The 72,089-nt window shown below is 38.6% G+C and overlaps 1 protein-coding gene across 1 annotated transcript; it reads left to right on the forward strand.

The window, feature by feature from the left end:
- Positions 1–36,561: 36,561 nt before the first annotated feature.
- LOC133819620 (receptor-like protein EIX2) lies at positions 36,562–47,651 on the forward strand. Its single transcript, XM_062252911.1, has 2 exons — positions 36,562–39,919; positions 47,514–47,651. Exon 1 carries the CDS (start codon positions 36,682–36,684, stop codon positions 39,913–39,915), a length of 3,234 nt encoding a protein of 1,077 aa, XP_062108895.1. The 5' UTR covers positions 36,562–36,681; the 3' UTR covers positions 39,916–39,919; positions 47,514–47,651.
- Positions 47,652–72,089: the final 24,438 nt, after the last annotated feature.

Genomic DNA, 72,089 nt, shown 5'->3' on the forward strand with positions numbered 1-72,089 from the left:
CACCCCGGATGAATGAGTCCGAGGGTATAAAGTTAAGAGGACCGAGCCCAAGGTCGGTCCCACCCCGGACGAATGAGTCCGGTGGTATAAAGTTAAGAGGACCAAGCCCAAGGCCGGTCCCACCCCGGACGAACGACGTCCGGGGGTATAACTAAAGAGGACCGAGCCAAGGCCGGTCCCATCCTGGATGAATGAGATCAGGGGTATAAAGTTGTGAGGACCGAGCCCAAGGTCGATCCCACCCCGGACGAACGACGTCCGGGGGTATAACTAAAGAGGACCGAGCCAAGGCCGGTCCCACCTCGGACGAATGAGTCCGGGGGTATAAAGTTGTGAGGACCGAGCCCAAGGCTAGTCCCACCCCGGACGAACGACGTTCGGGGGTATAAATAAAGAGGACTGAGCCAAGGCCGGTCCTGCCCCGAACGAACGAGTTCGGGGGTGTAAAGTTGTGAGGACCGAGCCCAAGGCCGGTCCCACCCCGGACGAACGACGTCCGGGGGTATAACTAAAGAGGACCGAGCCAAGGCCGGTCCCACCCCAGACGAATGAGTCCAGGGGTATAAAGTTGTGAGGACCGAGCCCAAGGCAGGTCCCACCCCGGACGAACGACGTTCGGGGGTATAACTAAAGAGGAATGAGCCAAGGCCGGTCTCGCCCCGGACGAACGAGTCCGGGGGTGTAAAGTTGTGAGGACCGAGCCCAAGGGCGGTCCCACCCCAGACGAACGACGTCCGGGGGTATAACTAAAGAGGACCGAGCCAAGGCTGGTCCCACCCCGAACGAACGAGTCCAGGGGTGTAAAGTTAAGAAGACCGGGCCCAAGGCCGGTCCACCCTGGACGACCGGCATCTGGGGATAGATAATTATAACGAACCGAGCCCAAGGCTCACGCCGCTCCGGATGAGTGGTGTCCGGGAAAAAAGAGGATCCGGCATGCTCCAGGGCAAAGCCATGGCGTATAACTGATAAAGGGAGAAACAAGGTTCCAGGTTAAACTAAGCCCCGATGGCCCTGGCCTTGGTGCCAAGATTAAAAACTCGGTGAGTTGTTGTTGGGTCTAGTCCAGGCCGTTGGAATCGGAACTAAACCCTCACAATCAATTAATCGCGGCAACAAAACAAAATTTCTACTCGAGATAACGAAAGGAAGCCTATATAAAATCCAGAGAAGGTTGGAGTGTTTTGAACTTAATTACAAGTCAAAAGTACTAATAAAAAAAAAGGGACAAGGCCGGGATTCGGGCCTACAACTCGTCCGCCCGGAGACCCGCGTCCTCCTTCTCCTTGGCCTCAAACTCGGCCCGCTTCTACTCTTGATCAGGGAAGACAAGGAGGTTCATACTCTTGTCCTTGCACCAGGCCATGTAAATGGCCTCATCAAAGATGACCTCCAGCATGCCCTTGGCCTCCTCCTTTTCGCGGTGGGATATTTCGTGCGCTGCCTTCTCCTCGAGGAAAGAGTCGCCCAGTTCGCAGACCCGGACCTTCAAGGCCTAGATTTCCTCCTTATCCAAGACGGACTGAGCTGCAGCCGCCTCCAAAAGTGTTTCCTGCTCATCGACCTCCTTTGATTTTCGGGACAACGCCTCTTCCAATCCGGCCTTGGCGCGGTCGAACTCCTCGCGCTCCATCTGGGCGCGAGCCATCTCCCGGCCAAGGGCCTCCTTGGCGGCCTCCCTTTGATTCACGGCCGCCTCCAGCTCCAACTTGGCCGTCTCCGTCTTCATGGCCAGCTCGGCCACCAGAACGGCACTCCGATGGGACAACAGGTCAACCTGGAGCAAAGAAAAGTTAGAAAAAAAATCCTCATCAACAAGTAAGGGAAGGAATATAAGAAGACAAGTAAAAGTTACCGCGGTGGCCTGGTGGCGGAGAGCCTGGGAGATGAATAGTACATCCAGGTTGGCTATCGTGGCGTACCTCTTGAGCTGGAGGTTGGACATGGTGTTCCCCACTTGGTCTAGCATGTCAGCCGCCAAGGGGGCCGTGTCCTGTCCGAGCTTTGGGCGGAAGCCCGTTTCGACGACTGGTCGATCCATGATCGGCTGAGGGGTATTGAACGCGGCCGGACGTTCCGCGAACTCTACTTGAGGGCGGATCGTCAGGGCCCTGTACGTCTCGTCCCTCCAGCCCCGACCGTTTTCCCAGGTCCGGTTGATCAGCCGGGACTGCTCATCCCGCAATGCGGACTCCCCATCCTCAAGAAGAGTCGGACGTATAGGGAGAACGGGCTGGGCAGGGACCTCCTTCGCGGCCATCCGGCTATCGCCGTGTGACTCATCAGTCGAGCCATCCCGCCTTGTCCGGGCCTTCTTTCCGGTGTTGACCTCTTCGGCGCCAGCGTCCGGGCCCCTTTTTCCAGGGCTTCAGCTAACAGCCGCCCCCGCCTCCAAGTCGATTACCGGGTGTTGGGCGGAGGCGGAGACTGCATCCTACTCCACGGCTTGAATGGGGACCGCTGCCAGGGCTCCCCTACCGGGACGATGCTCTGTCCCGGACGCTTCTTTGTTGAGGCTGGGCTCCGGGCCTGTCGCCTCGCTGTTCTTCCTGGCCACCTTCTTGGCCGCCCTGTCCTTGAGGAGCCGCCTCATCTCGTTGGCAGGAGTTGACATATCTGAGTCTCCTGTAAAAGCACAGAAAAGGGAGTTAGGATGGTAAACCAAACAGAAACAAAAACACGTCAGAGTTAATAATGACCCGAGACGAACCCTCTTCTATGCCCCGGGCGCGACTTAACTCCTCTAAAGCAAATGAATGGACTCGATCCCCCATGTCGTCCGGGTTCAGGAAACCCCCGTACTGAAGGAACTCGGATAAGAACATGAGGACCTCCGAGCCTACGGGGACGGGAATTGAAGGTCTCATCTCCCCACCGGCCCCGAACGCGGGGCCCGGGGGTACTAGCCTATCCCTAGCTAAGTCCCCGACTTGGGGAGCATAAGTTAAGATTAAATGGGAGTTACCTCGCCCCGATACGCTAGCCCCGGGAGTCCCAATGTTTGGTAGGGCGTCTTCAAAGAGCTCCTCCAGCTCCCCTGAAGTGGCCGCCTCTGTCGGGGCCTGGTCCTTCTTGGGCAGGGCCGCGTCGGCTTGTGCCGCTTTCTCCACTCCGGCGATGTGGTCCAACGCCAACTGCTCCCGGACGGCGACGCTCTTCTCGCAGGCGATGCCCCAAAGATTCGGGATGACGATGGTTTGGGTGGCCGCTAGCATCCCGACCAATCGGAGGTTGGCCGTGTTGACGTAGTCACCCACGGACAAGTTGTCCGCACTCAGTCCCGAGTAATACCTCCTCCTTTCCATGATGAACTCGGAGAGGGGAGTTTGAGCAAAAGGCCCTGCCACCCGGAAGATATGATGAGAAACGACGAAAAAGAATAAAGAATAAAAAAGGAGGGGACTGGGAAAATACTTACCCACTCGCTGGAAGTCCAGCAACAGTGTGGGGTTCTTCTCCACAAGTAACCCGGACGTCATGAACCAGTAATGCCTGACGTCCGGGGGGTGCCTCCATGAGCTGGTAGGAGCGAGATAGCCACTCCGCGGCTTCAGTCTATAAAAGTCATCCAGGGTCTTGTCCTTGACGTTGACCTGCGGTTCCAGCTTGTAGAAGTACAGGATCTCCGCGGGGGTGGGCTCCGCAATCTCCTTCACGATACAAAACACCCGCCATCCAGCGAGTAGCCGGTACGCTTGAGGCAGAAGCTGGAATGGTGCGATTCCCATATACGTCAAGAACCGCACGAAATAGTCGTGAAGCAGGAGCGTGGCTCCCGCGCTGATGTGGCCGGCGATTCAGGCCCCGAAGCCTTCCACGGACGTGTGCGCCCGCTCTTCAATCTTGGCCATGCGGTTGTGAAAGAGTCCAGGAGTTGATTCGATGCCCAGATGCTGCTCCAGGAGCAGCATCATCCGGTAATTCCGGAACAGGTTAGGCACCACATCCATTTCCCACCTGTTGCCCCTGGGTGTCCGGGACCCAGGAATGACGACAGGGGCCCTATTAACCTCTTCTTCGGAATGGAGTGTGACGCCCATTGCCATAGTTGATCTGGGAACAAAGAAAGAAAGCCAAGCAGTCAGTACCTAAACCCAAGAAAGTCGATTAAGGAACGGGGGGTCTTCTAAGGACTGCTTGGAGCCCCTTCGAATCAGGTCTGGGATCACCGAAGAGCCACGGGACCCTGATCGGGAAAGAAAGAAACTACTAAGGTTCGCCCTCTGTCTGGGAAGCATCTGGATACAGAGCAACCCGAACCAGGCGGCCTTCCTAACAACTCCTAAATGTGATAAAGGCCTAGCAGCCTAAACGTGCGAATTAATAGAACATCATAAGTTCGTATATTCGTCAAGAGGGTCAAGGGGACTTACTGTGAGTTGTTGGCCGTAGAAGGTGGTGGTTGTCCAACTGTAAGGACGGCAGAACTTCGTTCTTGAAATGGTGTAGCCGGTTCAGCAGTTCGTCGACAGGACAGGTCCGAGACGAATCTTCAGGCAGAAGGGCAGACGTTGGGGTTCTGGGGAACAGGCAACGGCGCAGAGTCAGTAGAAGGTGGTGTATGCCATCGGCGATATCGGACATGCAAGGCTTGGGCAGAGCTTATCGATTCTTAAACTGGTTCGAAAGTGTAAAAATGTCAAATTGGCTTTCGTGGGGTATTTATAATGGCCCCAAATCCTGGCCTCCGATCCAATGGACAGGTGTCTCCCCATTGGACAGTCCAGAGTCATTCAGGGATATTTATGAGCCCCCTCAGGTTGGATCCTCGCCATCTAGGATCTAACGGCCCAGGAGGGGCGGATGCCAAAGGTCGCCCCATCCTACGGTCCACCTCATCCCAAGGGTATTAATGATGGACCCCCGTGCGGATGGGACGCTTCGTGACCTGTGCTGACACACTAGCCTAGGCCTAGCGACCCTTGAGAGGGCTAGGCGACCTTTCAAGACCTGTGTAGCAATCACCTGGTGACACGTGTACCCTTGCCACGAATTGGGACAAAGGTAAACGTCCCCGGACATTGGTAAATGGTATGGGCCCAGCACACGGCCAGTACCACTGTCTGCTATCACGGACCCACGATCCCAAGTAAGAACTGGGGAGGCAACCGTGCAAGCATCTTGGGGGCAATGCAAGCCTCCTCTTGGCGGGCCTAGGCGAAGGCTTGAGGGGTAAATGTTATCCCCATTTCCTGCGTGGCCCCGAAACATTCATCCAGGCCCATGGTCAGGGGCTGTTCAAAATGTGGGCCTGGCCCAAGGCCTCTTGGTACAGGATTGTCCAAGGGGGCATGGGCCTGGTGCAATTCTGGGCCCACAAGGAGGTCCGGTATGGTCATCCGAGATAGTCATCCAGGAGATGTGCAGACAGTTCGAATCCCCCATGACATACGCGCCCTGGTCCCGGAGCTTGGTAACGGTCCGGGCCTGTGGTAAATGAACCCGGATCACATCGTCCCCAGTTGGTGGGACCAAGCGTCCAGGACCCTGAAGCCGCCCCACTCCGCGTGGGCGTTGTCCCTACTTTTCACCTGCGGAAAAGGTCACCTCGGGATTGCACGCTGTTGTTTCAGATCTGCGCTGCCAAGTTGTAATGCCCCGAATTTCCTAATATGGTTTAATGGCCGGGTTAGTAGGCCGGGAGGGCCATAACTGTTTAATTATGCCATTAAATGTGTTTATGCATGTATATGTGAATTATATTATGATATGATGTTATATGCGTGCATGTGGGTCCACATTTAAATAATTATGCTATTCTGATAATTTGGCCCATTGAGGGTGAATTTGTGTATTTGGGTGCATAACTTGATTTGTGAATGAGATCTCATTATTATGGAGATATATTCGAGCTATTCGGCATGAGACGGTCATATTTGATGGATTAGCGATTTTTTCATAACGGGGTCAATTTTGGGGTAGTAGAAATGCTTATTTGATGAAAAATTGGGAATATTTGAGATCAGGGTGAAATTTCGGAGGTTTTGACTATAATGTCCCCAGGGGTGTTTTTGGGACCCCGAGCACTAGGTTTTATTTGAGGTTACTTAAGCTTGAAGTAGCTGTCAGATAGATCGTACAATAAGAAAACCTCTCGTTCTTCCTTTTGATGGCCCGTTTTACCGTTTGAGCATTTTCGAAGATATCTCGAGTTCTAAGAGTCAGAATCAAGCAAGGATTGAGGCATAGCGATCCTAGGAAATATTAGAAGCTTCTTAACCGAAGGATTTGACAGAAAACAACCCAATCAAAGGTAATCGAGGTTTAAGTTTTGAGTTTTTCCGGGTTTCTAAGCTTTGAATTGATTTTGTGAATTGTTGAGTTTCTGATTCGTTTGTACCTTGGGTTTTGAGGGTTTTGATGCATGGGGAAGCTTGGGAACTTTGTTTTGATGATTGGGGAATGTTTAGGTATGATTTTCGAGGCTTTGGAGTGATAAAATCATGTTTGGGAATGGCCCAGGGTGGAGAGCCGCGACCCTGTTCTTGAGGCGCCGCGACCCTTCTTTAAAGAAGCAGGTGGAGGCTTTGTGCTTGCTGGGCGCCGCGGCCCTTGATGGAGGGCGCCGCGGCCCTTGCCTCTGGGAACCCTGGGGGCCGCGGCCCAAGGTGCTAGGGCCGCAGCCCTTGCCCTGTTTCGCCCTGTTTGCTCGTTTTGACCCCGGGAACTTAGTTATAGGCCTCAGGAGTGTTCCTACTACTTGGATTAGTTGGGATTGATCTTCCGGAGGCTAGATATTGGTGTGGGAACCTATGTTGATCATTATTATTAATGATGTCTCATGTTTGGTTTTAATTAGGTGACCGCTAAAGGGCTAAAGGTTGATCGTTCTCACGGGTCATTCTTTTAATCTTTCTAGCTTGAATCTAAGGTAAGAAAATAGTGTATGGATACAATTGCACCCTGTATAGATATATGACATGCATGGTTTGCTATTGAAGCATGTTGGTTGATATATGTGGACATGGATTGCATATCAAATGCTAGTGAACGTTGATTACATGTTTATGACACTGACTAGTCAGGGACCGACTCTAGAGTCGATGAATACGCATTGAATGGCTCCATGACATTAATGCGGGACCGACCCTAAGGTCAAAGAACTTAAAAGCGCTTGCCTGGTCTAAGACCAGATGTTTATAGCCAAGGTATATGACCCCGGTGACTGTTTGTCACATGGCTAAGGGACGTTGTCCATAGTTACGACTCTAGAGTCGAGAGGAAGGTTATGTTGGTGACCAATCACCATGCACCTGTCCTGATCAAACTTATGAAAGAATCACTTATCAGTTAAGCCCTGGTGACCCTATCGTCACATGGCTAGAGGGAGCTATGCTCACTATTGTGGCTTTTGGCTATTGTCATCTATTTGTTTGGACTGGTAGTCCTGAATGGTTATTATGATCGTTGTTGATAATATATCATGCTTTATTGTGTTTTCTTGCTGGGCCTTGGCTCATGGGTGCTTTGTGGTGTAGGTAAAGGGAAAGAGAAGCTCACCCAACCCTGAGTGGAGAGCTTGGGCAATGTTGTGTACATAGTGGGCCGCTTGACCACCACGGTCAGGGAGTTCTCAGAGGGACTAGGGGTTTACCCTATTTTTGCCGCTTAGGCCGGCGGGGATTGTAAATTTAAATCAGTAGCGACCTCTTTTGTGTTACAAACTACTTGTAAACATTTTGAAAGGCTCATGAGCAGTTTATTTACTTAATGAAATGTACCCTTTCCTTTTTACTAGTTTTCCACCTTAACCTAATAATAACACTTAGATCACATTTTTAACCAAAGGACTCGGGTAGTGAGTCAAATTTCCGTTCACTGTTCACCGTAACTGTTCTGGGGTAACCAGGGCGTTACACAAGTACTCTGACTGGTCTTGTCCCCTGAATCTGCCTCGTAACTCGAAGTGTCCAAACCAAAAGCACTGTTTTGTCGGGCGAAATATAGCCCTTGGGCCAACTTATTGGGCCTTAACTGGTCTGGAATTCATGTATGTTTTATCTTTTATATTGGGCTTCCACTAGAGAGGCCAAGAGTATCCATATCTCTGATGGGCCCGGGTCGTACCCGGCCCAAACCCAGTGTTCCCATGAGCCTATAAATACAGACAATAGAACACTGGAAAAAGGATCTCTCCTGAACTAATATACAGTTACTCTGTCGAAATATAGAGAGAAGCTTCATTGTAAAAGACTTTCCAAGCTCTAATACTACTGACTTGTGGACTAAGGCTTATTAACGCCCCAACCACGTAAAAACCCCGTGTTAACATTCTATTTTTCTTATCATTACCCTATAATAATATTCATTAATATAGTTTCCGAAAATCTCGGTAAACAGTTAGTTAGATATTTTTATGGATATTTGAATTTGTTTAACTATTTTGAGATATTTTAGGATTGTTATAACTATTTATATTTTATTTTTTTAATGGTTAAAATATTAGATAATAGTTGTAACAACACAAGATATTTTGGAAAATAGTTAAGATATTAATTTTAAAATTTAAAATTGGTTAAATTTTGAAAAATATCATTTTTTTCAGCCAATTAATAAAATAATTTTTTTAATAAATGGGATTTAAATTAACATTGGTTAATTTTTATAAATCCTATTTGAATTAAATGAATTTTTTTTGTATTCAAATTAACCTAAAACCAAGTTGATTGTTGATAAATGAAATTTAAATTAACTATTGTTAATTGTTGATAAATTTCATTTAAATTGACTTATTTTTTGTAAAAAATTTAATTAATTTGAATTTTTTGATAAATTCTAGATAATTAATTGTGGTATTTTTGCAAATGAAATAAATTGTGGTATTTTTGCATAAATTCATAGAATTGCTCATATACACTACAAGAAATTCGGCATTTACCTACCAATTTTATTTGTGGGTAAAAATGGTGTATTGGTAGGTAAATCCTTTTACCTACCAATTTTGACCAATAACCTATTGGTAGGTAATAGTTAGTCGAGAAATGTATTATTACTTACGATTAGTATATTGGTAGGTAAAAATCGTGTGGGCCCCACAAAAATGAGTCAGCGTCATTGACCTAGTGTTTGACGTGGCATTATACGTGGCAAGTGATGTGGCACTCCACGTGGCAATTATGTTTCAGGAAAGCTGACATGGAAAATGACGTGTCTTCCACCGTGGCAGGTGACGTGGCAGATGATGTGGCATGTAACAGTAGCTTATTGGGCCACGTGGCAGTGTATCAGGGTCGGACATTTACCTACACTTAAATATGTGTAGGCAATAATTTAATTTATTGGTAGGTATTAAGTTCTCACATTTACCTACACTTAAATATGTGTAGGCAATAGTATAATTTATTGGTAGGTAGTATTGAATTATTATTTTGGAAAATATTTAAAATTAATTATTTATAGATGATAAATTAATTTAATTAATTAAAAAACAAACAACATTTATAAAATTAAATAAACATATATTATAAAATGTTCAAACAAACAAACATAAAAGATAAAATTTCCATAATAATTTATCTTTAAAGTTTTGAATTAAAAACATAAAAAAAAAAAACTAAGAATCATCTTGTTCCTTTAGCATTGAAGGGACGGGAGAATTTCTGACATTTGCATCAGAACATTGATCTGCGGAGGTGGTGGCATCATATTGTTTTTCCTTAGTATTTCTACAACAATACTTAGTTGGTCATTTGTAGAATCAAGTCGGTTGTTTGCTTCATCAAGGCGTTGGGCTAGCTCATCATATGTTGGCTTATTTGACTTAGTTGGATTGCGTTGGGAAGTAGAAGTTGTACTTGAAAAAGATCGACCCCAACCTTTCAAGTGTGCAGAAGAACGTCCAAGAATACGCTCCATAATGTCTTTATCAGACATTTCTTCTGGAGTGTGTTGAGCCCTTAACGCCATCATTTTATCCTATATACTCATTTAATTTTCTAATTAGTAATGATAATTATAAAAAAGATACAAAATTAAAATTTATACTTACATATATTTTTGCTAAATCTGGTCCAATCCATATTCCTTTTTTCTCATCATAATATTTTAGACGCCAAGTCTCGATTTGGCCAGTGGAAGAAGCTAACACCATTCCCCTTCTAATGTGATGTCGTGGTGTTGAAACCGATCCATTTCTAGACTCCCACTTTCTCTTTGAACGATTAGCAGTATTCTTCAATGACCTTTCCTAAAAAAGAGAATAAGAAAAGTTATTAACACAAATAAAATTGTAATTTTAAGAAAATAAGTAATTACCTTAAATTCGTTGGAAAACCAACGATCACACAACATCTCCCAATCTTGTTGTCGATCATCCTTCAAATCAGGATGTCGTTTCCTCTTTGCCATTTCAACATCTTCTTCTCCTCCAATTTCTTTGAAATATCCATGTAACTTGTACTTGAAATTCTTCCAAGCTTTTCTCATTTGATCATCAATGCATTTTATAGTGGTCTCATCATGCAAGTTAATATCAAATGAATCCTACAATTATATAAAATAAAATTAATAATTTTTTTATATTAGTTTAATTTATAACTGAAATTTTTTTAATATAAAACCTACCACAAGAAAATGGCGTAATGGAGCTCTCACATCCTCGGGGACAAATCTCCAATCCTTGTAATGAAATGTGCCATGGTTGCGAACAACAAATCCATTCTCATTATTAAATTTTTCAGCATTTCCACAAATAGGTTGACGACACTCAGCTTCAAATACAACAGGTAACTTCTCACTTTGAGTTGCCTTGGCATCACTAGCAGTTTTGCATCCACGAGTAGGCCCACGTGTTTTGCTACTACTAGGAGCGGTTGATTCTATATAAAAAAAACTGTAAGTTTAAATTCATCCTAATTTTAAAACAATCAGATGTAAAATGTATGAGACATAACAGATGGTGTTTGAGATACATTATGTTCAGTGGCAGAGTCAGCAGCGGAGACAGCTTGTTGACTCTGAACAATAGAGGGAATGCTAACTTCAGGTGGATCACCCTGAGTAGTAGAGCGGGTGGTGGGGGCATTTGGTCGAGGTGGTAGAACATGAATAGTAGAGCGAGTGATACGAACATCTGGTTGTTGACTAGGCTGCTGAGTATGAATGGTGGAACGAGTAATGCGACCAGGTTGTTGCCTAGCAGTATTAGACTCATCAACGGGTCCATCTTATTGAGCATGGGCAATGGAACGAGTTGTACGACGTCCAGGTGCCATGATAACTAACAATTTTATAAAATAAAAATAACTAAAAAAAAGTTAACAAGTTTGAATTTTATGAAACATATTATGTAGTTAACACAAATTTATAATTTGCATTTTATGAAATAAATTATAAAATTTTATTACCAAATGCGATTTTCTTAATCTTATTAATTTAATTTTTATCATTAAATAAATCATTTTATTTAAATTTTACCATAAAGTTTCTTTAAATTACTTTATGATTTATATTTCATAAAACAAATTATAAAATTTTACTACTAAATGGGGAAACAATTTCTAAATTTTATTAATAAAATCTTTTTATTTAAAATTGACCCTTATACACACTATTTGATTAATTAAATTTACTAATAAAATCGTTTTATTTTATTTATTTATTTTATTTGGAATTTTTAAAGATGAATGCTCTTAAAAATTTTAAAAAAATTATTTTTGGGTCATAAATTATTAATTTTCAATAACATTTTAACGAATTACCATTTTGAAGTAACATTTTAAAATGAAATAAGTTGATCATTGAGAAAAAATTAAAAATTATAAAACATCAATGCTTTATTTGATTACTATGAAGACTTTTTTTAATAGAAAAAAATATGAGTACATTAAGTTTATCAATTGTTGGAAAAAAAAATTCATTGATAAGATAAACTTGATAAACATGAGACAATTAAAAATATTCAATAATAAGCTTAAGATAATATACAAACTTTTGTACAATCTGAATATTTATACTTCTCATTCTTCAAAACTTAATACAATATTACATCATTATAGTAAGTTAATACAAATAAAATATCCTCACTTTGATCATCACAAAGATTTCAGTTATTTATATAATATGAATTATTAAGGCATTTACATGACTTGGTATACCAACATATATATATATATATATATATGGGCACAAGAAGCCACATAATCACCAAACATAACAATCATAATCATTTTTAAACATCATTGGCCAAAAAACAAATTAAAACAAGACAGATAAAAAAAATATATATAAATCAAGACACATCCAAAAAAAGATGCAGATTTTGAACATAGCAAACAAGGCAGATAGATTTCCAATTTAATCTCCAATTTTTTTATAAGAATAAAAAAAACTAGCAAAATGAATAACTAAGTACCTAAAAAATTACTAACTAAATAGACAAAGATACAAAATTTATACAAGTATAAATAAATGTTCAAAATTTTATTCAGAAACAAAAAACCAGATTTATATACACAAAGTAAGGTAAAAAACATTTGTGAAAAACAAATAAGTGTTGCAAGTGACAGTTCATAACTCTCTGAGCATAAACAAAACCCCAACACAAATAACAGTTCAAAGACTAAGGACAATTAAAAAAAATAAACCAGAATAAAATAATGAAAACATAAACCAAATTACAACAATAACACATAACTGAAAAACTCTAACTAAAATCACATCTAAATAACAGTGAAACAACTCAGACCCGAAACACAGTATTCATCAAAACATAATTTTCTCAAAGCATAACAATGAAAACATAAACCAGATTAAAACAATGACACATAACTAAAAGGCTCTAAACAAAATCACAACTAAATAACAATGAAACATCTCAGACCCGAAACACACCTGAAACACAGTAATCATCAAAACATAATTTTCTCAAAGCATAACATTCACAAAGCCTCAGACAATAACAAAGCCTCACAACAAAAATAACAAAGCCTCAGAAAAATGAATCATCATTAATCTTTCAGATCAGTGGGGATTTATACCTCAAAGCCATCAAGCCAATTTGTCCGAAACTCAAAGCCACCAACAACCAAACTTCCAAAAAATTTACAGCCACCAATCCAACGTAAAAGCCACCAGAAAAATCTCAAAGCCAGGCCAATCCACCCAATTCGAAATAATCAAAGTCTCTAAAGGAACCAAAATCAAACCTTAAACAAAAAATCAGAGACATTACCAACAGTAATTTCAAAGGAATTAGACAAATTTGAAAATAAAAAACTACCCAAACAGAACTGACCAACAAAGATAGAGGCGGCTCAGTGAACTCAACAACGATGGAGGAAACTCAGATAACTCAACAACAATGGCAGCGGCTCAGAGAAATGAACAACGATGGTGGCGGCTCAGGGGTTCGAAGGATGAGTGTGGCGGCTCGGAGATTCGAAGAAAAATGGCAGCGGCTTAGAGCAAGCATCGATGACCATGGACAGAGGTCCGAAAATGTCAGTCGACCTCAGAGAGTGGTCCGAAAATGGGAGAGAGATGTTGAGAGGGAGTATGAAAATGGAGAAGAGGTCGTGAGTGAGGGAGGCGACAGATGAGAGATCTGGTGAGAGGGAGTCGAAAATTGAGAATAACGTATAGAACAGAGGGAGGCGGAAGATGAGAGAGTGAGAGTTAGATAAATGTTAGGGTTAGAGAGATTTTAGGTTTTTATAAAAAATATATTAAATTAAAAATAATATTAATTAAATTTTAATTTATATAATTTTATAATTTATTTTTTAAAATATATATATTAGTGACATGTGTCACGTAGTGATACGCCCACGTGTATTCGTCAGGTGACAAGTCACCATATGCATCGCATGTCAGCAGCCACATCACCTTTTTTTTTAATTAGGTAAAAATGGGAGGGAAAAATAGGCGGGAATCGTTAAAACATTTCCTTCCAAAAATAATTGTAGGTAAGTCTAATACCTACCAATACTAATGGTAGGTAATAATAAATTTTATAGCCCCACACGTTTTCTTAAGGAATCCCCTACCAATAGTCGCTACGAAAATATAATTGTAGGTAAAAGAATTCTTTAGCTACCAATAAATATATGTAGGTAAAAAATTAGTAGGTAAATGCCGAATTTCTTGTAGTGATAGTAACATGATTAGGCCCATCCAATTATAGCATGTCTGTTTGCACTATATGTGGTATTTTTACAATTGAGCTTAGATGCATATAGTGGCCCATATGTTTGTTAGATATATGATATTTTGCCAAATAAAATATTAATAAAATGATAGGTTTTATTTGGGCCCATTAGAAAATGTAAAGTTTAAATTCCTCTCTTGTGGGTGATTCCACTTGTGAAGGCCCATTTGCTTTGCATGACTATAATGAGCCTACTAAATTAATAACAATTAATAAAACGAAGGTTTAAATTCCTGTCTTTTGGACCTTGTATGGAAGATAAGGGGCATTTGTAGTGGGAACGACATACTAGACTCAGCCATTCTCCATACAAACCCAATTGTTAAGGCCTATTTACCTTAGTTGGACTTAATTGTATATGTTCATTATATTAGTTAAACCTAAATATTGATTAGCAATAAATTAATTCTAAATTAATTCTAAATTAATTGAATTTGTTTCAATATGATACTTTAGAATTAATAAGAAATTATAGGACTTTGGTTTAAAAAAATTAATCTGTTTATTTTTTTTTTGGAAAACCACAGTCATTAATTTTCTAAAAATAAATAATAAAAATTCTATTTTTATTTTAATAATGAGCTTATTTTAAGATTTTTATTCGATCTCCACTGTTGGTTTAACATAGTCAATAGCTTAATGGGGCATCGAGGCGCTTTGATTCGTCCCCTACGGAAGGTGTTCATTAGCTATTTTGACAAGGTTAGATTTCGAAAGATAGATAATTATAGGTCAAATTCTACTAGACTCACTCCTACAGTGACTACTAGGACTAAATCTATGATTATTGAAACCGTGGGTCTAGCTCATAAAATAAGAGATTTTGTTTTCTTATTTTGATCGAATAGTAGGTTGTTAATAATGGTGTCCATTATCAAATGAGTTTACAACTCTATTTAACTAGTGGTATTTTTGACTCTCGCCAACCGGGACAAGGATATCATAGATTAGTTAAAAACCTAAAGAAATAGAGGTATGATTGTTTTTGGTATTTTTTTCTCATATCTTACATATTTTGGTATATGTTGTGCTATTTCTTGAAATTTGTGTGAATAGAAGTTTTATTGAGCAAATGTGATTGATTTCTATTTTATTGATAATTTGTAGTTTTAAGTTAAGTAGTGTATGTGTATACTCCCATCCTTTCTCAACTTTCGATGGAGAAACTCACTAGAAAAAACTTCCTTAATTGGAAGCAGAATATCAACATAAAGTTGAATGGTGACAACTCCGAGTTCGTCATGATTGAGGAATCCCCAGAACGAGCACCGTGTCCGCATGTTAGTGATGGCATTGTCAATGCTTGTGATGGTACCGTAAATGCTTGGATAGCACCGTCTCTGCACGTTCGTGAAGGCACCGTAAATTCTCGGATGGCACCGTGTCTGCACGTTCGTGCTTAACTCAACTATGGTCTGACACAGCTCATGAACGAGCTTCAGATTATTGAACCTGTCATGGGTGGACCTAGTAAAAGAAGTGAAAATAAGACTACTGATGTTGTTGCTGATCTAGCTAAGGTTGAAGCTCATCCAGCTTCGTCTTCGAAAGCTGGAAACAAGAGGAAAGGTGGACAAATAAACAACCCTAAGCATGCAAAGGCTGCAAAGACGAGTGCACAACAAAGTGCACAGATGCCTAAGGGGAAGAACAAGAAAAACAAGAAAGGTAAAGATAAATGTTTTCACTACAAAGAGAAGGGGCATTGGAAACGAGATTGCCCCAAGTTTCTAGTAGTGACAAACAAAGGTAATGATTATAGTTCATTTATCTTAGAAACATGTGTTTTAAAGAATGACAAATCCGTTTAGATTATTCATTCTAGATCTACCAACCATGTTTGTAACTCTTTTCAACTTCTTGAATCGTGGAAGGAAATGGACGAAGGAGGCTTAACGCTTAGAGTTGGGAATGGAGCGTTCGTTAAGGTCCAATCTAGTGGAATAGATCGTCTGAAGTTCGAAAATAAATACTTAATTTTAAAAGATGTATTTTTTATTCTGGATTTTATTCAAAATTTAATTTCAGTTTCCATGTTGCAATTAGAACAATTTTTTATGACTTTCACAAGTTCTAATATATCTATTTCCCTCAATGGATCACAATTGTGTATTGCATGTTTGGAAAACGGGCTTTATATTCTGCGACCTAACGAACCCCTCACTCTTAACAATGATTTATTCAAATAGCTAAACCTAGGACCAATAAACGTCAAAAGACCGATAATAATAATATGACGTATTTATGGCACTTGAGACTAGGTCACATTGGCTATGATAGGATTCAAAGACTTACAAAGGACGGACCTTTGAGGGAACTCACCTTAGGTGAATTACCAGTCTGTGAATCTTGTCTAGAAGGTAAACTAACCAAGCGTCCATTCTCTGCAAAGGGTGATAGGGCCAAAGAACCACTTGGTCTTGTGCATTCAGATGTTTGTGGACCTTTGAATGTACAAGGCAGGGATGGTTTTGAGTATTTCATCACTTTCATTGACGATTACTCTAGATACTCATGTCTTCACCTAATGCATAGGAAATCATAAACATTTTCAAAGTTTCAGGAATTCCTAGCAATGGCTCATAACCAATTAGGTAAAACTTTAAAGATCTTGCGATCTGATAAGGGGTGGAGAATATTTGGATATGTAGTTCCAAGATCATTTAACTGAACTTGGGATTTTATCACAACTTACTGCCCCAGGTACTCCGCAACAAAATGCCAAAATAGAACTTTATTGGAAATGGTTAAATGCATGCTTAGTTACTCAACTCTACCAACTTCATTCTGGGGACATGCAATTGAAACCGTGAATGACATTTTCAATGTCCTGCCGTCAAAATCAATCCCCAAAACACCTTTAGAATGCTGGAATGGTCGTGAACCTAGTTTAGGCCATTATAGAATCTGGGGGTGTCCCACTCACGTCCTGAGGAAAAAGGAGGGAAAGCTAGAACTGCGAACTTTGCATGTTTGTTGGCTATCCTAAAGGTACTCGGGGTGGATTTTTCTATAGTCATTCAGAAAAGAAAGTGCTTACTTCTACAAATGCTACTTTTCTGGAAAATGACTATGTCCAGAACTTTAAACCTCGCAGCAAAGTAGTTTTAGAGGAGATGGTTAAAGAATTGACTCCAACCAATGTTCCATCGTCATCAACGCGAGTTGATGATGAAAGTCCCACTCTTCACGTCCAACCGACGCAAGTCGGTTTAAATGAAGAAAGTACCACTGTTCCTGAGCAAACAGTCACAGAGCCTCGTCGTAGTGGGAGGGTTTCTATGAACCTAGTTCGCTATGGTTTGGATGGTGAAACCAATATGGTTGTTGGTGACACTAGTGATGATGATCTGTTGTCTTTCAAATAGGCAATGGCTTGCCCTGAAAAGGAACTATGGCTCGAAGCCATGAAATAGGAAATGAAGTCCATGTACTCAAATTCCGTCTGGGATCTTGTGGAAGAATCTAGTGACTTTAGGGCCATTGGGTGCAAGTGGATCTATAAGAAGAAACGAGGTGTTGATGGAAATATCGAGACTTATAAAGCTCGATTAGTGGCAAAGGGCTATACCCAAAGAGAAGGCATGGACTATGAGGAAACTTTTAGTCTGGTAGCCATGCTCAAATCCATTTGCATCCTCCTATCCATAGCAGCCGCTCTCGATTATGAGATCTGGCAAATGGACGTCAAGACAACTTTTCTTAATGGAAAGCTTGACGAAGTCATTTATATGGATCAGCCAGAAGGATTTAAAGTATCTGGACAAGAAGGAAAAGTTTGCAAGTTGAATAGGTCCATCTATGGACTTAAGCAAGCTTCTCTTTCCTGGAATCTTAGGTTTGATGAAATAATCAAAACCTATGGCTTTGAACAAAATATTGATGAGCCCTGTGTTTACCAACTGAAGGTAGATCAAATAGTGGTATTTCTGGTTCTTTATGTAGATGATATCTTACTCATTAGAAACAATGTTAAGAAATTATCAAATGTGAAGAATTGGTTGAGCACTCAATTCCAGACGAAGGATTTGGGTGAAGCAAGTTATGTTCTAGGTATCCAGATCATCAGGGATAGAAAGAACATACTCTTAACTCTATCTCAAGCAGCTTACATAGATAAAGTGTTTGAACGTTTCTCAATGACAAATTCCAAGAAAGGGCGTCTACCGTCCTGCCATGGAATTCATATTTCAAAGAAGCAGTCTCCCCAGACTCCTGAAGAGGAAGATGCAATGAGAAAAGTTCTATAATGCCCCAAATTTCCTAATAAGGTTTAGGACCTTGATTAGGAGGCCGGGAGGGCCATAATTGATTTATTATGATATTTAATGATTATATGCATGTTTATGTGGATTATATTATTATATGATGGTGAATGTATGCATATGGGTTCATATCTTAATTGCAAAGGGCATTTTGGTAATTTGGCCGTTGAGGGCGTGATTGTGTATTTTTATGCATGGGGGTGGATTATAAATAATACCACATGATATGTGGGTTGGTTCGAGCCATTCGGCATGATACGATCATGGAAATGCAAGTTTTCGGTCTAGTCATAACGGGATTAAGTTCGAGGCTCGGGGTGAGTCTCGGGATGTTTAAATGATTAGAACGTTGCCGAGAATTAAAAGGGTAACGGGATAAGAATTAATGGCATTTGAGAATATTGTGAATAATGGGAAATGGAGGGTGTTAATTATAATTAACGAGATAGGCAGGAAATGACGTTTTTACCCTTGGGATGACTTTAGAAACCTTAAGTGACCTAGGGGCATTTAGGTCATTTGGAAAAGGATATGTATCATTTAGATGGCTGTAGAAAACAGAAAAAACAGAGCATCATCATCCTCATCTCTTTCTCTCCCGTACCTCTCCTTCTCTTCTTTTCCTTTTTTGATTTTTGACCTCAAATTGAAGAACCAAGCTAGGAGATCAAAGGTGGGAGTTTAGGAACTTAGTTCGTCCATTGATGGGGATTTAAATCAAGCTTGAGGTAAGGAATTCATCCATGAAAACAAGCCATACTCTGTTTTTCTTTATAGTTTTCAACTTATAGTTTTGATGTGGATAATTGGAATCAATGGGAGTTTTTGTGTATGTTTGAGTGGGTTTTGATGAGGGTGTGGTATAGATGATGATTTGGGGTTGAATTGGATGTTTGGGTGATGTTTGGGATTGATTTGGAGGGTTGGTTTCAAGAGAAATCGCAAGGAAGAAGAACCAGAAAGTTTCTGGTCTGTAATTGGCGCAGCAGCGCCATCCAGGGCGCAGCAGCGCTAGGCAGGGCAGAGAGCAGGGATCTCTGACTTGGAAATTGGGCTGCAGCGCCATTTAATAGGGCTGCAACGCCATGTAATAGGGCTGCATCGCTGGTCCATTTTTCACCAAACCTATTTTAGGGCTCGGAATGATCCTTAAGGCTCGAGGTTTGGTTCCTTTGCCTCGTTTGAGTATATTAAGATTCCCGAGAGTGTGGGATGGATCTCGGGAGTGTGGTTTTAGATTATAAACCTTTTTATGATTTATTTTATTGATGGGATTCCATATTTGGTTATGACTAGGTGACCGATAAAGGACCAAAGGATTGATCGTTCTCAAGGGTCGTTCTTTTACTAATTCTTGCTCGAACCTGAGGTAAGAAAACTGCACCCCATATGTGACATGCATGGCTATGATTGATGCATGTTGGATGTTGAATGTGAACATTGATAGCATAATGTATGCTTGGCAATTTTGCCCATTTGCGTATGGTTATTATTGAGGCATGCTGGATGATTAAGTGTGATGCATGTGATGCACCAGAAACCTGTGGTTAGGGCATGCCATGAATGATGAATATGAGATTGGTCAAATCTTGAGTCTCTGTGTTTGTGCATGATCATAATTATGCTAGCAACTATTTAGTAAGCATGCTGAATGCCCTATTCCTGGATAATTGGCATATGATACACATTGATAGCATTGCTTACCTGTGCATGGTACTGCCTAATTAGTCAGATTTGGCAAAGGTGCCAGTATCAACTGTGAAGCTGTGACTCATTAGTCAGGTTCGGCAGTGGTACTGGGCACTGGTCACGTTACACTGACTCATTAGTCAGAACGGCCTTAGCGTGTATCACGCAAGCCAACAAAGATTAGATCTAATCGACTATCTGCATTGAATGACTCAAAGAGCATTAATGCCGGACCGACCTCAAGGTCGATGAACATTATAAGTGCTTGAAGGCTAGTGGCTTAACTAGCAGCCACTCTTCCATTTATCTAGTGACTCGCTTGTCGGTCACTCAGTATGGTTTACCAGAACCTATTGAAGGCTAGTGGCTTACCTAGCAGCCACTCTTCCATTTGAATTAGTGACTTTCTTGTCAGTCACTTATTATGGTTTACCAGAACTTGTTGGGGCTGGTGGCTTACCTAACGACCAATCCTCCATTTGAATTAGTGACCTGCTTGTCGGTCACTCAGCATGGTTTATCAAAACCTCAAGTGTTGCGACACTCATCTGATTAGGATTGACTTGATAGTCCTCTAATTAGAAGGCCAGGATTTCTTATCCTGGATACCCCAGCATTGTTTGAGGTCATTTGCATGCTTGAATAAAGCTATGTTTGCTAGGCATGCCAGATATGGTTTGATATCATGATATGACTATTTATGAGCATATGAGTTTTCTTGCTGGGCTTCGGCTCACGGGTGCTTTGTGGTGCAAGTAAAGGCAAAAGCAAGCTGGACCATCCTTGAGTTGGAGAGCTTAGGTGATGACGTGTACATATGCAGCTGCTCGACCAATACTTAGGCGAGGTTTGAAAGCGGAACTAGGGCTGAACCCTGTTTTGCCGCTTAGAACGGCCTGTTGTAAACACTTTCTTGTAATAAACTCTGAAATTATATTTTTGGGATCCCAATGTATATATTAAACGTTCTAGTGAAACGTTACATCTTAACCAAAAAATTTTAATCCCTAAACCGCTAATCACACTTAGTTACACATTTATGGCCAAACGACTCGATTAGCGAGTTTAGCACTGTTTGTAATGTGCACTGTAGCGGTCCCTGGAGTTGGGGCGTTACAAGTTCCTTACGCATCTGCAGTTGGAAGTCTGATGTATGCCATATTGTGTACTAGACCAGATATCTGCTATGCAGTGGGAGTAGTGAGCAGGTATCAGTCAAACCTAGGACCGAAACATTGGATAGCAGTTAAGCATATCCTGAAGTATTTGAGACAGACTAGGGATTATATGTTAGTCTACAAGGGTGGTGTTTTGAACGCTGTAGGCTACACCGATTCATATTTTCAGACTGATGTCGATGACAGGAAATCTACTTCTGGAATGGTGTTTACTCCTGGGGGTGGAGCTGTGATTTGGAGAAGCGTAAATCAGTCTGCAATCTCAGATTTCACCATGGAGGTTGAGTACATAGCCGCGTCAGAAGCAGCTAAGGAAATAATCTGGCTAAAAAAGTTCTATTTGGATCTTGGTGTTATTCCAGAAATGGATAAACCACTTGTGTTGTTTTGTGACAATACAGGAGCGATAGCCAACTCGAAAGAACCTCGAAGTCACAAGATGAGTAAGCATATAGAAATGAAGTATCACATTATTCGAGAATATGTGGCCAGGGGAGATGTGAAGGTTATAAAGATTGCAACTGAAGACAATCTTGCGGATTCGTTTACAAAGACACTACCAGAAGCTACATTTGATAAGCATATCAAGGAAATGGGATTAGTAGAATTAAGGCATTAGTTTCAATTAGTGCAAGTGGGAGTTTGTTGGGGTTTTATGCCCTAATTATAACCCAAATTCTTTGTAATCTCATTTTATTATCAATAAAAGAATAGAAATCATTTTTTGACTTGGTCAATCATTTTACTCACATGTTTTATTTTCATGATTATATTTTTAATATAAACTTCTATTAAATCCCGAGCATATAGCTAATCTTATTTATAGTGACGTAATCACAATGGAATATAAATATGATTATATGTTCAAAATAAGTTAGTCCTAAGATTAGTCAGTGCACCGGATTTACACTGACTTGCCAATCTACGATATGATCTACTTACACATTACAGTGTTATGTTCTTTCCAGAACATTAGCAAAGTAGATAAGATCGAATGTATTTGTTACATCGGACATGACCGATATTGACAGTTGATAAGATAAGTAAACATACCGTTATTATCTATTCTAGTCATATCATATTGTTGACCATAGGTCAATTCAATCTCAATTCTGAGTGGTTAGTATTCTAACTAATTGTATTATTTGAGTTCTTTGACTTGTTCGTTACCAGCTTACCCTACGGACTAGCCCATACTTACATCTTGGGAACTCAGTAGTATAGTTGAGTGGGAGTGTTAATCATAGATATGAACATCTGTAGTGTAGAGTCCAAGAACTTTACTTAGCTAGTTAGATAGTAGTATAATAGTAATAGTAGTATTATTGTTATGACTGTGGATTTTTGCTTCAGACCGGGATTTAATTGGACACTCGTAGTAACACTTGTAGATTTTCTAAGTTTAACCTATAGTTTAAGAATATTAATTTTAACCTAAGGTTTGATTAATATGACTGATATTGATGATGATATTTATTATATTATAAGGTTTAGATAGACTCAATAAGAAAGCAACACTTGTCATGTGTATGTTTAATGAGGATTAAGTATTTTTGTGGAATAAACTTATTAAGAGTAATATTTGAATATCCCAGGGTCTTTCAGCAGCTTTGAAAACGTTAGAGGACTTAGTCAAGGCTGTTTACTCAATTCAAATTAGGCTGAAAACGTGCAATTTCGTGATTAAATATTCAGCGTATGCCGATATATCGCAGCTATAGGGGGCGATATGTCGCAGTACGGGGATACGAAAAACACGAAACTTCGCACGATCACCTCGGGCATGCTGGCCCAGGCGATATATCGCCTACAGGGGGCGATATATCGGCCCCTTCAATATACTTTTGAATATTTTTTGAAAACGTTCCCATTTAAATCTTTAACCTCTTGATAAGTCCAGCATCTTTCTAAACGAGTCTTCAGCCTCTGCTGAACGATAATTCAAATATTTTTCACTTAAAAAGCCATTATTTTTATTCAAGTTAAATGAAGATCTTTTCATCCTTGAACTCTATAAATACGACCTAGTACCCAGCCATTTATTCATTCATTAAGCTAAGTTCAGAGGCTGCAAGTTGCTAGGTTATTATTGAGAGTGTAAATACTTGGGTTGGGGATTGTTAACTGAGATTTTCGAAAACTCTATTAATGAAAAATATTTGCTGGTAATAATAATGAAAGTAGAAGATTGACGCGGGTTTTTTACGTGGTTGGGGCGTTAAATAGCCTTAGTCCACGAGTCTATATATTAGAGCTAGAAGAAGCTTTTACAATGGAGTTTTCTAGTAATATCTGAATAGAGTTTATGCCTTCTTTTTTTCTGAAGACCCCTTTACATTGTTCTACAACTTATATTTATAAACTGAGGGGAATACCGGGTCTGGGCCGGATCCGACCCGGGCCCATCAGAGAAATGGGTACAAGGGGCCTTTCTCGTGGAGGCCCAATACAAAAAGGTATACAATACACGAAATTCAAACTAGCTAAGGCCCAATTGGTTGACCTGAGACACAAGCCTCGCCCGACAAAACGACACTTTAGCTCTGACCACTTCGAGTCACGAGGCTGATTCAGGAGACAAGACCGGTCAGGGTACTTGGCTGCGCAGTCCTGACACATCAGTGAGCAATCCCGAGGCGACCCTTTCTGCAGGCGAAAAGTGGGGGACAATGCCCACGCGAAATGAGGCGGCTTCAGGATCCTGGACGCTTGGCCCTTCAATCGGGGAGGAGGTGGTCCAGGTTCGTTTACCATTGGCCCGCTCCATTTACCATCGGCCCGGACCATACCAGGGTCCGGGACAGGAACGCGTAGGCCGCAACGGTCCGGGCGCTCTGGACATCGGCCGGACCGTTCTTGCTGAGGACGAACCCGGAGGAATGTCCCGGACCCCTCCAATGGGCCCAGTCTAGAGTCCCTGGTCTGTACCAGTCCCCTTGGGCAATATTCAAACCAAGGGACCTTGGGCCGGGCCCATGTGCCGAGCTGGTGCTCTGACCGCGGGCCAGGGCGAAGGCCCAAAGCCCCTGCAGGAAATGGGGATAACATGGATTATAAGCTTAATCATTGTAAGCTTACCAAACACTTGGGAAGTAAGGATTATAGCACATTTTGGTTGGGGGTTTATATCGGTCATATAAGTCTTCAAGGTATTCCAAAACTCTAGTCTATTTGTGTATTGTTTCCTTAAAATTCTTATAGTTTTCTACTCAACATCCTAACTCTATTATTTATCCTTGGTTAGGAAATCTAAGATCTTGCACATGATTTTTTGGTAAGTATATTCTTGATGGTATAGTTCATCCATTCTTTTCTTCTCATTCTCTTTAGTATACTCACTCTTCCATTTATGGTTTTTAGGAGTGTTCCAAAGTCCCAAATCTGTTCCCATATCCCGGTACTTTTGGTAAGGAAAATAGGATAGGATTTATGTGTTATGTTATATGATTTTATATGTTATGATAAATGTTATCTTATGATTATGTGCTATGTAATATGCTATGTTAAGTATGTTTGTAGACTTGGGCATATGACCTGTACAACTAACAAGCCCTAATAAATTATGGGCATATGACTTGCTTAGCTAGCAAGCCCCACTAATCTAATGGGCATATGACTTGTTTAGTTTATGGGACCCCAAGTAATAATGGCCATTATAGTATATGTGACATATTTTATGTTGCATTATGAATTTTATGTATATGGTTTACGTGTTAGGTTTTCCTTGCTGGGCATTAGGCTCACTCCTTTTTGTTTATATGTGCAGGAAAATAGCTTTAGTGGCGGGAAAGGTTCTTGGAAGCTTGGGGATGTGTGTTGAGGCGGAATGGAATCGAAGGGCCGAGTATTCGATTCAAGGATGAAGTTTCTTTACTTATGGTTTTATATATATTTTTCCGCACTTTATTATGTAATCAGTTATATCTACAATTATGTTATGTTTTTCTTTTAAAACAATGGGATCCCATATCCTACTTTAAATCATTATGTAGTTTAACATTTGTTTTTACAAGTCTTTAATAAAGTTATGATTATTTCACTTGTAAGTTTTATTAAAGATTAGTGTCTATGTGTAGTTGTCGTTAATGGTCCAAAGTCTAGAGTAGTTGGGTCACTACATATAGCTTCTGATGAAGAAGTGAAACGATGGTTTCCTTTTAGTTTGGTTCAAGGTGTTAAATGATAGAGATCTCATTTCAGTAATTAAATTAGTTTACTGAAATATCATTTACAAGGAACTAAGTGTTTTAAGGATAAAATACAATGAGGGGTAAAACGATACTTTAGTCCTATCTCATTGTAGACCGTCTATAGAGGATTGAGTGACAATTATGGTTGTAACAATGGATAATTAATAGCGTATCTATATTTGTTATAGAGCGTTCTATGAATTCAAGAGTACAATTCCGAGTCTATAGTGGAGTCACGAGGAATTAATAAGTTAGTAAATTTATTTGTTAGATTTATGATAACTTATTGGAGCTTGATTTCATAGGCCCATGGTCCCCATTGTACCTTGGATAAAATCATCTAGATAGTCTCAATTAATTGATTTAATCATCAATTAGAATTATCAAAGTTTACCAGGTCAATTTTGGATAGTTTCACAGAGTTGTGTAATTTTGAGAAGAAAAGAGAAATTATGGCAGATTTATTAATTAAGATAAATTGGTATCTAAATTAATAAATAAGTTTAAATCAAGGTTCAAATTATAAATAATTAATTTTATAAAGGATTTAAATAATTAAATCAACAGAAAATAATACATGCATTGATTTTAAGTCCAATGGGCTTATAATCAAATGGGAAATTTCACGGGCCTAAAGCCCATGATAATTTCGACCTAGGGCTTTAAAATGACTATTATCTTAATTAATAAATAAGTTTAAATCAAGGGTCAAATTATAAATAATTAATTTGATAAAGGATTTAAATAATTATTTAATTAATTAAATCAACAGAAAATAATACAGGCATTGATTTTAAGTCCAATGGGCTTATAATCAAATGGGAAATTTCACGGGCCTAAAGCCCATGATAATTTCGACCTATGGCTTTAAAATGACTATATTTTATTGATTTTTTAATTAAATTAAATGGCCTAATTGAGTCTATAAAATGAGTGCTTAGAGAGAAGTCATCAGTTAAGATTTCTGAGACGACAGATAAGTTTAATCACTGGTTTTCTGATAGTTTTAGATTCTCTCTAAACACAAGTCATTTTCTAAGCCTCTTTAATTATTTTCTCTTCTTCTCTCTATATCTATCTCATGTGTTGAGAATTTTCCACACTAGTCTAGGTGATTCTAAGGATACATTGGAAGATTGTGAAGAAAATAGAAGATCGGTTCAGTTTCTTGATAATACTCTGCGACGGAAATGATACAAGAGTTAGGAAAACTAAAGGAAGGACTCTTTCATTCCGCTGCGTATACTGTAAGTTTTCTATTCTTTGTTTCTCTTTGAATTCAATTTTAGAAACATGTTTTAGGCTATCTCGTATTAATTTGTTTAATATTAGATATACATGCAAATAAATAAAGATCCAGTATAAGCTAATCCAACAGCTGTGGGTGGCTGGGCTGGAGCAGGAGGTGCAGGTCTTCGGATTGGGCCAGGCGCGGAGAGGCAAGGCCACGGTGGGCTGGAAGTGCTGAAGGAGGTTGCTGGTAGGCTGCTGCTGGGAGGTGGCGTGGGAGACAGATGGGCCGAATGCTGACTGGCTGCTTGGGTCGTGGAGTGCAGCTGGGGCTTCGGGCCTAGGCAAAGGTGGGTCCAAGGGAGGCAGCTGGGAAGATTGCTTTCATTTTTGCCATTTTTTTCTTTCTTTTCCTTACTTTTCAAGCACAACACATGCAATAAATTCCCTACAACATAAATATAAAATAAATCATAATAAAATATTTTCAACTATAAAATAAATCAAGTTAATTCTTTGAAAATATTAATTATAACTTAATTTATATTTAACATTTAAGTTCAATAATACAACATTTTTTACCCCAAACTAAACAACATTAATTCAAATAATTAACTACAACATTTTACAACAAAATAACTATAAAAACACACAAAAGTATATAAAATCATGATAAGACTAATAAATTCAAAATTACTTAAAAACTTAATAAATTAATTAAAAACTCAAGAATTAAGCAACAATTAGCATATAAAAAGTAGTAAAATAACTCTATTTTGTAGAGTTATCAGGATCCCAATGTAACTTTTCTATGACCGTAGTGAATGTTTAAACCTTTTATATAGAAGTTTTATTAAATAAGTCTTTACTTTAATTTAATCACACTTTTGAGTCTAACACATCTGTTGGCCGCGTTTTTGGCCAACGACGTGAGAACGTCAAAAACGATAAAGCCTTCAAGAGAAATAAAACGACACGGACGGGTTTGAAAAGAAAATAAATAACACACGCAATTTTTATAGCGGTTCAACCCCAATATGTTGGTAATAGCCTAATTCACTTAGAGTTATGATTATAGATCTGTACTCAAGATCAGATGAACTGAGCCAACTGAGTTTCTTCAGTATAGATTACAAGAATACAAGAATTCTTTCAGATGCAAGCACTTTCTCTCTCTAGAAAACTCAGACCCAAAATTTCCCAAAAGTCTCAAAAGAAGAATAAGACCCTTTCTGATCCCATAAGCCATATATTTATAAGCTTAGGATCATACATCTGATATCCCCTAGAATCGGGATATTTCATTATATTTATTATATATAAATTACAAAAATATTCAAAATGTAACAGAACACCCAATTTGTGGGAAAAATGAGATATTCCCGCATGTGCCAAGACCGGTTCTTGTTGAAGACGTTTCTGGGAATCTTGACTTAGTCCTCCTCTATCTGGTCGACCCATATCTCCTTCAAACTGGTCGAACACACCTCTACTGGAAAGTCACGCACTTGGCTGGTAGGACATGCACTTGCTGGTAGGACATGCACTTGCTGGTAGGACATGCACTTAGCTGGTGGGACATATGCAAGTGCTGGTTGGACACATGCATGCTGGACATATGCAAGTGTTGGTCGGACACATGCATGCTGGACATATGCAAGTGCTGGTCGGACACATGCATGCTGGTCGTATGCAAGTGCTGGTCGGACACATGCATGCTGGACATATGCAAGTGCTAGGACATGTGCATGCTGGTCTAACATGGCACTCTGGTCTAGCATGCCATGTCTCTCGTCTAACATGGCACTCTGGTCTAGCATGCCATGTCTCTCCTCTAACATGACACTCTGGTCTAGCATGCCATGTCTCTCCTCTAACATGGCACTCCGGTCTAGCATGCCACTCTTGGGCAGCAATATCACTCCTGGGCAGTAATGTCGTGACTGGTCGGACAAGGTCATGCCTGGTCGGTCAAGACACTTCTCAAGCCAGTCAAAATTTTATCACAACTCTGAGGAGTCAATGTATTTATTGACTATTTAATGTGTCTTTTACGGACCATGTACTGCCACTTGTCACCTCTATTGCCACGTCATCGATCTCCATTTTTTGGGGATAACAACATCGAATAGCGAGTCAAATACACATTTTAAAACCACATGGCAACGACTCTAGGGTAGTAGGGTGTTACAGATAGTGTATGGCGACCCCGAGTGCGATCATTTTCTCCTGAGCCTAATGGTATATCCTAGTCACAACATAATAACAAATAATCATCAAGAACTAAAAGCTTCAAGATTAATTCCTAACCTCTGGGACCTCGAATTCTACTAAACCAAGTAGTAGAATCCTTCCCGAGCCTTTAGGTTTAAGTTCCCGTACTCAAAAACACTATTTGGCTAATTTTCCCTATTTGATTCGCAACACCCCGCTCTAAGGGTTGTAGCGCTCTACAAGTCAGAGAGCCCCCAAGCTATCTTTCTAGACATGTTCTGCGGCACAGCTCACCAAGCGCCGCGGAGCCAAGGCGATTTAGAAAACTGCTCTAGCCTCTGAGTTCATGCGGGCCGCGGCTCACCAAAAACAGCATCGCGACGCAACCCTGCGAACCTAGAATTTCCAACACTTTCCAGCCATTTCCTCCGAACCAAAACCTCCAAAAACAGTCCCAAAGTTGCCCCAAAGTCCCAACTGAGCCTAGAACTCTTACTAACACAACATAAGCAACATTTATACCCCAAATACCAAACTAAATCCTTACCAAAACTCAAAACTTAAGCTAAAGTTTAAAGCTCAACCAAAACTGAAACCATAATAGAATTTCACCAAAACATAAGAGGATTCTTACCTCAATTGAATAGCTAAAATCTCAAGCTGCTAATCTCTAAAAAAGAAACCAAAACTCCACCCAAGCTTAAAGGAGAGAGGGAGAAACGTGAGAAAGAGAGAGAAGGTGAGTAGAGAGTGTTGTGTTCTATTTCTTCTAACTTCCTACAACTTCTAGGTGACTAAGGCAATCTAAGGCTAGGGAAAAGACCAAAAAACCCCTAACCTTTACCTTGTTCTCTAATGCCCCCAAAGGAAAAATTGTCTTTTGCCACCATTTTCCAGCTAAGCCTCAAATTTCATTTAAAATTCCCAATTAATCCCACTAATCTTCCAAACACTAATATTTTTCCCTCAATAATAACTCATACTCTAATATTCTCGGTAATTCACCAAATTATTAAAATATCCCTAGGCTCACCCCGAGCCAAGTATTAATCTCCGACGTGACTTTTCCTCCAAATTGCTCATTATGATCGCCTTGTGCCACACATCCCAAATATATCCACATAATAATGTGGTCTCACTCACAAAGCACATATAATCACAATTATACACTCAACAAGTCACAATTACAAAAATGTTATTTTCGCCAAAACGGGTCCACAATCACATTTAATACACATAAATAGTCATATTACAATACAACTCATATATTTCACATAATCACACATGTATTCAACTAAATTCATATATAAATCTATTTATGTCATCCTGACACGCTAATCAAGGTACTAAGTCTTATTAGCAAATTTGGGACGTTACAAGAGCACTCGTTGTTCTTTGAAGGGAGTTCAAGAAAATCAGTATTTCAACAAAATCAGATTCGTAAAGAAAAGTACAACAAGATTGCATCAATAGTTTAAGAGGGAGTCTTACGTTATTTAAGTCAATGTTTTTGTACAACTTTGTTCTTTACTAATTGGTGTTTTCTCTGGGTGTGGTCCCGTGGATGTAAGTTATCTAAAAGGATTTCTGAACCACGTAAAAATTCGCTTGTGTCATTTTTACATGATTTCTGTCTATCTGTTTTGACAAGTTCTATAACTGTGGTAACAAAACATGAATCTGTTTAAATAAATTATTTCATATTCCGCATATTACAAGTTATTTAAATCTAATTACTTGGTAAGTATAAAATACAGAATTTCAGTAATTATGCAATTTGGTGATGAATATTTAAATCTTGCATTAGAGATTGTTTAAAACCATAATGTACAATATAATTCAAGTGATTAGGGTCCAAAATTATAAATTATTAAAACCCATGCAAAATATGGTTATATTTTCTAGTTTAATTATTATAAATTATATAATTCTAGTTTTATACTTTATAAAATTATCTATATTTATTATAATTATAAAAAAAATCCAAGTGGAGGATAACAATCGTACATATTATTAGATTGACTATTTTGGAGTAAAATCCACACAGAGTTTGTAACGCCCTGGTTACCCTAGAACAGTTACGGTGAACCGGAAATTTAACCCGTTACCCGAGTCCTTTGGTTAAAAACGTGATCTAAATGTAGTTAACATGTTAAGGTGGAAAAACCAATAAAAGGAAAGGATGTTTTACATTATAAACTGCTCTGCAGAGCTAATAAAAACATTTACAAGTTGTTCTCAGTACAAAATGGTCATTACTATTTCAAATTTACAATTCCGCCGACCTAAGCGGCAAAATAGGGTAAACGCCCTAGTTCCTCTGAGAACTCCTTGGCTGTGGATGTCAAGCGGCCGCATATGTACACAACACCACCTAAGCTCTCCACTCAAGGCTGGGTGAGCTTTTCTTTCCCTTTACCTGCACCGCATAGCACCCATGAGCCAAGGCCCAGCAAGAAAACACAATATAACATGATATAATATCAATAATGATCATAATAATCATTCAAGACTATCAGTCCAAAACAGATAGGTGACAGTCACAAAAGTCACTGAAATGGGTACAGCCCCCTCTAGCCATGTGACGATAGGATCACCAGGGCTTAACTGATAACAAACCTTTCATAGCTTAAACAGAATAGGTGCATGGTGATTAGTCACCAATATAACCTTCCTCATGACCATAGAGTCATAACCTAGGAACATCGTTCCCTAGCCAAGTGACAAGCAGTCACCGGGGCCCTGTGCCCTGGCTCTGAGTAACTAGTCATAGACTAGCCAAGCGCTTATAAGTTTCATCGACCTTAGGGTTGGTCCAGCATTAATGCCATAGATCCATTCAACACTGATATCGATTAGATCTAATCCTCATTTGGCCCTGCGTTCATGTCGCTATGCCATCCCTGACTCTTAGGTCAGTAACCCTGACTAATCAATACATATACAAGTATACAACATTCACTAGCATATAATATGCAATCCATGTCCACATTAATCAACCAACATGCGTCAATAATAATCACGCATGTCATGTACATATACAGGGTGCAGTTGTACTCATACACTATTTTCTTACCTCAGATTCGAGCTAGAATGATAAAAAGAACGACCCTTGAGAGCGATCAACCTCTAGTCCTTTAGCGGTCACCTATTCATAACCAAACACGGGATATCATTAATAATAATGATCAACATAGGTTTCCAAACCAACATCTAGCCTCCGGAAGATCAATCCCAACTAATCCAAGTAGTAGGGACACTCCCGAGGCCCATAACTAAGTTCCTGGGGTCAAAATGAGCAAACGGGGCGAAAATTGGGCAAGGGCTGCGGCCCTGGCACCTTGGGCCACGGGCCCCAGAGTTTCTTGAAGCAAGGTCCGCGGCGCCCTCCATCTAGGGCCGCGGCACCCAGCAGGTACAAAACTCCCACCTGCTTCTTCAAAGCAGGGCCGCGGCACCCCAAGAACAGGGCCGCGACCCTCAACTCTGGGCCGTTCCCAAACGTATTTTTAACACTCCAAAGCCTCCAAAATCATACCTAAACATTCCCCAATCATCAAAACAAAGTTCCCAAGCTTCCCAATACTTCAAAACCCTCAAAACCCAAGGTTCAAACGAACCGAAAACTCAACGATTCACAAAATCAATTCAAAGCTTAGAAACTCGGAAAAACTCAAAACTTAAACTTCGATTACCTTCGATTGGGTTGTTTTCTGTCGAATCCTTCGGTTAAGAAGCTTCTAATCTTTCCTATGATCGCTATGCCTCGATCCTCGCTTGATTCCAACTCCTAGAACTCAAGATTTCTTCAAAAAGGCTTAAACGGTAAAACGGACTATCGAAAGAGAGAACGAGAGGTTTTCTGATCGTACGTTCTATCTGACAACTACTTCAAGCTTAAGTAACCTCAAATAAAACCTAGTGCTCGGGGTCCCAAAAACACCCCCGGGGACATTATAGTCAAAACCTCAGAAATTTCACCCTAATCTCAAATATTCCCAATTTATCATCAAATAAACATTTCTATTACCCCAAAATTGACTCCGTTATGACAAAACCGCTAATCCACTCTATATGACCGTCTCATTCCGAATAGCTCGAATATATCTCCATAATAATGCAATCTCATTCACAAATCAAGTTATGCACCCTAATACACATATTCACCCTCAATGGGCCAAATTAACTAAACAACATAATTATTCAAATGTGGACTCGCATGCACGCATATAACATCATACCATAGTATAATTCACATATACATGTATATTATCAGTTAATAGCATAATTAAACAAGTATGGCCCTCCCGGCCTACTATTCCCGCCATTAAACCATATCGGTGACTTCGGGGCATTACAGAGTTGACGTTCAAAATTCAAGTTGGTAGACATAAATAATTTCACCTAAAAGAAAGTATGTAGAAATAAATCCTACTCTCGAGAAAAATTCTCCTACTTGAATGTGAATGATCCTACTTATTGTTAGATTGACAATTTTGGAGTAAAACACACTTCTTAACTTGATATAACCCGTCTCCTAAAAGGTCATATATTCATGAATATAGATTATATTATGTTGTGACCGTTAATTTCTTTGTCAGAGAAATGTTAAAGAATACCTTAAGATGTCTAACTTCTTATATATACTATTATTAGTGCATGTTAATATAGGATCCTTACGTACGGATAAATTTGGAACCTCACAATCAAAATGGCTATTTATTATATTGCTAAGGATAAAACTTAGCCTTAAGAAATTTTGTTAAACCTATTTATAAGGACAATTTCATTAATCTCGTAGTAAAGTGGGGTAATTCATGTCTATTTTTTTTTTTCTGAAGTTATAATTGTAAATCTACACTTACCATAATACCGTATCATTTTAAATAAAGAAAAACTTATCTAAGATCATATTCTCAAAATTTATAGTTATTATCTATTACAGGGAAAAAAATTGCAGGTGGAGGATATGAATGGTATTTATTATTAGCTTGACTTGACTATTTTGGAGTAAAATAGACGTAAAGGGTTGATGTTGAAAATTCAAGTATTGGCCAGTAGAAATAATTGCACTAGTTCACCTTTATCAGTTTGTATTCTTTAAATAGTTTTTGGCATAATTTTTTTTTTACTGTATAAATTATAATTATTTAAAATATTTTATAAATTTTTAAAAAATTCTAAATAATTTTAAATACCGAAAACAATATTTAACAAAAATTCAAGGCGGATGAGATATACTATAGTAATAAGGTTTCAGTTTTTGATTAAGCCTCGCATGTTTTCTATCTATACCTAAACAATATAATAAGAATCCACTTAATTTTATTATATATTTATATATATGAAATAAAACTGAATTACATACAAACATAGACACCAAACTTGAGGGTTGCGATAAAGAAAAACTGAAACCTTTCACGGAAGAACTTGTTTCTTTCTTTGTTGTCCAAATTAATAAAGTTGATCTGAACTTGATACACAGTAAATACTGTGGTCATATTCATCAAAGTCAGACAAGACATGTGTACCCTACTCTACTCAGCTTTAATGTTTTCTTTGTTTTACTCAAGACTAAATGTAAACAGACGCTCGATAGTACATAAATGTCAATAAGTACATAGAAAACTTGCCTGAACAATCTTTTACCAAAGATGAACTATTATTAATCTTGAATAGTTTACCAATCTTGGATCTTACAATTTGGGTCCTCATTTTCCAAAATGATTACAAACTCAAGATTATCGTGAACTTAATATCTCCAATTCTGGAATTTGAGATTCTATTCTAGATGGTTATTTAATTTTAGCTCAAACTTATATTTTCTCTCGATTGGTCTAGAAATAAAATTAGAGGAAGACTTCATGATATTAAGCGAAATGTAAATTTTTACTCTAATTTCACATTTTTAAGACAATATCCTGGCATAGATTTGAGTTCAAATGAGTTAGAAGGACCAATACCAAGGTTTTTACTCCAAGGGACAACTTCACTAAATCTTTTCAATAATAGCTTTTCACAGCTAAATTCCCTATGTAATGCCTCCAAGTTTGTCCTTTGATCGATCTTGATGTCTCATATAACCAGTTGTCCGGCGAGATACCTGATTGTTGGTCACAAACAAACTACTTGAGAATTCTGGTTTCGTCAAACAATAAGTAACAAGTTAGTACCCATATAATGCATAAATACCCAAATACCCTATATAATTAGTATTACACTGACATGTATATAATCTCAAATTTCCCTTTTAAAGCTCAACTAATGACTAATTTATAGACAAATTTGGAATCTCGCAATAAAAATGGTCATTTATTATATTTTTTGGACATTCTGTTTTTTGCAATTATCTGTTTAGATTTTATATTTTAAAAAATTGTTTTTGGATCCTATATTTTGGAAAATAGTTCAAATAGACCCCTAAACTTAATTTTGATGAAGAAAAATTTAAATATAACAGTATAATTTTTTAGCATAATGATTTTATTTTTGTTTTGAATTGTTAGTTTGGTAAATTATTTGTGATTTCAGTTGAGAAAACTTTAATCAAAATTAGGTTTAGGGTTCTATTTGAACAATTTTACAAAACATAAAGTCTAAAAAGTAATTTATCAAAATACATGATCCTAACATATAATGATCCATATCCGATACCCTTTATTATACTGCCACCGATAAAACTGAGCTTTTAGAATTCTTGTTTAATCTATTTATATACTGATATGACAATTTCATTTTATCTTGTAGTGAGTGTGGAGGTGATTGATTCATGTTCAGTTTTTCTTTCTAAAGTTGCAATTGCCAAGTAGAGGATAGGAATCGTATCGTACTTATTATTAGCTTGACTACTTCGGAGTATCCACACAAAGTTGGCTATAGCTAGTTGAAGATTCAAATTCAAGAATGTTGAAAAAGCCTACCGGTGAAGAATCTTGCTACTTGAATTCGAAAGTGGTCATACTTTTTTTTAGCTAGATTATTGAAGTAAATCACACGGCTTAATTGGAAAGTCATATGCATTGATCTTATTTTGATGCAGGGATATATATATAAGGAATTCTCCTACAGGGTTTCACTTTAAGTCCTATCGGTGGGACTCTTAGTGTTCTTGACCCGTGAACAGTTTTTAGCGCGATTTTTTTTATGACTGTGTATATTGTATAGGTCATCCTGCAAATTTTCAGAAAATTCCGAATAGTTTACAGTACTGAAAACTAGGTTCAAACATGTTGTTGCACGCGTAACTAATTTTTTTTTATGCGCGTGGAAAGCAATATATTTGAACCTAGTTTTCGGTACTGTAAACTATTCGGAATTTTCTGAAAATTTGCAAAATGCTCTAAATAGCTATAATATACATAGTCATTAAAAAAAATAACGCCGAAAACTGTTTAGGGGTCGAGAAACAATAAAAGACTACCGGTAGGACTTCAACCCTGTAATAAAATTGTCATATATATCCCGTTTCCTACATGGTCATATATTCACGAGTATAGATTACGCCAGGATATATGCACCCTACGCAAAGCTTAAAAATCTTTTGTTTTGCTCAAGACTAGATGTAACTCTTTGGATAGTGCAGAAATACCAATATTACATACAAGACTTTAAAATGTGAACGCAAATGAATTTTTTTTTTTTTGGACAAAATCCAACTAATGCATACAACTGTCTTCTATTTATTATCCAAAGATGAACTATTATTAATCATGAAAAACCAACCCCATATCTTTCTACTTCTGATTAAACATTGAATTCTGTCCATTTTCATGACGAGCAATTCAGTCCCACATGTTGTGCTTTTTGTGCTTTTGCTTTACTGCTTGAGTGTAAATGCTGGAGTTGGAAAGCCAAAAATCAGGTGCAATGAAGCCGAGAGACAAGCATTGATAAAGATTAAAGACCATCTTTTTAATGAAGATGGTATATATCAGGACTATCTTTCCTCTTGGGGAGAAGAAGAAGATCAAAGAGAGTGCTGTGAATGGATCGGAATTCAGTGCAGCAACAACTCTGGTCATGTCATCAAACTTGATCTTTCTCCTTCAACTTTCAAAGGCATTGATGGAATTCTTAGGGGTAATATCAGCTCTTCATTGCTTGACTTAAAGTACTTGAATCATCTGGACTTGAGCCACATCAACTTTGGTGAGCATTTCATCCCAACTTTCCTTGGCAGCCTCACAAAATTAAGGTACCTCGATCTCTCTTCCACTAATCTAGATGGAGGTATTCCTCCTCAGCTTGGAAACCTTTCCAGCTTGCAGTTTCTCGATCTTAGCCACAATCTTTTAAAACCAAAAAGCTTAAATTGGGTTTCACAACTTTCATCTTTACGAGTACTTAACCTGAGTAGCACAAACATGAGCTTAGCTAATGACTGGGCGCATGTAGTAGTTAACCTTCCTCATTTCATGACAAAGTTGATTCTACGTTATTGTGATCTTCCTGATATAGTTGTTTCTTCACCATCTCGATCCCTTTTTAACTCTTCAAAATTTCTCAGCGTCCTTGATGTTTCTGGAAACCAACTGTCTCAGTCTATATTCCAATGGTTGTTCAAGTATAATAGTAGCCTTGTTCATCTTGACCTCTCTAGTTGCCAATTAGGAGGTTCCATTCCAAATGGGTTTGAAAATATGGCTTCCCTTACCTATCTTGATCTCAGCTACAATGCCTTTGAAGGAATAATTCCAGAATCTTTTGGGAATTTGATTTCCCTCACATATCTTAATCTTTATTCTAATCAACTAGATGGTTTTCATCCAAAGTCCTTCAATAATATGACTGCCATTGCATACATTGATCTTAGCCTTAATCAACTAAAAGGTTCTATTCCAGAGTTCTTTGGGAATATGATTGCTCTTACATATCTTGATCTTCATAGTAACCAATTGAATAGTCTCAATCCAAAATCTTTTGAGAAAATGACTGCCATTAAATATCTTAATCTCGAAAGCAATCACCTAAAAGGACCCATACCAGAAGATTTTGGAAACATGGCTTCTCTTAGTGAACTTGATCTTAGCAATAACGAGCTTGAAGGGGAAATTTCAAAATCCATTTGGAAAATATGTGAACTGCAGAGGTTTGAAGCATACAACAACAATCTTGGCGGACAGTTACACTTGGCTGAATTACCCTCAAAGGAATGTGCCAATTTCTCTTTGGAGTATTTGGATTTGAAGCAAAATCAAATCATGGGACCATTGCCTAATTTCACCTTGTATCCCGCTTTGACTGAGCTACATCTTTCATCGAATCAGTTTAGTAGACTATCCAAAAGTATGAGTCAATTATCAGTCTTGGAGATTTTGGATCTTTCTGAAAACTCTATCAATGATGTTTTATCCGAAGCTCATTTTTCAAAGCTCTTTAACATAGATACTTTGGATTTATCAACTAACTCAGATCTAGTTTTTAGGATTGCTACTGATTGGATTCCACCCTTTCAGCTGTCCACTATTAATCTTGGGTCTTGCAATTTGGGTCCTCATTTTCCAAATTGGCTCCAAACTCAGGATTATCGTGAACTTAATATATCCAATTCTGGAATTTCAGATTCTATTCCAGATTGGTTGTTTAATTTTACCTCGAACTTAAATCTTCTTGACCTGTCTCATAATAAAATTAGAGGAACAATTCATGATATTAACCAAAGTTTCAATTGTTCCTCTGAACTAGAATACGGGAAACCTTGTCCTGACATAGATTTGAGTTCAAATGAGTTAGAAGGACCAATACCAAGTTTCTTACTACAAGGGGCAACTTCACTAAATCTTTTCAACAATAGCTTTTCACAATTAAATTCCCTATGTAAGGTCTCTTTAGTTCCTTTGGTATTTCTTGATGCCTCATATAACCAGTTGTCCGGCGAGCTACCTGATTGTTGGTCGCAAGCGAAAAATCTGCGAATTCTTGTTTTGGCAAATAACAAGTTATCTGGAAAGATTCCCATATCCTTTGGCTTTTTATTTTCCATCACTGTGTTGCATTTGAGAAACAACAATTTAACTGCTGAATTGCCTTCATCACTAAAGAACTGTACAAATTTGGTGGTCTTTGATGTTGGAGAGAACAAATTGTTTGGGCCAATACCAGCATGGATAGGTAAAAGCCTAACAAGGCTTTCCATTCTTAGTGCACGCTCTAATAGCTTCACTGGAAGAATACCCTTGCAACTATGCCACTTAGTGGATCTTCAATTGTTGGACTTTTCTTCAAATGATCTTTTTGGTCAAATCCCAAATTGTCTTGGTAACATTACAGCTATGAAAGAATTAAAGCAGACCACATATGCAGCCGTAAGTCGTTGGGGAGACGCTTTTCCAGGTGATTTTAACCGTCAAAAGTTGGAGTTGGTATGGAAAGGAGCAATCTCTGAATTAAAAAATGCTGGACTTTTGAGAAGCATTGATTTGTCCAACAATAAACTTATTGGGGAGATTCCAAGAGACATCACTAAACTTGTTGAGCTCATTTCTTTAAACTTGTCTAGAAACAATCTAAGTGGACATATCCCTCAAGAGATTGGTAACTTGAAATCTTTAGATTTTCTTGACTTATCAAATAACCAATTTTTTGGTCAGATTCCTTCAAGTCTCTCTCAAGTGGATCGTCTCAACACATTAGATTTGTCGAGCAATAATTTGTCTGGTGAAATTCCAAGAAGCACTCAACTCCAAACTCGTGATGCAGCTGCATACATGGGAAATCCTCTCCTTTGTGGAATTCCACTTCCAATAAAATGTCCAAATGAAAAAAAACCAACTACTTCAGAAGAAGCTGTGGAAAATCATTATGATGATGAGTTTATTGGCAAAGGATTTTACATAAGCGTAGCACTGGGAATGGTAGTTGGATTTTGGGGATTTTGTGGGACTTTAATCTTCAACAAGTCATGGACATATTCATATTTCAAGCTGTTGAATAATGCTGAGGACTGGGCTCATGTAACAGCAGCAGTTCAGAAGAAAAAGCTACTGCAGATGTTCAGAAGTTAAATTGGTAAATTCTCTATTTTGTTATTTATAATTATAATATTATATTGTTATATATATATTATAAGTTATTTATAATTATAATATTGTTATATATATTATAAGTTATTTATATTGTATTATTTATAATTATAATATTTATGTATCTTTAATTTAGTAGATATAAATATTGTATTTATCATATTGCGTTTATTCAAGTATTATATAAGTTATGTTTTTCTTACAATCTTAAAACACATTCTTGTTTAAATATAATATTTGAATATATCAGTGATATTTCTATATCTATATATTGAAAGATATTGTTATTGCGAAAAGTTCGTTTGAACTTAAATCTCACTAGAGAAGTTCTGGGAACTGAATATTTTCAAAGAAACTAGACTGCTGAGGCAGGGGCTAGACCCTTCTTCTAGTGTTCTTTGGAAATTATCTAGTAGAGATATTTGAGGCTGGATAAATACTTAATAGAAATATTCTACGAGAGGCTAGACCACGAATGGTTGGGTTTTTTTTTTTTTTTTTTTTACCCTTCCAGGCTAACCTAAGAATTTTCTTTAAGTTTGATCTAATAAATCTATCAGCCATGGTGTCTGAGATAAACCTAGTCAATTCCAACCCAATGGAGTGGTGGATTGATACTGGTGCCACTCGGCATGTATGCTCAAACAAGAGTCTGTTCAAATCTTTTGAACAGGTAGATAATGGCGAGAAGATTTTCATGGGAAATTCTGCCATATCTAAAATTGCGGGTCAAGGAAGTGTGATCCTAAAAATGACTTCTGGAAAGGAGCTGACTCTGAACAACGTACTGTACGTACCAGAGATCCGGAAAAACCTAGTGTCTGGTTCACTGTTGAACAAACACGGATTCCGAATTGTATTTGAGTCAGACAAAGTTGTTCTGTCCAAAAGTGGAATGTTTGTGGGAAGTGGTTATGTAACTGATGGGTTGTTTAAAATCAGTGTAATGGTTGTTAAACCAATTATCAATAAAGTTAATAACTCTTCTACTTACTTGCTTGAGTCTTCCAATGTTTGGCATGGTAGACTAGGACATGTTAATTATGATACTCTACGGAGATTAATTAACTTGAATCACATATCAAAATTCCACATTGATTCAAATCATAAGTGTGAAACCTGTGTTGAGGCAAAACTAACAAGGTCATCCTTCAAAACGATTGAAAGGAATAATGAACCCCTAAAAATTAATACATAGCGATGTATGTGATTTTAAATTTGTTTAAACAAGGGGAGACAATAAGTATCTTATTACTTTTGTCGATAATAGCACTAAATATTGCTATGTGTATTTGCTAAAAAGCAGAACCGAGGCTATAGAGAAATTTGTTCTCCATAAGACCGAAGTTGAGAATCAACTTAAATTTATGTTAAAGAAACAGATAATGACTATGTCAATTTTTGTCTTTACGTAAATGACATGTTCATTGTTGGAAGCAGTGATAAGATGATCAAATCTATCAAGAGTATGTTGAACTAGAAATTTGACATGAAAGATTTAAAATCTATGAGTGGATATGTGTTCACACTCGGTGGTGCAGTTGTATCATGGAAATCTTCTAAACAAACGGTAATAGCTAGATCCACGATGGAATCTGAGTTTATTGCCTTAGACAAGTGTGGCGAAGAAGCTGAATGGCTTCGTCAATTTTTAGAAGATATTCCAAAATGGCCTAAACCAGTGCCAGCTATTGGCTTACATTGAGATAGTCAATCTGCAATTGGTAGGGCGCATAATAATATGTATAATGGTAAGTCTAGACATATACGTCGTAGACACAATACCATTAGACAACTACTCTCAACTGGAGTTATCTCTATTGACTATGTGAAGTCAAAGGATAATATTGTGGATCCGCTAACCAAAGGGTTAAATAGAGAGTTGGTTGAAAAATCATCGAGGGGAATGGGTCTAAAGCCCATGAATGAATAAAGTCAATACTGTAGACACCCCACCCAGTTGACTGGAGATCCCAAGATCTAGGTTCAAAGGGACAACTAAAACTGTAAAGACTATGTTGGATCACTGTGGAGGTTATCCTCATTGTCAATTCCTACGATGAAACAGTGATAACCGTAAGGAAAAGGTTAAGCTATGCTTTTCATGATTTCTTATGCGTCGAAATGTCGAGCAGAGTAATACGGGTTACTCTTAATTAAGAAAATCACCTATGTGAGAGAGAAGATGGGCCGCTTCTATAGGGATTGAATAAGGGCTCAATTCCTAGAATATCTCTTGCAGAACCAGGGAAATCTTATATACGATATGTTTTTCTTACAATCTTAAAACACATTCTTGTTTAAATATAATATTTGAATATATCAGTGATATTTCTATATCTATATATTGAAAGATATTGTTATTGCGAAAAGTTCGTTTGAACTTAAATCTCACTAGAGAAGTTCTGGGAACTGAATATTTTCAAAGAAACTAGACTGCTGAGGCAGGGGCTAGACCCTTCTTCTAGTGTTCTTTGGAAATTATCTAGTAGAGATATTTGAGGCTGGATAAATACTTAATAGAAATATTCTACGAGAGGCTAGACCACGAATGGTTGGGTTTTTTTTTTTTTTTTTTACCCTTCCAGGCTAACCTAAGAATTTTCTTTAAGTTTGATCTAATAAATCTATCAGCCATGGTGTCTGAGATAAACCTAGTCAATTCCAACCCAATGGAGTGGTGGATTGATACTGGTGCCACTCGGCATGTATGCTCAAACAAGAGTCTGTTCAAATCTTTTGAACAGGCAGATAATTGCGAGAAGATTTTCATGGGAAATTCTGCCACATCTAAAATTGCGGGTCAAGGAAGTGTGATCCTAAAAATGACTTCTGGAAAGGAGCTGACTCTGAACAACGTACTGTACGTACCAGAGATCCGGAAAAACCTAGTGTCTGGTTCACTGTTGAACAAACACGGATTCCGAATTGTATTTGAGTCAGACAAAGTTGTTCTGTCCAAAAGTGGAATGTTTGTGGGAAGTGGTTATGTAACTGATGGGTTGTTTAAACTCAGTGTAATGGTTGTTAAACCAATTATCAATAAAGTTAATAACTCTTCTACTTACTTGCTTGAGTCTTCCAATGTTTGGCATGGTAGACTAGGACATGTTAATTATGATACTCTACGGAGATTAATTAACTTGAATCACATACCAAAATTCCACATTGATTCAAATCATAAGTGTGAAACCTGTGTTGAGGCAAAACTAACAAGGTCATCCTTCAAAACGATTGAAAGGAATAATGAACCCCTAAAAATTAATACATAGCGATGTATGTGATTTTAAATTTGTTTAAACAAGGGGAGACAATAAGTATCTTATTACTTTTGTCGATAATAGCACTAAATATTGCTATGTGTATTTGCTAAAAAGCAGAACCGAGGCTATAGAGAAATTTGTTCTCCATAAGACCGAAGTTGAGAATCAACTTAAATTTATGTTAAAGAAACAGATAATGACTATGTCAATTTTTGTCTTTACGTAAATGACATGTTCATTGTTGGAAGCAGTGATAAGATGATCAAATCTATCAAGAGTATGTTGAACTAGAAATTTGACATGAAAGATTTAAAATCTATGAGTGGATATGTGTTCACACTCGGTGGTGCAGTTGTATCATGGAAATCTTCTAAACAAACGGTAATAGCTAGATCCACGATGGAATCTGAGTTTATTGCCTTAGACAAGTGTGGCGAAGAAGCTGAATGGCTTCGTCAATTTTTAGAAGATATTCCAAAATGGCCTAAACCAGTGCCAGCTATTGGCTTACATTGAGATAGTCAATCTGCAATTGGTAGGGCGCATAATAATATGTATAATGGTAAGTCTAGACATATACGTCGTAGACACAATACCATTAGACAACTACTCTCAACTGGAGTTATCTCTATTGACTATGTGAAGTCAAAGGATAATATTGTGGATCCGCTAACCAAAGGGTTAAATAGAGAGTTGGTTGAAAAATCATCGAGGGGAATGGGTCTAAAGCCCATGAATGAATAAAGTCAATACTGTAGACACCCCACCCAGTTGACTGGAGATCCCAAGATCTAGGTTCAAAGGGACAACTAAAACTGTAAAGACTATGTTGGATCACTGTGGAGGTTATCCTCATTGTCAATTCCTACGATGAAACAGTGATAACCGTAAGGAAAAGGTTAAGCTATGCTTTTCATGATTTCTTATGCGTCGAAATGTCGAGCAGAGTAATACGGGTTACTCTTAATTAAGAAAATCACCTATGTGAGAGAGAAGATGGGCCGCTTCTATAGGGATTGAATAAGGGCTCAATTCCTAGAATATCTCTTGCAGAACCAGGGAAATCTTATATACGATATGTTTTTCTTACAATCTTAAAACACATTCTTGTTTAAATATAATATTTGAATATATCAGTGATATTTCTATATCTATATATTGAAAGATATTGTTATTGCGAAAAGTTCGTTTGAACTTAAATCTCACTAGAGAAGTTCTGGGAACTGAATATTTTCAAAGAAACTAGACTGCTGAGGCAGGGGCTAGACCCTTCTTCTAGTGTTCTTTGGAAATTATCTAGTAGAGATATTTGAGGCTGGATAAATACTTAATAGAAATATTCTACGAGAGGCTAGACCACGAATGGTTGGGTTTTTTTTTTTTTTTTTTACCCTTCCAGGCTAACCTAAGAATTTTCTTTAAGTTTGATCTAATAAATCTATCAGCCATGGTGTCTGAGATAAACCTAGTCAATTCCAACCCAATGGAGTGGTGGATTGATACTGGTGCCACTCGGCATGTATGCTCAAACAAGAGTCTGTTCAAATCTTTTGAACAGGCAGATAATTGCGAGAAGATTTTCATGGGAAATTCTGCCACATCTAAAATTGCGGGTCAAGGAAGTGTGATCCTAAAAATGACTTCTGGAAAGGAGCTGACTCTGAACAACGTACTGTACGTACCAGAGATCCGGAAAAACCTAGTGTCTGGTTCACTGTTGAACAAACACGGATTCCGAATTGTATTTGAGTCAGACAAAGTTGTTCTGTCCAAAAGTGGAATGTTTGTGGGAAGTGGTTATGTAACTGATGGGTTGTTTAAACTCAGTGTAATGGTTGTTAAACCAATTATCAATAAAGTTAATAACTCTTCTACTTACTTGCTTGAGTCTTCCAATGTTTGGCATGGTAGACTAGGACATGTTAATTATGATACTCTACGGAGATTAATTAACTTGAATCACATACCAAAATTCCACATTGATTCAAATCATAAGTGTGAAACCTGTGTTGAGGCAAAACTAACAAGGTCTTCCTTCAAAACGATTGAAAGGAATAATGATCCCCTAAATTTAATCCATAGCGATGTATGTGATTTAAAATTTGTTCAAACAAGGGGAGACAATAAGTATCTTATTACTTTTGTCGATAATAGCACTAATATTGCTATGTGTATTTGCTAAAAAGCAAAACTGAGGCTATAGAGAAATTTGTTCTCCATAAGACCGAAGTTGAGAATCAACTTAAATTTATGTTAAAGAAACAGATAATGACTATGTCAATTTTTGTCTTTACGTAAATGACATGCTCATTGTTGGAAGCAGTGATAAGATGATCAAATCTATCAAGAGTATGTTGAACTAGAAATTTGACATGAAAGATTTAAAATCTATGAGTGGATATGTGTTCACACTCGGTGGTGCAGTTGTATCATGGAAATCTTCTAAACAAACGGTAATAGCTAGATCCATGATGGAATCTGAGTTTATTGCCTTAGACAAGTGTGGCGAAGAAGCTGAATGGCTTCGTCAATTTTTAGAAGATATTCCAAAATGGCCTAAACCAATGCCAGCTATTGGCTTACATTGCGATAGTCAATCTGCAATTGGTAGGGCGCATAATAATATGTATAATGGTAAGTCTAGACATATACGTCGTAGACACAATACCATTAGACAACTACTCTCAACTGGAGTTATCTCTATTGACTATGTGAAGTCAAAGGATAATATTGCGGATCCGCTAACCAAAGGGTTAAATAGAGAGTTGGTTGAAAAATCATCGAGGGGAATGGGTCTAAAGCCCATGAATGAATAAAGTCAATACAGTAGACACCCCACCTAGTTGACTGGAGATCCCAAGATCTAGGTTCAAAGGGACAACTAAAACTGTAAAGACTATGTTGGATCACTGTGGGGGTTATCCTCATTGTCCATTCCTATGATGAAACAGTGATAACCGTAAGGAAAAGGTTAAGCTATGCTTTTAATGATTTCTTATGCGTCGAAATGTCGAGCAGAGTAATACGGGTTACTCTTAATTAAGAAAATCACCTATGTGAGAGAGAAGATGGGTCGCTTCTATAGGGATTGAATAAGGGCTCAATTCCTAGAATATCTCTTGCAGAACCAGGGAAATGTTCAGGGCCAAAACGAACATAATATTGAGAGCCAATATATGTCAGGAAGATTCATGTGTGTGGTATATCATCGTTTACACGAACGGCAGAACAGTTCAAAGACATCGCATCTACTGATCAGCCAGTAAAGTAAATATACTTACACAAGGGAAGGTTCAAAGGGTAACACCTACCTATCCTATGCGGGTTTCTAACGTTGAACTCTACACCTAGGTCTAAACCATCTGTTGGTTTTTCTTGAGTCAGTTTTTTCATTCATGTGGGGGATTGTTAGAAAAATCAATAGTGAATAGTAATTTTTATTTGTCCCACAATGTTTGTGAATGAAAAATCTCCATAGTTAGAAACTATATATAGACCATAGTGGTTTTAGTTTATTTAACACCAAAACATATTTACTTATATATATTTGTCTTCCTTTGAAGATTGTGATATATATATATTTTCAATATTGTTTTTTCCTTTCTACTCTTTAGAGTTCTTAGATTTGTTCTAGTGTGATAGAGTTCGGGCATATTTGGTTTGGCGAAGTAATTGAGTTACTTGTCGTTCACCGTTGTATCCTGGGAGATAGACGTCGAAACCTCGTAGAGGCGGCGAATCTGTTTTAAGGAAACTGTGTGTTACACAGGCCTCGACTTTTAATTTTGTTCTTTATAATTATTGTGTAAATTAATTATAATTGCTATTTATATTATAGTTATTTATATATTGTTATTTATAATTATAATATTATATTGTTATATATATTATAAGTTATTTATAATTATAATATTATATTGTTATATATATATTATAAGTTATTTATAATTATAATATTGTTATTTATATTATAGTTATTTATATATTGTTATTTATAATTATAATATTATATTGTTATATATATATTATAAGTTATTTATAATTATAATATTGTTATATATATTATAAGTTATTTATATTGTATTATTTATAATTATAATATTTATGTATCTTTAATTTAGTAGATATAAATATTGTATTTATCATATTGCGTTTATTCAAGTATTATATAAGTTATATTTTTCCTACATATTTTTGGTGCATTTATTATTTATATACAGTACTACTGCTATTGTATATGTTAATTTCATTTTTATAGATATAATGGTTGTAATTAGCAAGATTTGTAATTAAGATTTTTATCATTTCATTGTGCAGCGGGAGCTTTTGGTTTTAGAGGATGCAATGCACAGACAATATTTCTTCACCTAATAATTTGTACTGTCCTAGTTATGTTTTCTGTATAATAATGAGACTTGAATTAGTTTGTTATTCATGTTTACTATTGTTCACTTAGATTGCGATATGTTTTCTTCAATTTTTTTTTTTAATTTCAATTTTTAAATTGTATGAAAGTAATAGAAATTCCTAGAAATTAACAATAGAAGCAAGAGCATAAAATTTTCTTACAATATACAAACAAGATAAAGAATAATTTGTAATCATAGGAGATAAATTATCACCCACACAATGAATAACTTATAACTGGAAGATAATAAAAAACATAAAGCACAACAATTGCATGTAATAGTAGTTATGCAATTGAGACATTTTCATATTTAAGTGAAACTTGTACCATATATGTTAAAGATTGATCACCTCCTCTTATATAATAATCTAGAAGTTTCAGTTATTACTATAGCTTCTCATTACTCTGAGTCATCAAGGAACACATACAAAACCCTCATGCAAGTTTCAAGAATCTTTTGGATTTATGTAGCAAGATGAATGTCTAGAAAGTTATAGGATATTAAAGATAGTTCATGCAACCCTCTTTGGAGAAGAATAAATAAGAGACTTTGGTTCTTAGGTGGAGTGTATAGCACACCAAATTTTTTATTTTATTTTATTATTAATCATCCAAGTGTTTGGTTATTTTTTAATTTAATTATTTGAGTGTTAAGGTGTTAATTGTGTGAAATGATTTTTATTTGTTTTATTTATTTAAATTATTTTGTAAATTTGTGCTCGAGTTTTGATTGTGTGCATGAGAGTTCATGGTTAGTAGTGATAGACTTTGTGTACTTGTGTGTGTGCATGTACATGGTATGTATGGTGAGCATGAAATAAATTAGCATGTATTTTAATTTCCTTTTTTCTTTAGAAAATATAAATAAGGGGATGTTCTAGAACACTTATGTTCACGCAAGTGTAAATTGGGAAACCAAAGTAGGTAGTAGAGATAGAGAGTGGCGTGAGATAGAGAGAGAACTAGAGTGGGAAATGCTTACTTTTTATTTTATTTTTCTTGATTGGAAATTTAAGAATAATAGGATAATGATAAATGAGGTGGAGGAGATTTGCTTTGAGCCATTTTGGGAGAGTGGAAAATTGAGCTTAGGTGTGTGAATAGGCCTTGGTGACCGAGTAGAGAGAGAGGAAGAGATGGTCGGTCAAAGGGAAAGGATGAGAGTGGATGAGAGCTTCCAATTTTGTAGGGATTCAAGTCATTTCTTAGTTGGCAAGGGCTTGATTCTTGGGAAAGGGAAATTAAGGGAAAGATTGGAGCCTCAATTTTGGGTAATTGTCACTAGGGTCTAGCTAGGTTAAGAAGGGAAAAAATGAGCTTTGGAGGCTCATTTGTGGTGGCTGGCGAGTTTAGAGAGAGAAAGCAAGAGAGAGGGCATGAAAAAGAGATAAAGAAAGAAGGAGAAGAAGAGTAGGATTTCAAAATCCCTAGGTATGTGTTCTTGTATTGGTGCTTTGAATCATTTCACTACAAGAAACATGGCAAAAACAACTTTCACCGGCGCATTTGGTGAATTGTGCCGGCAAAAGTAACATCGGTTTTTTTAAAAAAAAAATACCACAGACTTTTGCTGGCGCATTTCACCTAACGCGCCGGCAAAAGTCAAACGTCCATTTTTAATTTGTGCACGTTTTCAAGAAAGTAGGTGGGTAGACCTTTGTCGGCGCGTTTCGTTACGCTAGCAAAAGTATATTTTGCGTCGATAAAAATCGGACTAAGTAAAACGACACCGTTTTGTGCTAGGGTTTATTAAATACTTTTCCGGCGCAACGAAATGTGTCGGCAAAAGTCATAACGATATTAGACCCACCGTGAGCCCTTCTTTCCCATTTCAGATTTTTTTTTTCAGAAAAAAGCTTCTCTCTCTCTCCTCTGTGTTAATGGAATCCGACCACCCCGTGAGCCATAATCCCACCGTGGCTCAGCTCATATAGTGAAACTCTTCTCTCTCAAGGTTAGTAAATCAAATGGGAAATTTTTTAACATTTTTAGATTTTTTTCTCTATATCTTGTTTTGTAATTGTATTTTTTTTTTTTTGTTATTCTTTCTCTATAAACATGTGTTACAACTCCAATCTCTCGGTGGAACAACTCCAAAGATTAGTTTATGTATATATTTATATCTGTTTATATATATATATTTATATCGGTTTATATATATGTATATATTTGTTTATATATATATGTATATATCAGTTTATATATATATATGTTTATATATATATATGTATATATATTTATATGTACTTATATATGTATATTTATATTTATATGTCTGTTTTTTTTTTTATATATGTTTGTTTATGTATATATGTATATATGTAAATGTGTGTCTACATATATTTATTTAATGTTAATTTTTTTTTAGAAAATTGATTAATATATATGTATGTGTGTGATATTTGGTATTATAATTATATTTTGATGTTAAAAAAAAAACAAATAAATCAGTGTAGTTTTAGAAAAATGAGATTAATAATGAAAAAAAATATGGTTTTAGTATTTATTAAAAAAAAAACTGATTTGAGTATGTATATTTTTTAATTTTAATGCTTAATATGTATACTAAAAAATAGATTAGATTATGTATATTAAAATATATTTTTTTATATTAAATATTATTTGTTTATAAATATTTACTAAATAAATTGTTTTGATGTTACTGATATAAAAAGATTTGATATATGTTATTAATCTTGGTTTATGTTGTGCATGCTATGAGAATATTATGTATATTGCTCTGGGAATATTCTGTATATTGTGTGTAATTTGCAGGTTTTATAAAATTTTGGGATAGTTTAAAATATAGTTGTTATACTGGCCAAATTTCGTTATTTTAGAAAAATTAACATTAATTACAAAAATTATAACCATTAATATTAATTTTTATTTTAATGCTTTATATTTATTTGTTTCTCTTAATAACAACTATTTTTAAGATATTTTTATAATATATGTTTTTTGTATTTATTAATTTTTTTTGTAAAATAAAAAAACACATTTGAATATATATTTTTTTTATTTGAATGTCTTATATGTATTTGTTTATTTTTGCTTGTTAATATTTATTATATTGTATTTTGTGATATATATATATATTAGGTAAAGTATGAACTTAAAAAAAATTAAGATTAATAATGTATGTTTATATTTTTAAATTGTTTTATATTAAATGTGATATGTTTGTAAATATGTATTTAATAATTTTTTTGTATTAATAAAAAAATCAGTTTTGGTATATGTTTTTTTGTGGTTAAATATTTGTTAATGTATATATATGTTTTGTATGATCTGGGAATATTCTGGTTATATATTCTGGTTAATTTTTGGGATAGTTTGAAATATAGTCGTTATGCTGCCCAAATTTTGTTAGAGTTAGTAAAATTAATAAAAGTTTAATAATTAATTAAATAAAAATTTAAGTATAATTAAAAATTCATCAAAAATATAATTTTTAACTATAATTTAAATAAAATAAAATTACCAATCATAATAATTAATAATTAATTTTAACATTAATATTAGATGTTTTGTAATTGAAAAAGTTAAAAATATAAATGATTTAATAAAATATAATTAAGTAAAATATAAATATAATAAAATTGTTATTGATTAAGTAAATAATCCAATACAAATTGAAGAATTTAATAAAAAAATTACAAAATGAAATTAATGTATAATTAAATTAATTTTAAAATAAAAGTAATAAATAAGTAAATGTTAAAGTTGACTGGTCAAATGACACGTGGCACTACATGATTGGTCCACATTGTTATTATTCTTAAAATAATTTTCAATTTATTTTTCAATTTAACAAAAAATAAAATTTACATTTTTTTCAAAAAAAAATTCAATTTTTTTTTTCAATTTAAGATTAAGTATGAAAAATACATATTTTTAATTTAATTTTTTATTGTTAATATCCTCAAATTTTTTAATTTATTATTATTATTATTATTATTATTAAAATCTTCCTATTTATCATTTTGTCTACTTTTTTTCAATTAAAGATTAAGTAATTTTGTTTAAAATCCAAGCAATAATTTAAGATTAAATATTTTTTTTACTTAATCTTAAATAATTTATTAAAAGTAGCAAATTTTTTTTTTTTTAAAAATGAGAAAAAATTATTTTTTGTTACTTTTAAATTGAAAAACAATAAATTTGATTTTTTTTTAAAAAATGAAAAATATAAAATGATATTTTTTATGAAAAATTATTTAAAATAATAATAATAATGTGTACCAATCATGTGGTGCCACGTGTCATTTAAGTGTTAGTAAGTTGTAAGTTTGAGTATTTTAGCCGCAAATATCCTTATAAATAATTATTTTTGCCAAAGATAGGATATTATTATCAATTAGTGATAATTAGGGAGACAAAGAGTCATGAAATACTTTGACTATCATTTCCCTCATTTTAAGACAATTATTAATATTTTCTTAATTATTTCGCTTAAAGATGGCGAGCGACAAAAGTTGGATGAGTGCGAGGAATCGTTGGTCTCTGGAGTATAGAAATGATGTTAAGGAGTTCTTCGATATCGCCAAAAATCAGTTGAACGATCGGGGTTTGGTTCGCTGTCCGTGCAAGAAATGTGGGAATGTTAAGTTCCAGCCTATAAATGCAATTTCGATGCATTTATTCAACAATGGCATCATACAGTCCTACAAAGTGTGGCATTACCATGGAGAGGTGCTGCCGTCGCCACCAGTTGTGGTACGAGATCATGATAGAGATTAGATAGCGGATATCCTGGAGGATGTTTACGCTGAAGATGACGTTCCCGGTGGAAACTATAATGATCCTCCCCAAGATGATCCTCAACATCGTGACAAGTATGACAATTTATTTAAGGAGATGTCAAGTGAACTGTACCCAGGTTGCCAAAAGTATTCCGCATTGAACTTCTTGGTGAAGCTGATGCATCTGAAAGTTATTAACAAGTGCAGCATTCATTACTTTGATGGTTTGCTGGAATTGTTAGTCGACGTTATGCCTGACGGAACAATTTTACCTAAGTCTAACTATGAGGCGAAGGCAAAGTTTACGCTGAAGATGACGTTCCCGCTGGAAACTATTATGATCCCCCCCAAGATGATTCTCAACATCGCGACAAGTATGACAATTTATTTAAGGAGATGTCAAGTGAACTGTACCCGGGTTGCCGAAAGTATTCCGCGTTGAACTTCTTGGTGAAGCTGATGCATCTGAAAGTTATTAACAAGTGCAGCAATCATTACTTTGATGGTTTGCTGGAATTGTTAGTCGACGCTATGCCTGACGGAACAATTTTGCCTAAGTCTAACTATGAGGCGAAGGCAAAGTTGCGGAGTATTGGATTGGGATATGAGTCCATCGATGCTTGCAAGCATGACTGTGCATTGTTTTGGAAGGAGAATGCGAATTTGGAATTCTGTCCGGTTTGTGGTGAGTGTCGCTGGCAAGATAATCATGGGAACAGGAAGAAAGTGGCCCATAAGGTCATGCGGTACTTTCCGTTGACGCCGAGATTAAAAAGGCTGTACAGTTCCAGATATACTGCAGAGGATATGAGATGGCACTATTCTAAAAGGCCAAAGGAAGATGGTGTCTTGAGGCACCCCGCTGACAGTAAGGCGTGGAAGCACCTTGATGAGTTGTACTCATCTTTCGCAGCCGAACCTCGAAATGTTAGGCTTGGGTTGGCTACAGATGGTTTCAATCCTTTTGGGAACATGAGTAACTCTTACAACATGTGGCCTGTGGTACTTGTCCCATACAACTTGCCGCCGTGGAAGTGCATGAAACCATAGTCATTAATGTTGTCTATTATAATTCCACGTCCTTCTTCACCTAGAAAAGATATCGATGTCTATATGAGACCTTTGCTTGACGAGTTAAAGGAGCTATGGGTGAATGGTGTCGAGACACGAGATGCATACAATAGTACCTTGTTCAATATGTGTGTGTTGACGCCGTTTTTCGTCAACAGTGAAAAGGAGAGCACGTAAACAATAACTGATAATGGCCAATTAAAATATGACAACACAAACACACGATTTTTACGTGGTTCAGCAGTTAAATCTGCCTAGTCCACGAGTCTCTGTTATTAAACTCAAGATTATCTCTGAAAATTCTTAAGCATGAATTCTTCAGAGTTTTCTCTCAAAGTTCATAATTTTGGTCCCTTACAATGGTGCATGACCTCTTTATTTATAGAGAAGGCTGCAGAATACCATCCCACATATTTTGGGTAGTTACTCTTTTTGTGTAAATTAAATAAATGGCTTTAAATGCCTATAATTAGATATAAAAGGAAACGTCCCCTGAAGACCAGGGGACGTATAACTGACCAAATAATATCCCACGATTCTAGGGGATTTACAGTAATAAATGAGGATTACATCTCGTATGGACAACACTTATATATATTCAAGGTTTTTATCATATATCTCCAAGGCCTTAGCTTCCCAAGTTTCTCGTCAGCTTTCGAGCTAGAGACATCTCCCGAGGTCACATGGCTTTCGAGATCGTATGTGCGTCGAGCTCGGGACCCATGATCCGAGGTCATCCCTAAGGATGGATGCGTCTCCGAAGCTACCTTTCGAGGTCATGAATACTTTGAGGTCACCATATTCGAGGTTGTCTATGTCTTGCAGGCTCGATATTTAGTCCTGGAGCACTCTAAACCTTACGAGTCCAATTGCTGCGAATCCAACTTTCGAGGTCATATTTAACATAGCTTGAAATCTGGGTATGACATCTTGCCCCCTCAAAAGTATTTGTTCGAATCCTAAGAGAAGGAAACTTTTGAACTACTTTCTTTGAGAACTATACCGTCATACACTTTTGAAAACAGACACGCGTCAGCTGGGTATTGCTCATTTTTGGTACTTGAGTACCTTGGAAACATGCCCACGATCATCCGTCTGCCACCTTTTCGGCGCCATCTTGTCATTGACCCCTGACCGTTGGATTTTACAAGGATTTCGTTCAACGTCCCGGATTAATTCCCTTTTTTCATCTATATATTTGAGACCCCATTCATCATCTTATTTTTTATTTCCGTTCACCAGGAGCAAGAAAAAAGGAAAAACAGAACCAGAGACCTTCCTATAAAGCTTCTATCCCGTGCATGTTTTCTCTGCTGCATCCCTTATGGCTGCATTGTCACGCCAGATCTTAATCTCCGCACTCTCAGCTGTGAGTGCCTTCTCCACCACCTGTGCATAAGTAGTGACTCCTGCCACAGTGGTGATGCGAACGTCACGAGCTAACCTGGGCTGTAGCCCCTGGAGGAATCTCTCTCTCCTGGTCCCATCAGTGGGCACCAGCTCTTTGGCAAACTTTGCCAAACGGTCAAACTTTAAGGCATATTCAGTAACTGATAAGCTTCCCTGAAGTAGCCTCATAAACTCATCGGCCTTCGCCGCTCTTATAGCATCATTATAGTACTTCTCATTAAACAAGGTCTGAAACTCCTCCCAACTCAGGAGATTAACATCCTTGGTCTGGCCAACCACTTCCCACCAAATCCGGGCATCTTCCCGAAACATATAGGCAGCACAGGCCACCCTCTCACTACCAACTACCTTCATAAAGTCAAGAATAGTGTTAAGCATGCTCATCCATTGTTCAACTTTGATAGGATCAGCGCTGCCTTCAAAAACTGGAGGTTGCTGTTTCCTGAACCGCTCATAAAGAGGTTCCAATCTGTTTTCAACCCCAGGCAACTGCCCAATAACTGGCACTGACACAGAAGGTGCCTCTGACACATTAACCACTACAGGCACTTGTTGCTGTCTCAGGAGACGAAGCTCCTCTCCCTATTTCAATACTATAGCCTGCAAATCACTAAACAACTGTTGCCAGTTTGCAGGTGCTAGCTGTGGAATCTGGGATTGGTCATTCTCTTGACCCTGACTATTATCATTATTCTAACCCTGACCACTCTGGCCAGCTGTAGTGTCTGTCTGTTCTGGGTTCATTCTGTCACTGATACCTTACTTAAACAACAATCAATACGGCCAGTCAGGTAGTCATAACTAAACCTCTTGCCGCCTCACGGTCCAAGAACAAGCAGACAATTATCATGTTCCACAGTCATTCAATATGCATAAACAGATACATGTTTATGGCACTCAGCACTCAGCATGTATCACATAACCATTCATAATATCTCATGCATACAGGTAAAGCATTTGCACCACATTTAGGCAGTTATGTACATAACTACGTAAAGAGTTACCAAACCAAGAGTCGAGCTTGACTTCAGTGATGTGTGTACATGCCCAGCCAGTCTATAGGAACCTTAACCTTGGCATTGCTCTGATACCAAGTTGTAACGCCCTAGCTACCCCAGAACAGTTACAGTGAACGGTGGACCGGAAATTTGACTCATTGCCTGAGTCCTTTGGTCAAAAACGTGCTCTAAGTGTGATTAACAGGTTAAGGTACAAAACCAATAAAAAGGAATTGGAGATTTTATTACAAACTGCTCTGCAGAGCTAAACAAAACATTTACAAGTGGTTCTCAGTACAAAATGGTCACTAGTGTCTGAAATTTACAATCCCGCCGACCTAAGCGGCAAAAATAGGGTAAACCCCCTAGTTCCTCTGAGAACACCTTGACCGTGGTGGTTAAGCGGCCGCATATGTACACACCACCACATCAGCTCTCCACTCAAGGCTAGGTGAGCTTTTCTTTCCCTTTACCTGCACCACATAGCACCCATGAGCCAAAGCCCAGCAAGAAAACACAATACTTTTCATAAGCATTACCAAATGATTATCATTATAATCACACAGAGCATAAAGCTTTCAAACAAATGAATACCACATGATTTTAGCGGGAGAGTGGCTGTTAAGTAAGCCACTAGCCTCCAGGCTCTCTTTTCTAGCGGGAGAGTGGCTGCTAGGTAAGCCACCAGCCTCCAAGCTCTGTTTTGTAGTGGAAGAGTGGCTGATGGGTAAGCCACTAGCCTTCAAGCTCTCTTTTCTAGTGGGAGAGTGGCTGCTAGGTAAGCCACCAGCCTCCAAGCTCTGTTTTGTAGCGGAAGAGTGGCTGATGGGTAAGCCACTAGCCTTCAAGCTCTGTTTGTTCATCGACCCTCAGGGTCGGTCAGGCATTAATGCTCCTTGAGTCATTCAATGCTAATGGTCGATTAGATCTAATCTCTGTTGGCTTGCGTGATTCACGCTAAGGCCGTTCTGACAAGTAAGTCAGTGCTTCCTGACCTGTGTCCAGTAACACTGCCGAGCCTGACAAGTAAGTCACAGCCTCACAGCTGATACTAACACTTTTGTCGATTCTGTATTCAATCTATGTCCATATTTATACAATCAACATGCCTCACAAATATCCATGCATGTCATACTTTGGGTGCAGTTTTCTTACCTTTGATTCGAGCTAGAATGAGCAAAAGAACAACCTTTGTGAACGGTTTAGCTTTTAGTCCTTTAGCGGTTACCTAAACACAACACATTTGGGATACCATTAATAATCAAGATAATCAAGGGTCTCAAACCATTATCTAACTCCAAGAGATCAATCCAAACTAATCCATGTAGCAAGGACACTCCCGAGGCCTAAAACTAGGTTTCCGGGGTCAAAACGAGCAAACGGGGCGAAAACAGGGCAAGGGCTGCGGCCCTAGCACCTTGGGCCGCGGCCCCCAGGGTTCCCCAGAGGCTAGGGCCACGGCGCCCTTCATCAAGGGCCGCGGTGCCCAGCAGGCACAAGGCCTCCACCTGCTTCTTCAAAGAAGGGTCGCGGCGCCTCAAGAACAGGGCCGCGGCACTCCACCCTGGGCCATTCCCAACCGTGTTTCTAACACTCCAAAGCCTCCAAAATCATCCCTAAACATTCCCCAATCATCAAGACAAAGTTCCCAAGCTTCCCCATGCATCAAAACCCTCAAAACCCAAGGCTCGAACGAACCGAAAACTCAACAATTCACAAATTCAACTCAAAGCTTAGAAACTCGGAAAAAAACTCAAAACTTAAACTTCGATTACCTTCAATTGGGTTGTTTTCCATCGAATCCTTCGGTTAAGAAGCTTCTAATCTTCCCTAGGATCGCTATGCCTCAATCCTCACTCGATTCCGACTCCTAGAACTCAAGATTTCGTCAAGAAGGCTTAAACGGCAAAACGAACTTTGAAAAGGGAGAACGGAAGGTTTTCTTTTCGTATATTCTATCTGATAAGCTAATTCAACCTTAAGTAACCTCAAATAAAACCTAATGCTCGGGGTCCCGAAAACACCCCCGGGGACATTATAGTCAAAACCTCCAAAATTTCACCCTGATCTCAAATATTCCCAATTTATCATCAAATGAACATTTCTATTACCCCAAAATTGACCCCATTATGGTAAAACCGCTAATCCACTAAAAATAACCGTCTCATGTTGCTTAGCTCGAATATATCTCCATAATAATAGAATCTCATTCACAAATCATATCATGCACCCAAATACACAAATTACCCTCAACGGGCCAAATTATCATCATACCCCTGTAATTGTAAATATGGACTCATATGCATGCATTTCACATCATAACATAATATAATCAACATATACATGCATTTAATCAAGTAACAACATATTTAAGCAAGTATGGCCCTCCCGGCCAACTCTTCATGCCGTTAAACACATCGGAGAATTCGGGGCATTACAGTGTATGTACTAGTTTACATCCTTAGCATAATACGATAGGAGATTTCTATCCGATAGGCTCTTGTGCTTTTTTAGACTCCCAACATAGAATTTACATCACTGGTTCATATCCAGTTTTGATGTTTGAACAAGATTCCTGTTTTCTGGGTTTTAAAATTTTAAGAGACGTTTCTTGTACACCAAGATTTCGGGTAAAAAACATTTGACAAATGCACAAAACCCAAGGCTGCCTTTCCTGGTTAACCGCCACTCTTTTTTCCCTTGATTTTTGGGATTTTCAAAAAATTATCCACTCTCCTTCCTCTCTCGTGGAATGCACGTCCCGACTCTTTAATAAGGGCCTTAATATATAGCTTGTTTTGTTCCTAAACCCCGAGCTCGTAACTTCGAGCTTGCAACTCTTGCATGCATGGCCCTCACCATTTTTTCTTTCTCGCTAGATGTCACAGAATCTGGAAAGACGGTGGGGGTCGTTGCTGGAAATCCCTTACGAGCCAAAAACTCCGAGCCCAGAATCGCTGTTCGCCCGGAATCAACGTCGGATAAGGGAATACGAGCTTGCGCACGAGCAGGAGGACATTCGAGCTCATTACCGCCGCCAGATTGACGAGGTCATAGAGGGGAAGAGGAGAGTTCTTTGGGAGGCCCTCTATCCAGAGTCCAATTCAGGACCTAGGCCGATTCCCCTCGACCCTGCACTAAAGGTCACTGTCGCATACCATCCAGGAGAGCTTCAATTTTCACTTATGGGGGAACCTTCTTCCTCACAGCCGAGGAGAGAAATGTTTGAGGCCGAGCACTATTGGAGCTCGGTTACCACAACTAGTCAGATAACTGAAATCCTGGCTTTCCACGGCCTCAGTCTGTCAGGCTCCTTGAAATGTCGAGCTCCGGCCGAGCATGAACGAAGCTGTTTCGCCCCTGGGGGCCATGACGCCAGGTTGAAGTACGCGGCGTGGAGCCAGGAACATATGAGGGCGGGAGCACTGTTGCCCTTGAAGTCTTTTTTCAAGGACTTCATGGATTTTGTTGGGTTGGCCCCGTTCCAACTCAACACCAACTCTTACAGGGTACTGTCTGCCCTGAGGTCCTTATACCACGAGATGGGGGTGGAAAGGACCTTCGCCTCAAGAGATCTTGTATCTCTTTTGTCTGAAAAGTAACCCCTCCCGAGCTCGGGGAGGGGATCGCTTTTATTATCTCTCGAGCTATCCCAAGGAGAAGAAGGTCTTTGAAGATCTTCCCAATCATCCGCCTGATTTCAAAAGGGCCTTCTTCTGGACAGACGGTCTATCCCCGTCTCGACACTACTCGTTCAGGCGGATTCGTAAGTATTCTCGTTACCTTTATTTCTGTGCTCGAGATTTTATCTCTTAGATCCGTACTTAGTAAAAATATGTTGTCTTTCAGCCAATTTTCAGCGTCCCACTCCTAACGAGACAATGAAGGAGCATAGAGAGACCCTGCTCGAACTCCCCCATGGCAAGAGGTCTCTCTTATACCTTTTACACGAGGATAGGCTCCGAAAATGCGGACTTTTGGGGGAGGGCCAGTCCACCTTTGATTGGTCCAATAAAAAATATGAACACTGGGAGCAGGTGCCCCTGCCCACAGGCGCCCTTCCTCCGAGGAGAGAAACGAGGCCGCCACTTCCAGTTCGCCTGAGGATTCCGCTGTCAGGGAATGAGGCTAATGATGAAGCCTCGAGCTCAGATTCAGATGAAGGTAAAGTCCTCCCTACCTCGAGAATGTGGCCCCCCACCTTACTAAAACATAAGCCCAATAGGTTAGTCTCATGCCCACAGGATAGATACCACTTCTACGTATGGAGTTGGGTAGATGATTGTGTCCATAAGTTTGATAGTGGGCTCGGGAAATAAGACACCATGTATACCACAAAAGAGATGTGGAACGGGATAGCTGTTCAGTACGGGACCAACGATTATAGGGACCTTTCGAGATTATCACCCACATATAGGGAAGGCACTCCCCCCGCCTTCTCTGAAGACGGAGGAATTTCATGGTCCCCAAGCTCGAGCTCGGGGGAGAGTTCCAGTTAGGTTTCTTCTGTCATCACTTTATATGTCGGTGATACTGAAACAACTTGTATGCTTCTCTTTTATTAACTCACTCTGTGTTGTGACTTGTGCAGGCAAGATGGACTCCGACTTCGACAACATCATCGATGGTGCTGGCGCCAAGAGGAGCAAGCGTCCCAGAGCAGGGTCGCTGAAGAACAACTGGCCGGGTAAAGGCCCCAAGAGGTCCAAGAAAACCCCTCCTCCTGCTCCGCCGGTTTCGAGCTCCATCGCTGTGGCGACTTCCCAGGCCGGCACTTCCACAACGGCGCCGTCCTCGCAGGTCGTCGCCTCTGCAGTGGCGCCGACTTCGCTGGTCGGTCCCTCCGTTATGGTTGAGTCCCAACCTCCTGTGGTGGTTCAGTCATCCTTAGGTCCGCCTTCTAGAAGGCCTTCTGCTTCTCGAGCACAGAAGCTATCAGTTTCCACCCATATGGATGCATATGTGGTCGACAATGTCGCTGGGTCCCATGGATCTACGCTGGTCTCGGATGTTATGTCCCGGATCGGCTAGATCTTTGGCAGTCTCGAAGCTCCCCAATGGCAATGCTTGAACGATACCCAAGACTGCACTGTCCTCTATGAGAAGAGTATCGAGCTCGCTGCCGCGGTAAGTATCCTTCTATAGTCCTTCTTCTTGGTTATAATCACACAGACTTGGTGTTAATGATGACTTTTTCTTTTTCAGTCTCTTGCCTTTACCGCCCAGCTCAATTATAAGTTGAACAACGAGATTCATTCGAGCAAGTCTCATGCTCAAGAGGCGAAGAATCTCCACCTCAAAGCGAGCGATGATCTGAAGGCAGCAAATGCGAAGCTTGAGGCAGGAGCTAAGGAACGTGAGGACATGGCCACCGAGCTCGGGAAGCTGAAAACTGAGCTCGAGGAGCATAAGAAGGAGATCATCCAGCTCCAGGAGACCAACAAGAAGCTTGAAGAGGAAAAGGCTGCGACCTTCGACACCATGGAGGATGCAAAAGCTCGTCTCCTTGCTGAGTACAAAGAGAAGAAGGATCAAGCGGTTGACTCGGCCATGTACCGAATGTGGGCCTACAATGAAGATCTGGACACCAGCTTCTTAGGTCCTCACGAGGCGACACTTCTTGACAGGTGGAATGCTTGGCTCGAGAAGGAAGAGGCTGATCAGCTCGAGAAGGAAAAGGCTGCTCGGGATGCCGTTTCGGAGGGAGCCCAGGAGGACAGCCATGTTATTCGTCCTGAGGAATCTGGTGTTGCTGATGCTGAGAAGGCCAAGGAGACACCTCTTCCTTAAATCTGATCTCGGGGAAACCATCTATTGGGGATGCGTCCCTTTATTTTTGTAATTATTTTAATTTATGCCCTCGGGGCTGATACAATTTCTTTAAATATTACTTATAAATGCTTTACATTTCTTGGCTCGAAATATTTGGCACATTTTTTATGGATGAATCATTTATGTTTATTTATTCATACAAACATATTGTGGATTTAGGTTCGAAGCTCAATGCATTCATGCACAGTTTGTTCAAATTATCCGCTTCCGACCTCGTTATTTTTCAAAGTCGGATATTACTTTAACCATGAACCCAAAAGTACTTATATGGTATGTAATGTGAATGATTTGGTTATATCTTTTTTGCTTAGTCACTTTTCCTCATCCTCGTTTTTCATTCCAAGGTTAAGAGTTCGAAACTATTTTTCTTTAAGACATTCCAGCCTCGATCTCGACTTATCCCGAAGTAGGTTTAGGTTCCTACTTATCGTCGATTAGTTTTTTGGCTGGTTTGTTCCAAACCTGTTAAGTTTTCACATCTGGTTAACTCCAAACGTTTTCAGTTTTTAATAATTCGGTTATGTCTGAACTATCTAAGCTCACGCATCTGGTTATATCCAAATGCTTCATGTTTTTGATAACTCGGTTATGTCCGAACTATCTAAGCTCGCGCATCTGGTTATATCCAAATACTTCATGTTTTTGATAATTCGGTTATGTCCGAACTAGTATCTGGTTATATCCAAATACTTTATATATTTTTTATTTTTTAAGCTGACGGTATATATACCAATGATGCCCCCTTAATATCCTATGAGTGTGACCATAGGTTATTAAATTAAGAGAGATTGCAAAAATAAAAAATAAAAAGAGATAATATATTGAATGAAATAAATCTTTATTTGATGGTAATCAAAAGGCAAACAAACTAATACAAATAGAAACTCATGGTTATAGGCAACACTTTTCCTTCACTACTGATAGTAAGGTCTAAGGTGTTCGCCATTCCATACTCGTGGTACTAGGCTCCCGTCCAATCTCGCAAGTTTGTACACACCAGGTCGGATGACTGACTCTATCTGGTACGGTCCTTCCCAATTTGGCCTGAGCACTCCAGCTGCCGGATCTCGAGTTGCCAAGAATACGAGTCTCAACACCATATCTCCCATTCCGAACTTTCGATCTCGAACCCTCTTGTTGAAATATCTGGTAGTTCGTTGCTAGTAGGCGACATTTCTTAGCTGAGCCTCTTCTCTTTTTTCTTCAATCAAGTCTAAGGTTTCCTCGAGCTGAGCATGGTTTGAACTTTGGTCGTAAATCTGAGTTCGGATCGTTGGGATTTCGACTTCTATGGGCAACATTGCCTCGCAGCCGTATGCTAGAGAGAACGGGGTATGTCCTGTTGAGGTTCGAGCCGTGGTCCTGTATCCCCAAAGGACTTGGGGCAATTCTTCGGGCCACCGTCCCTTTGCTTCCTCCAACTTTTTCTTTAGAGAACTCTTGAGAGTTTTGTTCACAGCTTCGACCTGGCCATTCGCTTGAGGGTGAGCCACTGATGAAAAACTCTTTATTATGCCATTCTTTGCACAAAAGTTTGTGAACAAGTCGCAATCGAACTGGGTTCCGTTGTCGGATACGATCTTCCTCGGCACTCCGTATCGGCACACGATGCTCTTTACTATGAAATCAAGGATTTTCTTTGAAGTTATGGTTGCCAATGGTTCAGCCTCCGTCCATTTTGTGAAGTAATCCACGGCGACTACAACATATTTCACTCCTCCTTTGCCAGTTGGGAGTGAGCCTATGAGGTCGATGCCCCATACCGCGAAAGGCCATGGGGATGTCAACATGGTCAGCTCGGATGGTGGGGCTCGAGGTATCGTGGCGAATCTCTGGCATTTGTCGCATTTCTTCACATACTCAAAAGAATCCGTTTTAATGGTTGGCCAGAAATATCCCTGGCGTATGATCTTCTTGGACAGGTTATGCCCCTCGGTATGATCTCCGCAGAATCCTTCATGAATTTCTTCAATGATTTTCTTAGCTTCGGGAGGGGTTACGCATCTAAGTAACGGCATGGAATACCCCCTTTGGTATAGCCTTCCATCCAAAATTGTGTAACGGGGACGTTGATACATCAACTTTCGAGCCTGATTCCGATCTTTTGGAAGAGTTCCATTTTTGAGATAATCAACTATCGGGGTCATCCAGGTCGGTTCTGTTTCAATCATACACACATCTTCCTCTTCTGGCTCTTTAATGCTAGGTGCTGATAGGTGTGCTATGGGTACAACATTCAACTCTTCATTTTCAGCGGATGTGGCGAGTCGAGCTAAGACATCTGCATTTGAGTTCCGTTCTTGGGGAACCTGTTCGATTGCATAAAACTCGAAATACTCTAATGCGGATTTTGCCTTCTCCAGATAAGCTGCCATTCTAGTGCCACGAGCCTGGTATTCTCCTAGGATTTGATTAACCACGAGCTGGGAGTCACTGTAGCAATGTATAGCTTTAGGTTTGAGCTCCTTTGCTATACGAAGTCCCACGAGTAAAGCCTCGAATTCGGCCTCGTTATTCGATGCTTTAAAGCCAAATCTTAGGGCAGAATGAAATCTGCTTCCTGCGGGGGTAACCAAAATGACCCCTGCCCCTGCTCCATTTTCATTTGACGAGCCGTCGACGTAAAGTTTCCACAGCTCGTGGACCGTGGTTATTACCTCGTCGTGACTATACCCGTACATTCCACTATAAAGTCCGCCAATGCCTGTGCCTTAATGGTCGTTCTTGGGTGGTAGGTGATCTCGAACTGTCCGAGCTCAACAGCCCATTTAAGAAGTCGACCTGAAGCTTCTGGTTTAGACATGACTTGTCTAAGTGGTTGATCAGTCAGCACATGGATGGGATGTGCCTGAAAGTAGGGGCGGAGCTTACGGGATGAATGAATCAGACTGAGCGCGAGTTTCTCCATCAATGGATATCTTGACTCTGCCCCCAGTAATCTTTTACTGATGTAGTAAATGGGTCTTTGCACCCTCTCTTCTTCTCGGACGAGCACTACACTTATCGCGTGTTCGGTAGTTGAAAGGTACAGGTACAGTATTTCCCCCGTTTCAGGTTTTGACAGGATGGGTGGTTCCGCAAGGTGCTTTTTGAGCTCCTGAAAGGCCAGCTCGCATTCCTCTGTCCATTCAAACTTCTTACCTCCTCTCAGTAAGTTGAAAAATGGAAGACCACGATCCGTAGATTTCGAGATGAATCTGCTTAGGGCTGCCATCCTGCTAGTCAGACTTTGGACATCTTTGTGCCTTCGAGGTGAGGGCATGTCAATCAGGGCCTTGATCTGGTCGGGGTTAGCCTCGATTCCATGAGAGTTCACAATAAAGCCCAGAAATTTTCCTGAAGATACCCCGAAAGTGCACTTCTGAGGATTTAGCTTCATGTTGTACTTCCTGAGCACGCCGAAGCACTCTTCGAGGTCATCAACATGGTTCTTGTTGAGTCGAGACTTTACAAGCATGGCATCAACATAAACCTCCATGTTGTTCCCTATTTGTTCTGAAAACATCATGTTTACGAGCCGCTGGTATGTGGCTCCAGCATTCTTGAGCCCGAATGGCATGACATTATAGCAATATAGCCCTTTATCCCTGATGAAGCTCGTATGTTCTTGGTCGGGGGCATGCATGGGAATCTGGTTATATCCAGAATAGGCATCAATGAACGACATCAGGCCGTGCCCCGCCGTGGCATCCACGAGCTGGTCAATCCTTGGTAACGGAAAACAGTCTTTTGGGCAAGCTTAGTTGAGATCTGAGTAGTTAATACAGGTTCTCCACGTCCCATTGGGCTTTGGGACCAACACCGGATTGGCTACCCAGTCAGGGTAAAAGGCATCCCTAATGAATCGGTTCGCCTTCAACCTGTCAACCTCCTCCTTTAGCGCCTTCTTTCTGTCTTCGTCCAGCTGTCTTCACTTTTGTTGCTTTGGGGGAAAGCTTTTGTCTATGTTTAGAGCGTGGCTTGCTACATTCGGGCTTATCCCTACCATGTCTGAGTGTGACCACGCGAAGACATCCTGGTTTTTCTTCAAAAAACAAATTAATTGTTATTTTGCCTCGTCTTGGGGGTGTTTTCCGACCTTCACCTTTTTCGAGGGATCAGTTTCCTCGAGCTGAATTTCTTCGAGCTCCTCTAAAGGTTCGAGGTCAACTTTCTCCTCAATCCTCGGATCAATCTCCTCGTCAATTTCTAAAACTGTTCCGTCTTTGTTTTTTATGACAACGAGTGCTTGAGTGTTCGTTTGTTTCTTTCCCCTCAAGGAGATGCTATAGCATTCTCTCCCTGCCAATTGGTCTCCTTTTAATGTCCTGACTCCGCTAGGGGTCGGGAACTTAAGGGCCAGATGCCTTACTGATGAAACTGCCCCCAGCCCGACCAGGGCGGGTCTCCCGAGCAGCACATTGTAGGCTGATGGTAAGTCTACTACCACGAACTCCATTATCTTGGTCACCGAGACTAGATAGTCTCCCAAGGTCACGGGGAGCTCAATGGATCCCATACAGGCAGTTCCTTCTCCTGAAAAGCCGTACAAAGTAGTTGCACACGCTTTCAAGTCGGAAGGGAGAGTCCCATATTCTCGAGGGTTGCTTTATAAAGGATGTTGACTGAGCTCCCATTATCTATGAGAACTCGGTGGACCCTTTTATTGGCCAACTGAAGAGTAATGACCAGCGGATCATGATGAGGGAACTGAACATGGGAGGCGTCTTCCTCGATGAAGGTTATGTAGGAAAAACTTATACAGGATCTTTATTTATTTTCATGTATATCTAATATTAAACAAATTAATACGAGATAGCCTAAAACATGTTTCTAAAATTGAATTCAAAGAGAAACAAATAATATAATACTTACAGTATACGCAGCGGAATTAAGAGTCCTTCCTTCAGTTTCTCTAACTCTTGTATCCTCTCTGTCGCAGAGTATTATCAAGAAACTGAACCGATCTTTTATTTTCTTCACGATCTTCCAATGTATCCTTAGAACCACCTAGACTAGTGTGGGAAATTCTCAACACATGAGATAGATATAGAGAGAAGAAGAGAAAATAACAAAGTGGCTTAGAAAAGGACTTGTGTTTATAGAGAATCTAAAACTATCAGAAAATCTGACTTGTGACTTATCTGTCTTCTCTTAAATCTTCTCTCTAAGCACTCCTTTTATAGACTCAATTAGGCCATTTAATTTAATTAAAAAATCAATAAAATAACAGCCATTTTGAAGCCCTAGGTCGAAATTATCATGGGCTATAGGCCTGTGAAATTTCTCATTTGATTATAAGCCCATTGGACTTAAAATCAAGGCCTGTATTATTTTCTATTGATTTAATTATTTAAATCCTTTATCAAATAAATTATTTATAATTTGAACCTTGATTTAAATTTATTTATTAATTTAGATACCAATTTATCTTAATTAATAAATCTGCCATAATTTCTCTTTTCTTCTCAAAATTACACAACTCTGTGAAACTATCCAAAATTGACCTGGTCAACTTTGATAATTAAATCAATTAATTGAGACTATCTAGATGATTTTATCCAAGGTACAATGGGGACCATGGGCCTATGAAATCAAGCTCCAATAAGTTATCATAAATCTAACAAATAAATTTACTAACTTATTAATTCCTCGTGACTCCACTATAGACTTGGAATTGCACTCTTGAAATCATAGAACGCTCTATAACAAATATAGATACGCTATTAATTATCCATTGTTACAACCATAATTGTCACTCAATCCTCTATAGACGGTCTACAATGAGATAGGACTAAAATACCGTTTTACCCCTCATTGTATTTTATCCTTAAAACACTTAGTTCCTTGTAAATGATATTTCAGTAAACTAATTTAATTACTGAAATGAGATCTCTATCATTTATCACCTTGAACCAAACTAAAAGGAAACCATCGTTTCACTTCTTCATCAGAAGCTGTAGATGTTCATATCTATGATTAACACTCCCACTCAATTATACTACCGAGTTCCCAAGATGTAAGTATGGGCTAGTCCGTAGGGTAAGCTGGTAACGAACAAGTCAAAGAACTCAAATAATACAATCAGTTAGAATACTGACCACTCTGAATTGAGATTGAATTGACCTATGGTCAACTATATGATATGACTAGAATAGATAATAATGGTATGTTTACTTATCTTATAAACTGTCAATATCGCTCCTGTCCGATGTAACAAATACATCTGTTCTTATCTACTTTGCTAATGTTCTAGAAAGAACATAACACTGTAATGTGTAAGTAGATCATATCGTAGATTGGCAAGTCAGTGTAAATCCGGTGCACTGACTAATCTTAGGACTAACTTATTTTTGAACATATAATCATATTTATATTCCACTGTGATTACGTCACTATAAATAAGATTAGCTCTATGCTCGGGATTTAATAGAAGTTTATATTAAACAGATAATCATGAAAATAAAACATGTGAGCAAACTGATTGACCAAGTCAAAAAAATGATTTCTATTCTTTTATTGATAATAAAATGAGATTACAAAGAATTTGGGTTTTAATTAGGGCATAAAACCCCAACAAACTCCCACTTGCACTAATTGAAACTAATGCCTTAATTCTACTAATCCCATCTCCTTGATATGCTTATCAAATGTAGCTTCTGATAGTGTCTTTGTAAACGGATCCGCAAGATTGTATTTAGTTGCAATCTTCATAACCTTCACATCTCCCCTAGCCACATATTCTCGAATAATGTGATACTTCCTTTCTATATGCTTACTCCTCTTGTGACTTCGAGGTTCTTTCGAGTTGGCTATCGCTCCTGTATTGTCACAAAACAACATAAGCGGTTTATCCATTTCTGGAATAACTCCAAGATCCGAATAGAACTTCTTTAGCCAGACTATTTCCTTAGCTGCTTCTGATGCAGCTATGTACTCAGCCTCCATGGTGGAATCTAAGATTGCAGACTGCTTTACACTTTTTCAAATCACAGCTCCACTCCCAAGAGTAAACACCATTCCAGAAGTAGACTTTCTGTCATCGACATCAGTCTGAAAATCTGAATCGGTGTAGCCTACAGGGTTCAGAACACCACCCTTGTAGACTAACATATAATCCCTAGTCCGTCTCAAATACTTCAGGATATGCTTAACTGCTATCCAATGTTCCGGTCCTGGGTTTGACTGATACCTGCTCACTACTCCCACTGCATAGCAGATATCTGGTCTAGTACACAACATGGCATACATTAGACTTCCAACTGCAGATGCGTAAGGAACTTTTCTCATTGCATCTTCCTTTTCAGGAGTCTGGGGAGACTGCTTCTTTGAAAGATGAATTCCATGGCGGGACGGTAGACGCCCTTTCTTGGAATTTGTCATTGAGAAACATTCAAGCACTTTATCCATGTAAGCTGCTTGAGATAGAGCTAAAAGTTTGTTCTTTCTATCTGATGATCTGGATACCTAGAACATAACTTGCTTCATCCAAATCCTTCATCTGGAATTGAGTGCTCAGCCAATTCTTCACATCTGATAATTTCTTAACATTGTTTCCAATGAGTAAGATATCATCTACGTAAAGAACCAGGAATACCACTATTTGATTTGCCTTCAGTTGGTAAACACAGGGCTCATCAATATTTTGTTCAAAGCCATAGGTTTTGATTATTTCATCAAACCTAAGATTCCAGGAACAAGAAGCTTGCTTAAGTCCATAGATGGACCTATTTAACTTACAAACTTTTCCTTCTTGTCCAGATACTTTAAATCCTTCTGGCTGATCCATATAAATGACCTCGTCAAGCTTTCCATTAAGAAAAGCTGTCTTGACGTCCATTTGCCAAATCTCATAGTCGAGAGCGGCTGCTATGGATAGGAGGATGCGAATGGATTTGAGCATGGCTACCGGACTAAAATTTTCATCATAGTCCACGCCTTCTCTTTGGGTATAACCCTTTGCCACTAATCGATCTTTATAAGTCTCGATATTTCCATCAACACCTCATTTCTTCTTGTAGATCCACTTGCACCCAATGGCCCTAAAGTCACTAGGTGCTTCCACAAGATCCCAGACGGAATTTGAGTACATAGATTCCATTTCCTGTTTCATGGCTTCGAGCCATAGTTCCTTTTCTGGGCTAGCCATTGCCTGTTTGAAAGACAATGGATCATCATCACTAGTGTCACCAACAACCATATTGGTTTCACCATCCAAACCATAGCGATCTGGGTTTCTAGAAACCCTCCCAGTACGACGAGGCTCCGTGACTGTTTGCTCAGGAACAGAGGTACTTTCTTCATTTAAATCGACTTGCGTCGGTTGTACATGAAGATTGGGGATTTCATCATCAACACGTGTTGATGACGATGGAACATTGGTTGGAGTCAATTCTTTAACCATCTCCTCTAAAACTACTTTGCTGCGAGGTTTAAAGTTCTGGACATAGTCATTTTCCAGAAAAGTAGCATTTGTAGAAGTAAACACTTTTTTTTCTGAATGACTGTAGAAAATTCCACCCCGAGTACCTTTAGGATAGCCAACAAACATGCAAACTACAGTTCGCGGTTCTAGCTTTCCCTCCTTTTTCCTCAGGACGTGAGCGGGACACCCCCAGATTCTATAATGGCGTAAACTAGGTTCACGACCATTCCAACGTTCTAAAGGTGTTTTGGGGATTGCTTTTGACGGCACGACATTGAGAATGTCATTTGCGGTTTCAATTGCATGTCCCTAGAACGAAGTTGGTAGAGTTGAGTAACTAAGCATGCATCTAACCATGTCCAATAAAGTTCTGTTTCGACGTTCCGCTACACCATTTTGTTACGGAGTACCTGGGGCAGTAAGTTGTGATAAAATCCCAAGTTCAGTTAAATGATCTTGGAACTGCATATCCAAATATTCTCCACCCCTATTAGATCGCAAGATCTTTAACCTTTTACCTAATTGGTTCTGAGCCATTGCTAGGAATTCCTGAAACTTTGAAAATGTTTCTGATTTCCTATGAATTAGGTAAAGACATGAGTATCTAGAGTAATCATCAATGAAAGTGACGAAATACTTAAAACCACCCATGGCTTGTATATTCAAAGGTCCACAAACATCTGAATGCACAAGACCAAGTGGTTCTTTGGCCCTATCACCCTTTGCAGAGAATGGACGCTTGGTCAGTTTGCCTTCTAGACAAGATTCACAGACAGATAATTCACCTAAGGTGAGTTCCCTCAAAGGTCCGTCCTTTGTAAGTCTTTGAATCCTATCATAGCCAATGTGACATAGTCTCAAGTGCCATAAATACGTCATATTATTGTTATCGGTCTTTTGATGTTTATTGGTCCTAGGTTTAGCTACTTTGAATAAATCATTATTAAGAGCGAGGGGTTCGTTAGATCGCAGAATATAAAGCCTGTTTTCCAAACATGCAATACACAATTGTAATCCATTGAAAGAAATAGATATATTAAAACTTGTGAAAGTCATAACAAATCGTTCTAATTGCATCATGGAAATTGAAATTAAATTTCTACTAAAATCTGGAATAAAAAATACATCTTTTAAAATTAAGTATTTATTTCCGAACTTTAGACGAGCTCTTCCTCTAGCTTGGACCATAACGAATGCTCTGTTCCCAACTCTAAGCTTTAAGCCGCCTTCGTTCACTTCCTCCCACGATTCAAGAAGCTGTAAAGAGTTACAAACATGGTTAGTAAATCCAGAATCAATAATCCAAACGGAGTTATCATTCTCTAAAACACATGTTTCTAAGATAAATGAACTATAATCATTACCTTTGTTTTTATCTGCTAGAAACTTGGGGCAATCTCGTTTCCAATGCCCCTTCTCTTTGCAGTGAAAACATTTATCTTTACCTTACTTGTTTTTCATGTTGTTCCCCTTAGGCGTCTGTGCACTTGGTTGTGCACTCGTCTTTGCAGCCTTTGCAGGCTTGGGGTTGTTTATTTGTCCACATTTCCTCTTGTTTCCAACTTTCAAAGACGAAGCTTGGTTAGCTTCAGCCTTAGCTAGATGTGCAGCAACATCAGTAGTCTTATTTTCACCTCCTTTACTAGGTCCATCCATGATAGGTTCAATAATCTGAAGCTCATTCATGAGCTGCTTCAGACCATAGTTGAGTTGAGCACGAACGTGCAGACACGGTGCCATCTGAGAATTTACGGTGCCATCACGAAAGTGCAGAGTTGGTGCTATCCAAGCATTTACGGTACCATCACGAGCATTGACGGTGCCATCACTAACGTGCAGACACGGTGCTCATTCTGGGGATTCCTCAATCATGACGAATTCAGAGTTGTCACCAATCAACTCTATGTTGATATTCTGCTTCCAATTAAGGAAGTTTTCTCCAGTGAGTTTCTCCATCAAAAGTTGAGAAAGGATGGGAGTAGACACAGACACTACTTAACTTAAAACTAAAAATTATCAATAAAA

The sequence above is a fragment of the Humulus lupulus genome, chromosome 2 (assembly GCF_963169125.1).
Source record: "Humulus lupulus chromosome 2, drHumLupu1.1, whole genome shotgun sequence".
Lineage (NCBI taxonomy): Eukaryota > Viridiplantae > Streptophyta > Magnoliopsida > Rosales > Cannabaceae > Humulus > Humulus lupulus.

Bases quoted from the DNA above. Each gene is read 5' to 3' on its own strand.
- LOC133819620 (XM_062252911.1), top strand. From the start codon at position 36,682: ATGACGAGCAATTCAGTCCCACATGTTGTGCTTTTTGTGCTTTTGCTT.